The following is a 72089-nucleotide window of genomic DNA, read 5'->3' on the forward strand; positions in this document are numbered from 1 at the left end:
GACTCGCTATAAAAATGTTAACATTTTTGTTCGATTGTTCTAGTCATACACTAAATACTTGATCATCAAATTTGAATGAGAATAGTTAAAGATACAATTTCCCAACTGCTATGAATGTCACTTATTTTAAGTTTGCACCTTTTGTAAGTCTGACTATAGATTCTAAAAAGTGTCCACGGACTTTAAAGTTGTACAATGTTTGTCATTCCACTATTTATCCTACTCGGCATCCTATACATGCATATGCACCAAACTACAGTAGCCAATCTGTAAAAATTATGAATTCATATCATAGAAACATCATGTCGAAAAGGAATTAGTGTTATAGTAAGTGGAAACAAGGTCAATAACATGCTTTTAAAATTGTGTTTCAAACATCTTGGACAAAGATCTGAGAACAATGATTGTTATTTGTTTTTATTAAGCACTCAAGATAACGCTAGAAAAACAAATCCAGTACATGTTAATATAAATCATGTGCGGCACTAAAACAAAAGTTAAATATATCAAATACAAATTTGTTGGACAGATTTGTCACATTTACAGATACAAGTTCAGCATAAAAGTACGAACATTTAAATCAGTATATTTCTAAAGCCACAACCTATGTATAGCTCGATGGATGAAGAAAGAACACAGCTAGACATGGAAAATAAAAGGGGACAGAAGGAAAGGAAATTCCTATCACATCTACATAAACAAGTATTACACCATAAATGTCATGCTTTCTTTCGACTAGAAATAACCTGTGACTAGCCTTAATTAGTGGATAAAATTTCAAATTCAGTTTCCAAATATGTTTCCTTTCAAGTCAAGATAAGTCCCAACCAAGTATTTGGCAGAATACTTGCTGTGAACAGATCAGGCGAGCTATTGAGAACTACATGTAAGCGGAGATAAATTCTTCAAATGCATCAGAGAAAATGCAAGATAATAACATCAATTACATATGCATGAACTTTATAGTCAATCTTGAAACAAGGCACAAATGCTACCAATAAGCAAAGTAGCTGTACAAATGTTTCTTCAAGAATTTGGAGGGCTATCTAAGATGCCTACTGCCCCCAGCCATTCCAGTACTTCCTTAGCTGAATACAAGACGATGCATTAACTTATATGCATCCTCATGTTTTCCATGCAACAAAAAAAATCTGATCCAAATAATCAATATATTTAACATGCAAATTACAGCCCTTTTACCTCTTTGCAGGCTTGAAATTCAAATCCAAATTCCCTGGTAGCCTTCATTGCAAAAGATCTGTTTTAGCCCTATGCCAGAGCAACAACCAAAAGACAGTTCTCCACGAGATCTTTATGCAGGCTCTAGCTCACCCTAAAAGGGTGGTCATTACCTGTATCCATTGCATAGTTGAATATTCCTGGATTACATCATTTCAATAATTCAAACAGTTGATTACTCTGAAATAAAGGACTTGACATTGAAGCAAAAAAATTATTTGAATATTTGTCTTTCGGCAATGCCCAACAAGTGTCTGAATATATGAATGTGGTAAATCAGGCTACCTTGACTTGTAATAGCACTACTCTATGTTTCCCAGGAAGGACCAATGACTGTTAACACTCTTGCACAATACAACTCAAGAACTCCACACAGAACGGAAAAAAATGTTAAGTTGTGATGGTATGTATCCCCTTTATAAAAATTGAACTGTTAAGTATAGGAAACAAATATATCATACACTCTGAACAAACATATATAAAACCATCTTTGAGATTGCCATGAAGAAAAACTGAGTGCAAAACCTCAAACGGCTCCACATTATGTTTCTAAAATTCAAAAAATTTACTGCATCACCATGAGATGGTAAAAGAACACGTGCTCTCCTCAAGACAAAACAGGAGGTACTTCAAAAATTGTCTCAAATGTTGAATGGCATCCACCCAATTATCGATACAGCCTTCAAGGACAATCTCGACTAGCTTAATGATCCCACCTTTTGCATCTACACCTGAGAAGAAAATAAAAACCTATGCTATGTGTACGCATTCAATGAAGATTAAATGTCCCTCATAATATCTGTCACGTCCCAAGACCCCAGTAAACATGAATTCACGGTAAAAGTTATCGTGGGAGCGTGAATTGCAACACATAACAGCATCCACACCCTCCATATTCATTGATATGGTCATGCTGTTGGACATTTGATCAGCAGGCATTCATTATATAGATACTATACAACTCAACCCAAAGAGCAGCAGCAAATTGGCTGCACAAATTACATGGCAATTTACCTCAGCCTCAAACGGGAAAAAATAATAATAATCTCTCAAACGGGAAAAAATAAATTATCTTCTGAATGATACTAAAGTGCAACAATGAACAGGCATGCCATGCAAAAACTATAGATTATCTCAGTCAGGGCTCGCCATTAAAAAAAGAACGAAGCCGTTCTAAAAGTCCTTGCTTCACTGAATCTGGAAGTTGTCGAATAAGTGCATCTTTGATATTGTGTATCAGCACCTTCCTGCATAAGAAAAGAAAGTACGTGTCAAGTTAATAGATAAACTTTCTGAATCACAAATTATGTTGCATTAAAAGAATGATGATGGTAAACCAGAAAATAGCCACAACATCAACCAAAATGTTGAATAAAATTGGTGTACAGCTGATGAAACAATTCTACATGCCCACATAAGAACAAATTCTAAACATTTCATAAAAAGATGAGGATAAAATTTCTTAAAAATCCAAAAACATCTCTTTATAAATTGAAATGCTAGAATGATTTCCTATGATCCCTCTCAGTTCCTACATGGTCAATCACTACCCGCATCTCCTATTTTGTGTGACCCTTGGAAGTACTATTCTAATCCACAATCTCAACAAAAAGTTTCAAGAAAAATAGCATGCAGCTGATGAACTAATTATACATTCCCAAATAAGAACAAATTCCATGTGTTTCAGAAAAATATATTAACAAAAAATTGAAAGCAATCAAAACCATCTCTATAAATGAAATGTAGAATTCCTGTGTTCCCTCGCTCAGTTCCTACATTGTCAATCTCACCTACATCTGCTTTGTGTGACTTGGAATTACTGTTCTAAGTCTTGCATTTACATAGTTGCAGCAAAGCAGAGGCATGCACTAAGAGCAACTAAGGAATTATGATCTTCAAAGATGAAAAACAATGCAAGGAGGCTCAGAAGGAAAAAACTTGCCATCATTGTGGAAAATAAGAACATATGAAGAAACACTTCACAAGGTTAAAAGATGAGAACAAGCATTGCAGGTGGCTTATGTCCTGTATGGGAAAATGTCAATGTGGCACTTAATCATCAATTGACAGATATTAACAGGTACACAATGCCACAGCTTAGCATGCATGGAACAAATACCAAGCTCAATTATCTGAGAATTGACTTCCACTCTCTATGATGACTATGGTCATTTAAGGCTTGTCACATCACATATTGGGAACACAATCATAGGGTATTGTCTTGATGAATCAAGGATCATATGGCCCAGACCACGAGTCCCATGGTAGATTTTGATCAAACTTATTTATTTTAGAGTTAAAAGGCTCAGAACTGTTGTTCCATGGAAAATGTTGTTGATGGCACTTTGGTGTTTTACCAGACTGAATTGCTTTTAGAGCATGTGCACATTGCTTAGAGCTTGGCGTTATTAACTTCTTGCTCAGTTTCACAAGTTGCTTCAGCATTAGGTCATCATTAACAGTTACTAGATTCCCTATGACACCCTTGTCTTGGGCGTGCGTATGACAACCTCATGTTTCCTATGTATTATGAGTACCTCATGGTTCCTCTGTCTCTGTATTATTAGGAGTCTTGAATAAGAAAGACAAATTTTGTAAGATAGCAATTACTCTTCCGTTTGGTGCTGCACTAAGAATGTCTTCACTTGGCCATATCCTTGACATAAAAGAAGGATCATTCCACATGATTGTTTTGTGATAGTCTTTGTCTTGGTTGAACTTAATTCATATAGTTTAATCTTGAAAGAGATTTAAAGGCCTCAAACATTCCATAGACACTTTTCATGAGGTTTTGGAGATTAGCCATATTCTTGGATAAAACGTATAGTTCTGGAGGAGAAAGTTTATGTCATATAAAAAGAGAATATAGTCTTGGATAGAATGTAGGTCTTATTGAATCAGAAGATTGAAGATTGATATACATGGCTAGCTGAGGAAAAAATTCATCAGAAAATCTAGATTTTGCTAGTATGAGTTTTACTTAATACTATTGATGACTCAAGCATTAGATAGCTCAGAAACAAGCAGTTGACCGGATGAAGCAGGAGAATTCTCTGATGGGCGCATTTTAGAGTAAACATCAGAATATGAATGGCGAAGGTGACAGTATAGATGGCAGTGCTTGCACTTGAAGCGTATACTTTCCATAACTAGAGTGCTGTTTCCAAACATTGCCCACAAGCAAGAGATCCAATTTATCAAGCAGAGAGTTTTCAAATCAATACTAACACAAAGAAGCAAAAAAAATTATCAGTATTAACACACACGAGCATCATTTAATGACATTTTCTGCAAGATTCCAAATGCTGCAGTTCAAATAACAATGGGACTGCCAATTTTCCAAAGAGAAGCCTCATCCCAAAATACAAAAAGAGATACAAAAGGCTAATATGAATGCAGACAACTGCTAAAAGATCCTCACTATGACTAGAAGAAGGCTTCCAATACTTTATGACTAGGAGAAAGCCATGTCATCCACTTGGGATATAATAAAAATCTGAAGAATGCAGCAAGAAAACTACCTAAAGGCTTAAGGAAAAAAACAAAGAACTATTGTGGAGAATGAAAATAAGAACAGACTACAGAGTGAGCATCAAAAAGTCACACACAAATCTCATTGCTTAGTCACTAAATCACTAAGTAAACAGATTCAATTATTTGCTCCTTTTCATTTTATGTTCCAAATGTCTAATACATTGACCTTTTTCAAAAACATTTACCTCGAGTACTAAGAGTGTGGTGCTTCTCCATGTTCTTCATAAATTTAATGACTCTTCCATCCATACTAATATATTGTATTCTTAAGTGATCAGCTGCATTCATTTTCTAATCAAGTCCTCCAAGCAAAACACCAGAGGCTGCTCCTGAGTTCAACCTTGAATTGTAATATATTCTACAAACTTGACCCACACCAAAAGAATTTAGGCTATCAAACTTTCCTACCAATTTCACCCTTGTGTGGTTAGTCATTCTCAACTTGAATGCAAACCTTTAACTAGAGAGGCACTCTTGCAAAATCCATAATGCGTGGAACTTTAAAGATCAAAGTTGCTACTCCTAAAATTTTGCCCTTGCAATCCTTTGATGGCTTTGATCTTGCTTGCGATGAATCTCCATAGAATGCAATTGGTAACTTCGAAATAATGTCCCCAAATAATATATATTGTAATTGTGCACCTGCACTTGTGTCTACTTGTAGCTGCCTATAAATTAATTAGACAACTACAATACACATTTCTGTCGCAGAACCAAGAATGACTTTCAAAACAGACTTTTAGTAAAAATATCAAACCAAAATTTTCCATCGGACATCTCCTAGAAACACTCATATTGTCAAACATGCAAATTAACAAAGCCCCAATTTCATTTTCAAATACACCTCCACAAACAATTTAACAATAACATAGAATACCAAGGTGAAATACTGTTCATTCTGCATATCAACCATGCTCTCAAGGCCTTTTTAGCTTTTTGGAGCAAAACATGTAATGGGGCAGCCTGGGGATAAACTATAAATACACTTCTCCAAGCCTACTTTCTCCACTAAAAACTTTAACTTGGTAGATGAGAGGAGATACGGTATATCCCACTTTCTTATTCACAGGAATCTATATGTCTGAAGGGATACAAAGAAAAGACCACTTTATTAGATATCTAATTCCAGCCACAAGTGTCAATGCAGGTAATGTACACTTCCATGGAACTGAAAGAGGATTATGGTATGGAACTGAAAGAGGATTATGGTAATGAACGATAAATTGAAATGTACATGCCTTGCCATTCAGTGCACAATCATTGCAGATGATTAAAATAGTTAATCATATTGCAGGTAACAGTAGATGAAACATGTGGATTTTCTTACAACTTACTGATAATTCAATAGACTTTTTTAGGGATCACATTGGCCAGACTGAACACGATTATATTAATTTTTCTTGAAGATACTAAAATTTCACATTTTTGAGACATAATTTTACTCAAGTATAACATTTAGCCCTTCTAATGCTGAGCTCATTCCCATTTATGTGTTCCTGTCACGTGCATGTAACACAACAAAACTTTCAAATGATAGATTTATGTGTCAAGCCACAGTACTATTCAACTTGGTAGATAAACATCTCAATTGCTGTCATTCTCTCCTGGTTAAACTAAGAATTATAGTTTTAGACTTTTAGTATTTTACATCTCTAGATTTTAGTTTGTATTTTTTATTTGACTCGGGAAAGAAATCCATCATGAAGATTCTCATTTTATATCTATCAACTTGATTCTCATAAGTAGCAAAAATGATGAATATTTCAAAACTGCTTCAAATGATAAAATAACAAGCATTCCATTGTAATGCTTCCCCCAATACAGTACTACTAAAGATTTAAGAGAGAGAAGTAGAGTCTTGTTAAACAGTAACCAAAACAGTTATAAGTTCTATCAAATAGATAAATTGCAAAAAAAAAAGAGATTCAAAAAATGTTCATCGCAGTGTAAGAAAAGTACAAAACCACTCCAACAAAAGATGCAGACAGAAAGGCAAACTGACAGCCAAGCCAGTCTTAATCAGAACAGAATTAACCAGTTCAATACATTATACATAATTATAAGCTAGTATTTCTGAACTCTTTGAAAATGAAAAATAACATTTGCTACCTTGAGAGACTTCTAAAGAATAATAATCCAGGGTTGAAAGGCTAGCACAAAACCATATTAATACTGCATAATTCAACTCTTTCGTAGTCCACCAGAACTCAGATAAAGAATAAATACTAGCAAATAAAGTGATCGAGTACAGCGAAATAACAGTCATTTGTGACTAAGACCAGGCAGCAATAACTTATCTCAGAGAAGAGAAAAACAACATAATTACTTTGATGTAATCTGGAAGTTGTTTTCTAATAAAATTCTTAAAGCTCAGATGATCGCACAGAGAACAGGTGACTAGTACTTGCAGCAAGAACTTATCTCAGAGACGAGGGAAAATCTTAATTACTTTGATGTAACCTGGTTGTTGTTTTCTAACGAAATTCTTAAAGCTCAGAATATCACAAGAGAACAGGTGATTAGTACCAGGCAGCAAGAACTTATCTCAGAGCTGAGAAATGATCATAATTCCTTTGATGTAACCTGGTACATGTTTTCTAATGAAAATCTCAAAGCTCAGATGACTTCACAGAGTACAGATAAATTAAGAATCTTGTCTCGTGATATTAAACATATAAGCGGCAGAACTTGCTTAATGTAAAACATCCAACATATACTTGTGAAATCGCATCTAAAATGTAAACAAAAGCAATATTTTCAAAACATGTCATGAAGAAAATTATTCGCATATTGTCAATGGACACATTAGAAATGCTCACATCTTCCTTATGGTTTTGGTGAGGCTCTATATTAGATCCCATATGATCACTTATTCCCACTACTTCAATCAGATTAGCTTTCTTCACCAAAAAAATGCTTGGATCTACCACAGCTTATTCTTAAAGTTCCCATTCTATTGACCTGTAATGTCCCCACTTTGGAATAGAATTTAACAATAAATAATAATAATTTGGAAATAGGAAAAGTTGCGACTCCCTCAACAATTTGGAAATCAGAAGTGCACATCTGATTTAAATAAGTGCAGATCTGATTATGAAAGGTTATGTCCCTTTCAAAGGGCAGAAATAATGAAGAGTTGCACTCTTTCAAAAGGTGCAAATGTTGAAAGGGTGTGTCTCTTGCCAAAGGGCATGCATGATGAAGAGGTGTGACCTCTCCCTCACATTGAGAGATATAAAGGAAAGGAATCAAAGTATCCAGCAACATCACCATGGATTGGATCGGATCGCAACTGTTATTAAGTTACAGGCAGTAGCATCTTTGTTCTTGGTGGTATGCATGGGGATGTGCTGAATATGCATGCTTAATATATGAAGCCTGATAATGTTGTTATGCAGAATTTAGTAGTAATATTAATATAGACTGCAATATGTATGAGAGACGTACTTAATTTCATATATATTCATAATGCATGAGAAGATAGTATACTTATTGTCTTAATCATGTTATTACTGTCAGTATTTAAGAAGATGGGATTGAGTTGTTTCCAAGAGGGGCAGTCTAAATCCAGCCAATGGGATGATTCCCAAGATAGGGTAGGGATCAGCATCCTGTAAACCTTGAGGGCATAGTCCCAAGATACGGTAAGGGCTTGGATCTGTAAACTTTGAGGGAGCCTATTGAGTTTGGTATCTAAGCACTTGGCAACATAGTCATCTCCTCCTTCCTTAAAACTGGAGTAGTAACAAGGATTAAACTTTGCATTAAGAATTATGGATGATACAAATAATTATCTAATAATAGAATTAATTGCCTAGTAAGGTGGATTGACAATTTATTCATGAATAATTGATAAATTATTTAAAACTATGGAATATCACAGATCTGAATTTTGTTAAGGAAAGAGCTAAAAATAGAGTTGTCTCCTAATCAATTTAGTTTAAGTCATAAGCATATTGGAATAAATTAATTACTGTTATAACAGGCCTCAACTTAGTAGGGGACAATACATGACCACTTTGGTTTTTTGTGCACAATTATTGAATGAACTTCCAACAACTTTTTGGCAAACACAGAAGTAGAAGAAATGGTATGCAAGATATTTCTAAAGATACAAGTACACAATCACAGTCAGCCACCTCTTCCAGCAACTATTGAATGAACTATTCTTACACTTTTTTGGCAACCACAGGAGAAGAAATTGGCATGAAGAGGAAACTCCTCCATACAATTTTTTGGCAACCACGGAAGAAGAAATGGGTTTGGAAGATATTTCTAAAGATAAAGAGTATCCAGTCCAAATCAGTCGATTTAGATGATTAAAAATTGTTAACAGCCACCAAGAAAAACTAGATTTATGAACAAAGTAGATCACAAATAATCCAATTCAGCACATACCTGATATCAATATCAGTGCTCGATAAAGGCATCTGATCAATGCGTGCTCTCTTGCTCACGCGCATGGCATCTCGTACATTATCGCACCAGCCACATGATTCTAAATGTTCTCTTGCTTCTTGGCAAATACTGAACAAGGAACATATGTATATTGTAATTAACATTATAGTATATATTTAATGATATAGAAAATCTATATGTATCAGAATTACGAACATTGTAAATTGCTCAATGGTAGACTAAATATTTAAAAACATTGCCAAAAAAAAAAAAAACACCTGGTCAATAACCTAACTAAATCACCTTCTCTAATTACAAAGCTTTCAACCAAAATTAAATGCCTAATGGAAATAATAAGAAAATAATAGATCACTCTAGACATAGTCCCAGACCATCCCATTATTTCCCGTATTCCTTTCCATCATAAGATGCCCACAGAAGGTCTTGCAAATTATGTTTACATATTCTACAAAATAATTCAAGCTCTTTTATAGATCCAGGAGTAGAAGCTGCATCTCAACAGAATCTATTACTGTTAATCCCTTGCTTTATGCCCCTTCTGGAATTGAGGAACAGCACCCTTTGCAGTTCCCCTGCACTACCATACTATTACCATCATAGACTCATCATATTTGTTGCAAGGCACTCATTAAATGGCTCTTCATATTCTCGAGATAAGATTATTCTTTTTCTATCATGAGAAACTCATTATTCTTTTTCTATCATGTGACACTCTCACTTGACACACCTATAAGCTGTACATACATCCCCAACTAGATCTGAATACAAAACACAGAGCAGAGCAGAGGTGATAGACTTCATATTCTGAATACAATTGGTTAATTTAAGAGCTCTTATACTGTCAAAATTCCATTAAGAGAAGCATTGATGAAAAATTCATAATTCCATAATGTTCTTATGCCACCAAGCACATCACAAAGGCCAAAAGGACTTCTGGTACTGGTTGTGTGGCATTTACAAGATATTTAGTTAACACGGCCTTGCATTGGGTATCATCTTTAACACCTCAAATCTATTACGCAGATTGATCCATTCTGTTAAGCATAAAAGGCTGGCAGCCAATAAAACAGACAATCTATACATCCATTCCAATATTTACCTCTTGTCACACTCCTTTGTAGACTGCAACAAGGGACCTAGTAAGCTTTGGAATGTGCAGAGTGAGATGAGTGACATTAATGCATCCATTAATGCACAGATACATTTAGGCATTCGCCACTGCATCATCATCAGACTCTAAGACTTTAGTTAGCCGGTGTACCCAGTCCAATTATCATGATTCTCAAAGGGGCCTTGATAATATTGAATTCTGATTTCAGGAGAATAATGATGATGTTGTTGATAGCATGTAATGCTATGGATGCAATTATTTTGATGATGAAATTATATCGATGAACATTTTGAGATATTGCAGCAATACCAATGTATTGCTTCTATAGTAATGAAAACTTCCTCTTTGAAATTATTTTGGAGATGCAAATATTAATAAAGACATTTTTGGATTTATATGTAGCCAAATATATGTCTGTACTTTTTTAATCTTGTATCCAAATTACTGGGTCCTGAAAATTAGCCACACTCTTCTCAGAGTTTTAAAAAATTAGGTGCAACTACATCAGATACCATATCAATATCTGTGTCCGTGCAACATTTGGTATTGTACTGGATCAAGGGAGATGGACATTTACTTTGAGTCTCTTTGCAAGCTCTATGTGATGAACTCATGTAAAGTTAGGGACCGAGGTGCGTGATGGGGTGAAGTTCAACAATGTAGGTTAGCAGCCATAATATTGAATGAACATTTCCAGACTTAGAAAATGCAAGGGTCTATTGAGAGGAAGAAAGTCACAATCCACATTGGATCTAGCAATACTCATAAGTCATAACCGTATGGAGTCTATAGACAAGTTAACAACCAAAACGCCAATTTATTTATTTATACTGGAAAATGTTGATGCATGGTATCTGAGGTGCAATCACTGCTTGTCATGCAAAATACCACAAAGATAAACAATGCAGGATAGCCTATCAGCAAACTTCATAAAACCGTGCATACCTTTCTGCTAGGTCAAGTTGATAAAATTTTAGATGTAAATTGTTGCAAGGCATTTCCTTAATTTTAAGATTTTTATTGGGAAGGTCAACACTACATGCTTGAGGGTTTCAAATCCCTGCGAAGTTGGTATCATCTCACAGAATGGATAAGAGATTTTTCTCAGAAAGCTCCAGCATTTCTTAATAATGTTACCAGCTTGGTGCAGTTGCTGGGACAGAACATGAGAATAAATGAGCAAGAGATGAAAATATATGTAAAGTTCAAATTGTCAAGAAAAAAATCAATAGGGGTTCACTATTAAAAGGGATACCTGACATGTTATTGAAATAAAGTATTGGCTTTGTAGAATCAAACAAGATAACAATTTTATTAGGAAAAAAATTATAAGAACTGATAAAATATATTGACTAGAGGTTGAACCTGCAATTCAAATACCATCTGATTTGTATTTGCCCAAAAGACATTCCAAAAGTGGCATCTAATACTCATGACAGCCTCCATGAATTCAAGGTCTTACCCTTTTGGACTTACAAACGCATCTAAGATCTTTCAATCTAGTATGAAAAGTATTTTTAAACACAAATGTCAAGAAATATGTGCTTATACATTTCAACAATATCCTATGTTTTCTATATTGGAAGAAAACAAATACTATGCAACAAATTCTAAATGTAGTTTACAGTGGAAATTCTAATGAAAAAGATATATTGATCTTGTTCTCTCTAATCAATCTTCTGAATGTTGAACATGAAAGTTAATAAAGATATGTTTGCATACAATTTATTGATGAAATATTTGATAAATTGCACAGCAGAAATTATTCAGCCAAGTTGGACTTTCATTCTGAGTACTGTATCACTCGAATCTGACCACAGATGTTCCAAAAACAGCATTCCAAATATATGGTCACTACACCTTTAATGATATGGCCTTAGGATTTAGTGATGCATCTTTGACATTTCAATCTGCCATAACATTATTTTGCATACATCTTAAAATATTTTGATCATAGTTCTAAGCTTTTGACATATCTTAAAATATAATAACGCCTGAAAAGACAATCGTCATTCTGCCAACAACTTGTCAGTATTAAAAGAAAACAGGAATCATGGAAAATAAGTCTAAGAGTAATTTCATTTTCATCAAAAAGTTCAATATTTGGAATATATCATTTCAGTGAAAGGTGTTAAATCCAGCCCTACCAAGAAAAAACAAAAAAATAACAAAAGGACAAATTGAGAACCTGAGAACAATTCAAAATTGAGGATTCCTTGTCTTAGCTAGTTATTATCAATGCCTGGCAATAAATCTTGCTAGGCAGTAGCACCCATAGGAGAATCAATGAAGAAATACTCATTCATGTAGACAATGGAGGACAAATAAACATTTCAAAAATCATAGGCCTTAGGAAACAACTCCACCACTAGGCACACCAAATTTCTTAGTCACCTATCATCAAAAATGATACTTCAAGCTTCCAGTAGAAACAATAATAATGCAGGGTTGTCACCAAAAGCTTTTAGTATCAAGAAGCTAAGTCAAAGGAGAAATCATCATCCATTGAAATTGCTTGATATTTGTGACACAGTATGTCACTATTTTTGGTAAAGTTATTATGATTTACGTACTTCAATTTTTCTGCCTTCATTAAAATATTTTTCTCAAGTCCATACAATTTATTTATTTCATTCGGTTCTCTTTTTTTGCGATGTCTACATTAATTCTTTTAGTGATGATATTCAGTGATCATAAGATTTGTTGTCCAAGCAATGCTGAGGTTCCTTCAATTTTCCACCAACAGTACTGCTGCATGAATAAGTGCAACAACAATTGCACCATTTGTCACATGGGTACAGTTTTGATAAGCTTCTTCTAAACTATTCCTCCATAATCTCCCACTAGCCCACATTTTGGAAATTCTCTTTCAATTGGTATTGAAGTTAGATTCTTTTCAATCAGCATTGGCTCATATTGAATGTAGTGCGATGTTTGTTCCTCTTGACCATTGGTCAACAAAAAAGGTTGTTCACCATTGATTAGACATAAATTTGTGGTCTTACAAATTAGAATGGTTTTTCCCTATGCTCGTCAGAAAATTGGTCATACTACCATTAGTCAATGCTGTGAGACTTCATCAAATAACAATCATTTCAACAATTATGATAGTCCATTTTAACACATTGATTAGGTTTTGTGAAGTATAAAATCCACATTTTTAAGTTCAATAGATTGATTTTCAAAATATTCTGACTTGGCATTGAGTCATGGACAACTAGATTGCATTTACAATTGAGGGCATTCATGCACATTTTATATGTACACTGCAACGAAGTATACTATGTTTTAATATTACTCTCTTTGCATCCTCATCATGCTAAAAAATTCATCAATTTTCATTCAACTCCAATGGTCAATTGTGTTACAATTCATTTTCCATCAACAACATTAGAATTCATCAATCTATGATGCAAGGTCTTGTAATTCCCGGATTTATTTTCTTCTACTGCTCCTAAGATAGAAACAAGGAACTCCATTGGCACCAAGATTTTTTTTCCCATATATTAAAATACAATCAGCAGGATTCATTCGTTATTTCTAAGGTTGTATGATACACCCAAATTTCTTTGCCCAGCTCTGCAACTACAGTATAATGATATTCTTGTTTGATGCTCTATGTGTTCATTGGCTATAGGGTGGTAAGTTCTGGACTTGTTACATTTAATCCTCAATATTTCAAGCATCTATGTAATTACTTCATGAAGTTCATTAAGAACTATGAACCTCTATTGATAATTAAATTCATCGACCAGCCAACCTCTCTTATTATGCATAAATGGCATTTGTAGTTCCTTTGGTCGTATTACCACATAAATATTTAGCTTCCACCTACTTCATAAGGTTCTGTGTTGCCACCAATAAATACCGCACATGAACCTTGCCTTGCAAAATGCTTAAAAGTGACCACAAAATATAATATTTGTCTCAACTGATTAGTCAAGTACCATTGGTTACAAGCGATGGAAATCTACTTGTACATTCATTGCAGGATTTTAAACATTTGAAGCGCTCGCAATGTATTGCAGGTCACAACAATACAATCTAATATTTCTAGTTGTGGCTATATAATCATCATGGCAACTTGCTTCTCCGTCATACTCTTTACAACGATATCCTCAACTTCCTCATTAACAAAACATGCTTGCAATATATGATCTTCTACCAGATAATATAACACATAAATCTACTAAAAGGATCTAAGTTTTGGAACGGTCCTTCACCTTTCTGCCAGTGAAATTTCTAGAGTGATTTGGTAAGCGTCTAGAATCTAGATACTCCCCAATGCCATTATATAATTTTGATTTGGCAAATCTGCAATATGAAACCATGAATTTGAATAGTCATTACTATAGTTCAAAAAATCAATAATATCTCACAGGGCTCACAAGTCCTCATGGGTCAGAAGTAACTCATAGAATAACTCACAAATTGGACAGAAAATATAAGCCGATGTTGAAATAAGGCAATCTTTCCGCTACAAATATCCTTTGAATTCTTAAGCATAAGCATTGGCCAATCAAATATAGCCTTAGTATTTTTAATGGATATGTATGAACACTGTTTGTACAAATAATGTACCCAGCATATTCAATGATGACCAGTCAAATTTGCATTTGGATTTCTTGGGATACAACCCTTTCGTTGGAAAGAGTTGCAAGAAGAATGTCCAGATGCTCTAAATGTTGTGCTGGTGTTTTATCCAAACGCAGGACATCAGAAAAAAAATAAAAAATTGTTAAGAAACTTACTGAATACTCTATTCATCAATGCTTGCAAAGTTGGAGGAGCATAGAAGAGGAAGACATCACTCAGAAATAATAGTGTTCCTGATAAATCTGTAAAGTTGTTTTCTTTAGGTCCTGGAGTTGAAATGGAATCCAATAATAACCTCATATAGAGTTAAAACTTACAAAATACTTGGACCCAATGTAATTCATCCACTAAAGCATCAATCTTGGGTATTGGAAACTTGTTTCTTATTGAATTTGATTCATGTTGTGGAATAATACAAAGATGATACGACCCATCCTTTTCTTTGGTCAAGGCTTATCAATGTGGCATTGGTGTTCTTACCAAGAACGACAATATGCATTAGTTGGTGTGAGTTTTCCACACTCCATTGATTACATGCACAAAATTCTGGTTTAAACTGTGTATGCTATTTTGCTCGACGTTCCGGATCACACTCAGTGGTCCAACATCATTTTCCTCTTCCTGATGATAGACCACCGAGTGTGATCCAAAACATGGAGCCAAAAAGTATACACAGTTTAAGCCAGAAACTTGCGCATCTCAAATAAAACTCCAACACGAGTCACACTATCTATTCACTAGAAATACCCATCATATCTATAGAAAAGAAACATTGTAAAACTCTTTGTAGGTGCAAATTCAATTACACACTCCACTACACTACAAGGGGAAGCCTATTCCATGATTATGTATAATTTATTAGAACTTGTGGGTTTTAGATTGTAAATCAGAGGGTCTACATCTAATGAACCATAAAAAAGAGCCCATTCTTCAAGATTTTATACATATAGGTATTAATCTATAGTCTAGATCTCCTTTGGAATTTGGATTTCACTGTATACTCGTGGAGTCATGAGCCCCTTGCTTTAAGAGAAAAGATTTCTCCAAGTGGTTGGTGGATTAAGCCCCTGGTGCGTACAATTATTAGACATAGACAATAACATCCACTACTCAAAAAGCTATAATATTAAAAATGTCCATGAGGGTATGACCAGACATTCTAAACTCTACATATGTACAACTCTAGTGCATCATATCTTTCTGTGGCATAGGACTTGTACGGGAAATATTTCAGGCCAAGCTTACAAACCGACTTCTTTAGCCATTCAAAGCATTTTACACTTACTTGGATTTTCTGACAGATAACGTTTTGTAAACTTGATAACTCATACTTTCTCTCTTTGTTTGGCCTGTCAAATTTGCACCCCCTTTCCAAAAGTACAACCTTTTTACTAACAGCTTCTAGATGGATCAGTCCTTTTGCAGACAGAAACATAACTTTTCTTCAATCTGCAATTCAAACATCTTTATCTCAGCTTGAAGTTTTGCACACACATCGTAGATATGGATTTCCAAAGAATGTCTTTTGCGAATTTGGCCTTTGACTTTAAAAAAATTGAATTCTTCTATAGCCTTCCATTGTCATATCTTTCTAAAAAGATGAACACGATAGAACCTGTCTCAATTTTGATCTACTCTTTGGTTTAGTGCATCGAAAACTAACTAATATTCCCTCTAAGATTTAGAGAAACCTACCTATGTCCATGTATGAATTGTCCCATCCAAGTGGTACAAGGCACCATTTAACTTCTCATCTAGATCATAAATATAACGTACCTTGAAGCTAGCCTCATCTAAAGGTTAAATGAACTTTGCTGCGGGTTGGCAATCATGGAGAAGTAGATACCTTATTCCCCATGATTTATCTCCTTTTCCCCCTAAGAGATCTGAGGGCAATGCACCTAAGGGTTCAGCTCTACATACATGTACCTTCACCTTCAAACTCCTCTCACAAAAAATTTTAGGTGACTCTTTGATCATGCACTCATACTTATTCCTTCACACCCCCAACATTTTGAAGCATACTTGAGAACCAATGGAAAAAGAACAAATTTCAATAATAACAACATTGAATGTGTGATCTGTGAAGCTTTTTCAGTAATGAAATTGTTAGTAAAATATCTTACTGGGACAGAAATTGGAGATGATGAACATGATAAAGATGCTAGTTGATGTTTACCCAATTCGTGTGAAGATTGTGTGCAGCTACAACTTACACTAAATGTGAAGCCAATAGTAAATCAAATATACTTTTCTTTGCAGTAAATTTGGAGACTGAAATTTTTAACTAAGCTGTTTTTCCATTTTGCCCCTGATTCCTGAAGAATTTTTTAGATAAGAATTTTTTAGATTTTCTAACTTTATTCTACAGTTATTTTCACCATAGAATAAGAATTTTATTTAATTGTGTATATCGGTAGGAAACTTCTAAAAAACCATTTATGTATATCTGCAAAAGAAGTATTGCATTTGAGGGCAATTTTCTCAAATAAATATATACATAGATATGACCCATTAAAGAGAAATAATTTCAAGTTTATTGTTGTAGATAAGTGATTTGTCATCATACTGTGAAAAGAATGGTGAATTGTTCTAGGCGATCTAGCAATGCACTCAAACCTTAAATGCTTCGATGGAGCTTTGTATTGATTGGAAGCAACATAATATTATTTATATTTATAGTATATTTTTAATTTTTTATAAGTTGATTTCAAATATTTATTTGTAGTAGCTGTCTACCCAGCATACCTAAAATCCAGTAATTTTTTGCCATCCCCAGGCAAACGTACAGGTAGAGAAAACCTTAGGAAAACAACTTTATCTCCTAAAATATAATTTAGTTTGACTGAATAAAATAAAACCTGTAGCTAAAAGTGTGTGATGGATTTGTCTAAAACAACACCAAAGCTATTCTATTTCAATCATATTTCTTGAAAATGTCTATCTTAATCATGATCAAGAAAACGAATCTGTTCCCAGCATATTATATAATGTGTTGCTTGAAATGCAAGTAATTTTGGAACCATTAAAACTAAACACCTAATCAATATTAGAAAAATTATAGATTCTGGAAAACTGAAAAACTAAAATGGTTTGATCCAAACTCAAAAGCATTTGATTCAAGATAAAGAAGGAAATATGAAAAGATAAAATAGCAGAAAATAGTTTATAAACTCAAACAAGAATCAGGAAAAAATCAGCAAGAAATTATTAAATTAATCCAGATTATCGCTAAAAACAATTTATTACAGCTTCTAACTACCTTGCAGGAAAGCCACAGGATACAAGAATTGAGTCAACATATAAAATACTACAAATGAAAACACTGTTTTCCATTAAACAGGGCAGCCTAGATGTATTCCCAAAAGCAGAAATCCAGAGAGGAAAAAAAAACATACTGAGAAGAAAATATTGAAAGCAAGGCAAATATTTCTTACATTTCTTTGAACTTATCAAGCTTGGATTGATTTTCTGCCCCATTGGGTTCACTTTCTGTTTTAGACACAGCATTTTGTTTTAACACACAGTTGTCCTGCTGAGTATGGCCATTCGATGTATTCATGTTCTCAGGTTCTCCTCTTTGTCTCTTTGAAACTCGTTCTTCCATAGCATTCTCCCTTCCAGCGGGCAAAGAATTTTGAATATCTTTCCCCACATGACTTGTAGAACCATTCCCACCCAGCTGATTTTTACCATTGGAAACTGTATGATTTCTAGTCTTTTGCAATGTGTCTAAAGGCGAGTAACTATTCCTTTTCCGAATAATCTCACCAGAAGGAAAAGCACTTAATGTGTTTCCATTTGTACTACCATTCCTGCAACTTTCCTCACTTGTTTCAAAACAGGACTCTGAAACCCTGTTGACTGAAGACGACGAAGACAGCAATTGCTTTCCATTAGTAGACCAACCATTGGATTCAGGATTTTGTCTATACATCAATCGTTCCTCTTTCTCACTAGAAAAGGAAACATCTGGGTAACTCCTCTCAGATGGTTTTCTTACAGATGTTTCACTTTCACTTTCTTCGCCCATTCCAGTAACATCAATCTTAGATGTGCCATTGCCGTTTTCAACAGCACCATTACTCCCAAGCTGAGAACCAGCAAACTCCAAATTTACAAACTTCATTTGTGATTTTCGATGCACTTTTGAGAAACCACCAGCTGGAATGTCTCTTGAAGAATGTCTTCCAACAGATGAATTTGATATTGAAGATGACTTTTGTTTAAAAGAAACATCTTCAACATTTCCATCTGAATTCGAAGCATGTGTTGCATTACAAGATATTGTTTCCTTGGCTCGTTTTGGTCTTAGATTGCTCCGAAGAAAGAACAAAATATATACTTTTTCTGATAACACAGCCTGTATAGTGGCTGCAGAAACATGAGCATCGTTACAGCAATACCAGCGGGCATTTGCATCCTGCATATAACATAAGAATCAGGATGCACTATTTCAGACATACAGAAATCAGTTGACAAAGAATCAGCAAAATGCAATATACCAAGGTTTTGTCTTATTTGAACACTAGTCATCAACAATTATGCATGATCACACGGTAACATACCTTGACATATGCATAATAATGCCCAGAGTCCTGCAAACAGCCTGAATGTACAATGGTACCAAATAGACTATACTCTGGCCGTGAGTCCTGTTTGTTTAACATCCAGTATTTTAATTCCTCTGTATAATTCACAATAACTAGGATAAATTTCATAAAATGTAGGATAAAACAAAGTATTCGTGGTCAATGACATTTTTCAATAAAATGTAGGAGAGAAGGCAATCAATTCACTGAATAAGAAAGAAAAATATAAAACACTGCTGATAGGATAAGCATTAAACAGTTCTAATGTAGAGTTCACAACCAACAAATGCAATAAACAGCTTAGAACAGAAGTTTGTCCCCAGCTGATAACTCCCTGCCTGTGCAACCTACTAGAAAATATTTATAACAAAACGATAGAAAACCAAACCATGACTTAAAAAATAATGATTAGTATATTTTTAGAATGAGACGAGGCTGCTTGGTATTTCTTTATTTTTCTTGAACACATGTTAAGAACTAAAGATACCCATAAACAATCAAGCTTAGTGTAAAACTTCAGACTAAACTACCTATATGGTAAGCACCATCAAAAAATTGCAAGGTCATCCTAAGATTAAGGAACTATGCTACTGGCCTTTAAAAATTTAAGAATCATAACAGCAAACCAAGGGTTCTGATTCTCAATATCATATCCAGTAAGCTTTAAAAAGAAACAAATAATTGCATAACCAAATTTTATAATAAAATACTCAGTTTGCTTCCTAGCTCTTCATCTTCAGAGCACTTTCAGGTTTATTTGCCATCTCCATGGACTTAAGTCCATGACAGATTAGCACTTTGTTTTTCAGGTGGGTTGCTTCTTGACTCTCCTTCGACAACAACAGTATTCATTATCAGAAACTAAAAAGCTTCTCTTTATATAAATTTCCTAACCCTTAATACGGACTCTACAAAGCTTAGTTTAGGTTTAGCATAACTAATCCTTAGACTTCTCAACATTTTCATGATATACTAATGGCTAATCCTGCTTTCCCAAGACCAAACGAATCAATTTTGAAAGTTCAAAACTTGTAAAGAACTGCTTAAAAAACCAATGCTCTAATTCTGCCACTATTGAACAAATAGAGTGGCAACTGACATAATGTCTAAAGTATCAACCCCAGATACATCCAATCTCCATAAATCAATCTGATTTACATGGCAGCAATCACAGGTCAATGAATGTACTACATCCAATTTTTTAAAAAAACTAAGTTAATGGTTAAGGTTTGAGTTCAGGTATGACAATTAGGGTAATGCCGGTATGGCAGAAAAAAATTGGCAGTGTATGGTTTGGGTGTAACCATACAAAAAAATATAAAATATCATTAAATACAAATTTTAGCCTAAAAAACAGGAATTAAAATCAGGTAACCACATTTATACATGTTTTACATTGTTTTGATGTCCAATTTAGGGTTTAGGGTTAGGTTTTCAGGTTGACTGCTAAACCTACAAAGAACCAAAAAGATTAAAAGAATTGTAGAGGTGAAAAAAAATTAAAACAAGCTTTGCCTATATCCAGACTAAACTGGACCCAAACCCAAACTCAGAGCAAACCAAACCCTGATACAGGAGTTTCATAGCGAACCAATAACAGAGTAAATTAGCATTGGCAGATAATATTTTTCCTCCTTCAATGCCCTTATTGTGTAAAGGGTGACTTCCGCAGCCATGATAGGTTTCACAGGAATGAAATTTATCTTGAAGTCAAATTTAAGCTTCAACTCCCTGCTATATGAAAGCTACAAATTTTGAAAGTATTTCACTTTTATACAAGCTGCTGCAACATACAATTTTACTCTACATTGGTATGAAATCGTCCTCTCAAAATTTTAACAAAGAAGCATAAATAAAACGTTTGCTAGATTATGCAAATGGTACACTACATGACATAGGAGAAAATAAAAATCAGTCCACATCTAGCAGGTAAGTCATTACCACAGTAGGCATAGCTGATCCAAATAATTATGTATTTGAAACATTGATTGAAATGATCAGACTTGATAGTCTGTATGACTACTTCAGTATTCTGAACATTTTGGAACCTATAATAGTTGTATGACTACTTCAGTATTCAGTATTGATAGTCTGTATGACTACTTCAGTATAAAAACGGGTGCAGAAAAGCCCAAGGATGACCGGAGCATTTTGATACCTATAATAGTTGTTGTCACAATCTACATGACTTACTCAACAGGTGCCAAATGAGCAGGCATGTTCCATATATGCTGAATTTGTTAAGCAAAGCAAGAATTATACAGGCTGAATCAAAACATTCCAATCCACCCAACATAAAACAAAACTGCAAACTTGAGCATCAAAGGTTTCCCCTTTAATCTATAAGTAAGAATTGGCATTTGAAGTCTCCAACTGATTCAGTTGCTCAACTATCCATATCAATATACCCATTGGGCTTGTGTACTCTTCAATTGTAATCATAGGACACATGCAGAGCCATTGTTATCTAGAGACTTGCACCCAACCCTAGTACTCAATGCATCTCCCAAATCCAAAACACAACCCCATCTCAAGATACATAGATGCTCAATGAAGTTTATGTGAATCTCCGTAAATCTCTAATAAGCATACCTTGGAAAATGGAAAACTTACTATAGAGGTTTCTTACATATTTCATACAAATTACACTGCAATTTCCTAAAGTGCTGATATGTGGTTGATAAAAGCTAAAAGAACTAATGAAATACAGTTCTAGAGTTGTAGTTTCTATTTTTTCCATACAGGAATGCAAGTTTTCTTGTATCAAAAAAAATTCTTATCAAATATAAGAGGTAATAGCATCATAAAGAGAAACAATACGAAGACTGAAGATGTGTACATGTGCTAAAGTTCTATTAACAAGTTTGAAAATGGCATACTAGGACCCATCCTCATCTCCCATACTAGTTCTAGCCCTAATCATCTAGTAAGGTGTGATGTTTGAGCAAGTATTCTTAACAAGGCAAGCTTGTTAACCCTTGTACAAGTGTTGCAAACGTCCCACAATGCTATTGAACACTCCACTAAAATAAATGGCCTATAAATATGTTGGAGTAAAGAAAACATTCGTAGAAGCAGAAATATAACCAACTTGGTCTGTACATAGTATGCTCTCTTCCCTCCCAGTTTTCAATGTGTTTGAAGATTTCCCTGTACTACCTGCCAAATGGGATTCACTTTAATCCTTGTTGGTTTGGTCTGGGAGTGATTCACAATGTTAGGCTTTTTCTAGCTCTCAATATCTTTGGCTGCCTGCCTTTTCTTCTGTGTGGATGTTAGGATTTTGTCTTATGTGTGTTGAGAAAAAAATGGTTGGAGTGGGATATTAAATAAAAAGAGAAATAGCAATCCTATTGGGTTGGGGATGAAAGTGATCTTGTTTTTTACCCAAATCTAGCCAGAGGGTAATGGGGATTGCTCTGGGTGGTATGTGATTATAAACTATATTCATAATGTTGGTTCTTCCAAGGCATCCTTTGCCTGGCTATCCTTAGGTAGTAGGTTCTATGTGATGCTAATCTTATTCTTGAAAGCATCTTGATCTACAAATGATAAATTACAGCAGACTATCAAAAGTGAGTTGATTGAAGAATGTGCAAATAAAAGTCTTGCGCAAGTTTTATCCTACTTCAAATCTAGAGAATAGCTTACAACACATCAACTGTTTAATTTTCTGTAATCTCAACTTGGTAAAACAAATATAAAAGGCTTGAGAAAAGAATCCTGTTAAGAAAGTTTGTCTGTAGCCCCATTATGCTTATGCTTCCACCCAATGTCCATATGGCTACGAATTGGAAGGAAGTGTCATATTCTTAACCCACAGAGTTTTCCTTTCTTTATCAGTTCTGCCTGCTTCTCATTAGCTTCTCCAATGGAATGTCAAGGAAAAAGATCAGCCAATGTGGGTGAAGGCTCAAAGTACCATACACATATCTAAACTGTCAAAAAGAAGAAGAATTCTGAAAATATCATAAGAGAGAGCAAATCAAGAAAATGAAAACCTACTAATTTCAGGATTACACCCATTCTTGAATCATTGGGTGTTGTGGATGATTTGAAGCTCAAATAGCTATTTGATGGAGGAGTCCTTTTGAATGAAAAACATCAGAATGAAAGCTGACCGAGCCTTCGAACTTTGAAGAAGAGCTCAAATTGGTGGCATCGAGGATGAAAAATTACTTCCATGAACTTCCATCAATTTATTCACAACACATCGCTTTACAATATTGGTGAGAAGCATGGTCAGTTGACTGTGTCCTGTGTGCCAGGAATGACCCTTGCCAATTGATCTTCAGAACAGGATAAAGGTTGCTCATATGATTAGTGTGCCAGCAGTTCTCTTTAGTACAAGCTATAAAATGGTTATCTAGGAAAACATGAACCAGCTCAAATTAGTGCCACTATTAACCTTGCATTAAATGTGGAAGCTTTAGAAGACAAAAGCAAGAGAGAAAATTATATATGAAAGGAACTTGATGCCAACTCTGATAGATTGAAGGTTGATTACAAAAAACATGAGAAGTATGATGATGAACGTTGTTTAACAGAAGTGCTAGTTGAGTTGAACTTTGAAGAAGACCCAGTTCAAGGCCCAATTAATGAACTATCCTAAAAACTGACCCCACTAAGGAGGTGAGTGGTGTGTCATCCTAAGAGGTTTTTGTGCACGGAATTGCCATACTGGTGGTCTAGATTCCTTAGCATGAATCAAGTCTGAGGAGTTAAAGTAGGAAGGTTAACAGTCACACTTTGGCTTTTGTCACCCCTTCAACGTGTCCTAGGTGGGCAGATGAGTTACATTGTGATGATGTTGTCCAAATTTTAGCGAAACTACAATATGCAGGGGTGACCATATGAGCTTCATCCTGCAGGCATATTCAGTTTACTTTGTATCATTGGCATGTTTTTTCCCTGCAGAAGTAGGTGAGATGTTAAGGACCTGTATGATTGTACTCTTCAGTCTAAATAGTATAGTTTTTATAAGTCCCTCTCCTGAATCGAATGCATAGTGAAAGATGTAATTCTGCGGAGGTATAATTTATGTATACCAGTTCAAAACATTGAATATGTAGTATGGTGTAGAGGGCAATTTGTAGACAGAAGTGAAGGCTAAATGAAAAAGACACTGTTACTTCAATCTTCTCCTATAGATTTCTTGCTGTTATGTAAATTTTCTTGAAGATGAAATCTCTCAGATCAAGCTTGATCCTACAGATTCAGGTACTTTTGTGCTGTATAAACAAAGCGGTAGATCTGTTTTGATGGTTCATTCTATTTAAAAAAAAAAAAGGACTATTAGTATACCTGGATGGTTCTAGCCATATAGTTAGCAAGTTCCAAGTGTTCCTCAAAGATAATATTGCGATCTATCTTGCCACCAAATACATCTTCAAATCTCTGTCCAAAATAAATTTGGCAAGACAATTAGATTTACTAGTGAGCCAAGCACACAGCTAATATTTTCTTCAAAAAAAATTGTAAAGAAAGATACACACATTAAAAAATAAATCAGTTTTTATACCTTCAGCTGAATTACAAGTACATTTGGAGCTTGAATAATGGACAACTGCTTGCGAGCTGCTGACAACTTTTTGCATCTGTATTGTAAAATCCAATTAGCAAGATCTTAACATAATGCAGAAGTTGCAGCTGGCCTTTCTATCATCAATCGCATTAAAAGACTTCAACGATTTTACAAACTGAATTAGAAAGGACTAAATCCAATTTTATTATCACTTTCTAAAGTCGAAATAAAATTGGCACCATAAATCATCAATTTAAAATTGAATGCCTATCTTGTGCACTCGAGTGTAAAATTCTTAATGGTTTCAGTTTTAAGATTGAACTGCTTGCAGTGTATCAATTTGGGAGGCTTCTGGATCTTAAATTTCTCACAGTTGGAACAAGAAAGCATGCAAAAATTCTCAAAAAAGTTGCAGTATATTAATGTGGGAGGTCTCTAGATTTTGAATTTCTCACACAGACTGATCCAGAAAGCTCACCCAAATTCTCAAAGATTATCAGCTCAGTAGCTTCAATTGAAGGATTATAATCCACTTTGGGAAATAATATGTTTTGAATTTTTTTTATCTCTGCCAAGTTTAAGCTTAATTGACAATAGACATAGCAAATAGCCAATACTCTTTAACAAGCTGTTTGGAAAGGTGTCTCAACCTTGCTCCTAATGTTGTGTATATGAAAAATGTGGTTCTCAGACTATAAAATACAAAAACTCAATGTTGGGCCATCTGCATTTGAAATGTAAAATCACATCAGACATAGAAAAGGCTTGTAAGAGGGAGTTCCACTTGTTCACCAACTTATGATGTAAGTTATGGCAGAGAAAATAAGACATCTTTGAATGTAGATAATGAAGCCAGAATATAACACCTGATTTGGTGAGTGGTTTATGACACACTTATGACAAGTGGAAGGAATATGCTTGTTTTGGCTTGTGAACTCATCATGGCATTCTAAAGTGCCACTTTTTTAGGTAACTGTAGGTCATGGTAAGTTAGGGGAGTCAATGGGCAGAGTTTTGTAATCTTTCTCTGCTATTTTAGGAGTTGGGTTGTTTGTGGGCAGAGTTTTGCAATCTTTTTCTGTCAATTTTGATGGCAAACGATGGCTGCCAGGTTGATGTAACAAGCAATGTAATTACACTTTTTTGATTAATAGAAACTTTTCCACTTCAGTGATTTACCGAGCAAAAAAAAATAATAAGCTGGGATACTTTGGAGTGTGGGGTTTTTATCCCAAAAGAGTTCTCCCCGCATACACCTATGTTGTGGTAAGATTTTTCTTATGTTTTATAAGTGCTTCTCCTTTTGTAATAGTAAAGACCTTAAATTTGCACAATACTCTCCTCTATAATTAGTTTAGTGAACATTCTGCATACCCTCCTTTCATTTGATATCAAACCCTAATCAGCTCTCATTTTAGCTGCTAGATAGAGGGTATTTTGAACTAATCTTTCTTTGTGTTGAAGCTTGCACAAAAAGATTTGATCTTATTGTAGGAAGAAAAGGCAAGCACATCCAAAATAGAAATGGAAAAGTTATCAGGTGCAAACTTTGAGCTTTGGAAGCTCAAAATGTAGGATATGCTCATGGATATAGATATGTGGGCTATAATATCCAAATCCAAACCCACCACCATATCACAAGAAGACTATGACAAAATGGATAGAGAAACTAAGTGTCTCTTTAGACTTTGTTTGGCTAATTCAGCATTGTTGAACGCATATGAAAGAGAAGACTGCAACACTTATTTTCAAGAAATGTCGTAAATCCTCAAGATGGAAGATGGTGGCTCTGTGCCTGAAGACCTAAATGATTTTAACATGGTTGTTACCCGATTACACTCCATTGAAGTAAAAATGGAGGATGGTTGCTTGACTTTGTTGTGTTCTTTGTCAAATTCATAGGACTACCTTCTTATGGCTATTGAGAGCATTAACAGCAAGCGAAAAATAAATGAGGTGGTGGCATCATTGCTTTTTGAAAAGATGTGAACAAAAACTTTTGAATCTACTACGGAGGCTCTACTTGCTTGTGGTAGACAGAAAGAAAAAGGCAAGAACGAAGACATGGAACAAGAAAAGTCTAGATCTAAATCCTCTGGTAAGTCCCAGCAAAATGTTGGAACTGCAGCAAGACTCGCCATTACAGAAGAGACTTTGAGAAGAATAAAAACAAAAAAGTGATTTGGATAATGAGTCTAAAAAGTCCTCCACGATGATGGTGATGCCTATGTTGCAGCTTTGGCTACACGTGCATCAGAAGTTGTGTGGCTGATTGACTTTATCATACCTTTTCACATGACCTCACATCAAGGTTGGTAAACAAAATATGAAGAATAAGATGGTGGGAAGGAGTACCTTGGAGACGATTCTCATCTAAAGATTGTTAATCGTGGAAGAGTCTTAATTTTATTCTCAAATGGAAGAGCAAAAAGGATCAATGGTGTATTGCATATTATTGGTTTGGCATAAAAGCTACCTTTTTAAGTGAATTGAATGATTTGTGTGTGCAAATTATTTTCTCATGAGAAGGGTGCAAGCTGCTGATTGAAGAAATTGTGCATACTAAGGGTGTTCAAATAGGCACTTGGTTTTAGCTGGATGCATGTACAATTCAATGCAATAGTTTTTTTACTCCTACAAAGAAAAGATCTAACTAATCTTCACCTCCACCATTGAAACCAACAATGAAAATAGGTGTTGTATCCGCTTCTGACGGTCATGCTTTCAGGGTACTAGGGGTGCTCATGCTTTGAAGATTAATCTTCCTACAAATAAAACTATACAAGGGTGTTCATGCTTTGTTGATTAAGCTTCCTACAAATAAAACTATGTTATGGCACTAGAGGATTGGTTATGCAGGTAAGAAGGGTCTAAGGGCCTTAAAAAACAAAATTCTTGTTCAGGGGGCTAACTAATTTCAACCTTGCATTTGATTTTTGCAAACATTGTGCTTCTAGAAAACAAAGTGTTCATTTTTATTCTAGTTCTCGTTTATCTTTTATGGTATTAGACTTAAATTACATTGTGATTTTTTGCCCTATTAATGTTCTTTTGATTTCAAAATCTATTTATTATGTTTCATTCATTTGACTAGTGACTACAAAGAAGAACATAGCTATATTTCCTCAAAAGCAAGTCTAAAGTCTTTAATCCTTATAAAGCTGTTGTAAAGAATTAAACTGGTAAAAAGATTAAAATTTTGAAGACTAATAATGGCAATGAGTTTTTATTCAGAAAATTTTGACAAGTTATAAAAGGATCATGGAATAGAAAGACATACAACAACTCAAACCATCTCTCACTAGAATGGATTCTTAGAAACAAGAGACAAAATGTTTATGGAGAGAGTTGGGAATATACTTAGCGGGGCTAACTTGGAACAGAAGTTTTGGGCAGAAGCAGTTACTATAGGTTGTTAACCTAGTAAAAAGGTCTTTTACATCAGCTCTTGTTGATAAGACACTTGTGGAGGTGTATCTAGGAAAAAATTTAATTGCGGCATCTTAATAATTTTTTATTGTGAAGCATTGGACCTAAGCAAGAGAAATAAAAGTTCAAGAACATGAATGTACAATGTATCTTCATCAATTATGGTATCGCTTTGAAAGGGTACAAGCTTTAGAATCATGTGGTCAATAGAGTTTTGTATAATAAAAGTGTAATTTTTCAAAAAGTTAATCCTTCTATTATATTGCAACTAAAAAAGAATGAAGATAAAGATGTGTTTTGATTACCCCCAAAGACCAAGAAAGTTGAACGAGCAGCCCACAAAGGATCTAAAGAGTTGAAGACCTTAAATCAAAAAAAATTGAAGACGAAGAACCTTAACCTCAACTCTTAAGGAGCTCCACTCAGCACATACTATCAAACAATTATAATTCTCTCAATTGCAGATGTTTGTTTTTATTAATGACACTAATGAACCTAGGACAATAAAAAAAAGGTTATGATTGATGCAAGTCATGAAAAGTAGCCATGAATGAGAAAATTGTTGTGTTAAAGAAAATGACGCATGGGACCTAATATCTTTACTTAATGGACATAAACATGTTGGATGTAAATGGTGTTCAAAAAAAAATGGTTCAAATGGTAGTGTTGAGAAGTAAAGGTCAGATTGATTGTAAAGGGATATTCTCAAGCTAGGGGAATTGATTATGATGACATTTTCTCCACAATTCCCAAGCTGACATCCATTATGTTTGTAGTATCTATTGCAGCAATATTTGATCTTCAGGGTGAATAGATGGATGTCAAAAGGTTTTCCTTCATGGTGTTTTGGAGGAAGAGATTTATATGTATAGTCAAAGTACTACATTGAAAAAGGTAAATAAAATTTGTAAGTTAGAAAAACAATCTCCTAAGATGTGGTACAAAAAGTTTAATATATTTATGTTGTGATTGGGATTTTTGAGGTTCAAATCAAATCATTGCATCGTAATTGCTTCTTTATTATTGCATTATATGTTGATGATATGTTGCTGTTTTTTTTGGTGATGGAAATAATATAGTTTGTAAATTGAAGTTTCAACTTTAAACACGGTTTGAGATAGACTTAGGGCAGTCAGTTTCATCTTGGAGATGAAGACTATAAGAGATGGAGCTAACAAAAAGCTTTGGTTGGACCAAAGTATGTGAACTCAATGTTAGAAAGATTTAGCATGTCAACTTCCAAACCTTTCTATGTTCTTATTTCGATGGAGACTAAGTTATCGATTGAGCAGTGTCTGACTTCTCGTAGTGAGATGGAGGATATAGTCAAAGTACCTTATTCTAGTGTTGTTGGGAGCTTAATGTGTACTCTGGTCTTTACAAGACCAGACCAGACACTACCCAAGCTATGGGAGTTCTCTGTTAAAGTTTGGATCAGATTAGATATGTGAGTAGTTTTTTTTTTTAATACTTGGTTCTCACCAAACTATATGACAATGAACTCTTGAGTGCAGGTTGCTGTACATGTGAAGGGAACACAACTTAATGCATAACGTATTTGAGAGTCTTCTGAATGAAGAAGATAGATACCTAAAGGCTTGCACTTTCGATTACTGTACTTGCCTATTAAAATCAAACTGCACCATGATATATACCTTACGGTATAGGCATGTCAATGGACAGACATGCCTCTACGTATGTAGAGGCATGTCAACGAATAGACATGCCTCCACGTACGTGGAGACATGTCGCTTCATTGAGATGTCTCTATACCGAAAGTCATGCAAGACAACAATTCTCCTAATCGTTAGTTATTACTGTTATCTGCAAGTAATGATTCTCATAATCGTCTTTGAAGGGAGATCGACTAAAGTTGATATACACAGCGATAAATATATATCGAACTATTTAATGTGGAGAATAGATTTATATTGATCACTTCATTTGATCAATATAATCGATACTTATATAGATATGGTGCTCATATTCGAAGTTGTATAAACAATGATAAATATAAATTATGTATATATAAATATTCATATATATAATAATAATAGGAACACTTATTATTATTACATATATTAATATGTATATATTCATATCAACAATAATTAGCATTACTTATACATATGAGACTACTCCGACCGAAGCTATAAAACATCAACATTCTGATCCGTTTCATAGCTAATCCCGAATTAGTACAATGGGATGCAATTAGGGGGGTCTTTAGTAATTTGCATTGTACCTTCAAGTACTCCATTTGTTTTCATTCTACGAGAGACTAACACTCAATGAATATTTGTGGATTTGTCAATTTACATTGAACTAGAGATGTTGACAATAGTAGATCCACCTATGAATATGTTTTCACTATGTTGATGGTGCTATCAATTGGATAAGTGGCAGGTTGTTGTAGTTTTCTCAACTATAGAAGCAAGTACATGGAAGCTACTCATGTTTGTAAGGATGGCTTAAGCGATTGTGTTTGGATGTGGGGCCAAGTCCAAGAACTACTATAGTTCTATGCGACAATCAAATCGTACTAAGTCAAGCAAAGAACACAACCTTTCATGTGAGGACAAAGCATATCGCTGTCAACTACCATTTTGTTCATGACATAGTTGAGAATGGTAGGGTGATGTTGAAGAGATTTGACATTTTGTAGAAATATCATAGACATGTTGATGAAGCCAATGAGCACAGAAAAGTTTAGGTGGTACTATGAGTCTATGAACCTCTCAACCCATGGAAATTAACTCAAGTATTGGAACTCCCTTTACTCTTACAAGGTGTTCAACAAAGTGGAGATTGTTAGGAAAAGTGTCTCAACCTTGCTCCTAATATTAAGTATATGAATAATGCAACTTTCAAACTAGAAAACACAAAAAACTCAATTTTTAAGCTACAACCTTTGTTTATGGGCAAAAATAGAATTCTGCATTGTTGGCCTTGCTTCTAGGGATGTTTCTTGCATAGATCTTTTTCTGAGATCTGCAAATTGAATGAGGTACCCTAACTGGATCTCAGCTATTCAAAGATGGGGGAAACTTGTCTCCCTGTTAACAAAACTATTTAATATGGTTGGAAAGGAGGCCTTACATAGGAAAAGATTGGAATTTTTTTTGCAAAACAAGTTGCTAGACTTTGAGAAGGCTTATGACAGGATTGAATGGACCTTTATTTTAAACATGTTAAAAACCTTTGCCCCCCAAATTTTTTAAGTGGTTAATGTCTTATTCAAAGATTCTTCTACTTAGGTTGACATAAATGGATCAACTCTCATACCATCCTCTTGCAGAGATCTATTAGACAAGGATGTCCTCTAACTCTAGCCTTCTTTGTTTTGGTTGTTCATGCCTTGTATGATGTTTTGAGGACCAATCTCAGCTCTCCTCCTGTCCATGATATCACTTTGCCTACTGAGGAGGTTTAGATTAATGCCGAGTTTGCGGATGACACTGCACTTATAGATACATGAATACAATTTCTCCAATGTGATGAACAGATTGAACATCTTTTATTTGGCCTTTGGGTCTAAAATTTATTCCAGTAAGTTGTCTTTCCTCAACTGGGACCCTACCCCTCCTGACTAGATAAAAAATAAAGACAGGCAGTGGTTTCGGCCTGATAAAGTTGTGAAGTATCTTGGGATTCCATTTGCTATCTCCCCTTCTCTGAAGCATATGTGTGATTGTTTATATCAAAAGATTGAAGAAAAGCACCATAGATGGCAAACCCATCTCCTGTCTGTTGTTGCCAAGATACAAATAGTGCAAAAAGTGATATCTTCTCACTTTGTATGTTTTCCTTCAGTTTGGTTATTTGCCAACTATCATTTTCAAAAATTACAAAAAATTCTAAGGGATTTTCTCTAGTCTATGAGAAAGGAAATAAAAAATTGCATGCAATTAAATAAAAAATTGTATGCAGTTAATTGTGTTAAAATAATATTAATATCTTCTAAAATGGTCATCTTCTATTTTTAGCAATCATCTTAGTTGTCGACTTATTTAGCTATTTAGCTTATTAGTCGACTTATTTAGCTTGTTAAGTTAGCTTTTTATTATTTAGCCTTTTAAGCTTTTTAGCTTATTTGATTTCACTTTAACGACTAGTTCTATTTATAGAACATCATCTTGTAACCTCTATATATATGTGTGTATATCGTTTAATGTAATTATCCAATTATTGAATCATTCATTCAATTTATTTTTCATGGTATCAGAGCATGGAAATTAAAAAATTTGAAAGTTTTTGTTATTAAAATTTTTTGAAGTTTTTATTGAAGAGATTTTTTTAAACTATTTTTTTTTAAAAAAGAGCAGGTTCTTTTTCTCTTCCTGGGCGGAAATTATTTTTTTTGCAGGTTGAAAATTTTCCTAGGGTTTCTGCAATTTTCAACTAGGGTTTTGACCCTTCAATTCAAGTCGAAATTTTGTTCTGGTTGCAAATTCTTGGTGGGTTTTTCGAGACCTCAACTGGGTCATTGTCAAATTTTTTTGAGTGCATCATTTTCCATACCTCAATTTTTGAGCCGTCGGATCTGTATTCTGATTTTAGATTCTTGGTGGGTTTTTCAAGAGCTTTTCTGGGTTGGTCTCAGATTTTTTTGGGTGCCTCGTTTTTCATGCCTCCAATTTTGTGCCAACAAATTTGCCTTGGAATTTAAAAACAGTCCGCGATTTTGACTAATTCTATGGACGTCAAGAATTTTGGTGTCTTCTGGGCGTTGTTTATGCTGTACATCTGACCTAGGTTTTCTACCCCTATTTTTTTTTCTTTTTTTCGGAAAAAAAATCATCTAAATATTTCTGCTTTTTTTACAAAAAAAATCAGAGATACTTTTTTAATTTTTGCAAAAAAAAAAAAAATCATTATTTTCAAGAAAAATTTCAGGTTTTAAGTTTGCAGAAAATTTTAATTTCTAGGTTTCTTCCAAACCTCATAATTCACGCCTTGGAATTCGTGCCGAAATTCTCCTCCAGGTTTCAGTTTTTTCAACAGTTGCTTCTATTCTGATTTTTTTTAAATCAAATTCTTTTGTCTCTTGCTTTCACTTAGTTGACCTCAATCAACCTCGATTTCCATGATGGCATCTTTGACCAACATCATGTTGGAACACAGCCAGAAGTTCAGTGGCCTCAACTACAACACCTGGAAACAGCACATGTTATCGATATTTGAATATCATTGCCTTAATCAGATTGTTCTTGGCAAGATTCCTCGTCCTACAACAGTAGGTGAAGATTAAGACAAACATGATACGAAGAATCAAGAGGTTGTCATGCTCATCAAACTCTCAATCACAGATGATCAACTCCCTCAGGTGCCTTCAGGTAAAACGGCTAAAGAGATCTGGGATCTTTTGAAGGATCTTCATGAAACGTCCGACAAGTGCCGAGCTTTCTTTCTGAAGAATATGTTGTTTTCTATCATGATGGATGAGAAATCTTCTATCCAAGCACATCTCACGAAGATCAAAGAGATCCGTGACCAATTGGAAGCTACAGGCCGAACCATGGTGGAAGAGGATATGGTAGTGATCACACTAAAAAGCCTTCCTAGATCGTACGAGCATTTCATTGATACTCTCAATATCTCATCTACTAGTGTTGATCTAAAGTTTCCTGATCTCTGCAACAGTTTGGAAGCAACGCTAGTTCGTCCACTGAACAGGCCTTCACAGTTATAGTTTTGGATAAGAACAAGGGTAAAGGTTAGTCCTTCCAGCAGAAGGGGCAAGGTCAATATTCGCAATCTTCAAAGAAGAAAAGTGTACAATGTAACTATTGTCACCAGTTTGGCCATATGAAGAAATATAGCAGGAAATTGTTGGCATCTGTGCAATCTAAGCTGGGAGGGTCTCAAGAACAGGAGCAGGCTCAAGTTGCAGAGCATTCTGGAGAGGAGTCAACCTTCTATGCTTTGTGATAGGCAAATTTCGTGTTTGGTTGGTTTTCACCATTTTTTCCTCAAAAATTGTTCGCATGGTTTAGAATTTTTTCCTTAAAAATTATTATCTGTCATCCCCAAAGCTTGCGTGGGATTTCTAGGTTTTCACGATTTTTTCTTCAAAAATTGTTTGTTAGTTTTTATGATTTTTTCCTCAAAAATCATCTGTAATACGCGAAGTTCGCGTGGGATTTGTGATTCGCAAAGTTCTCTAGTTTTGATCAATTTTTCTCCTCAAAAATTGTGCTTTGTTGCAATCAGTTTTGGGTCGCACTGTCAAGGCGAACATCTGCAACCATGGTATCGTGCAATTTGTTTGGGAGTTGCTGGAGCAAATAGTGCTCAGTACTCTTCTACAAAAGGGTTTGCTGATTTTTTCCTCAAAATCATGGTTTAAGGTTTCAATAATTCGCGTGTGAAGGCTACATTAGATTGGATGGCTTTTGGTACTCTTGGTCATTTACATTCTGCAGATCCTAGGAGGGCCTCTGTAGCAGCAGAGTGTTCTTTGCATTTGTGATCAAACACCTACAGTGTCTTTTGTAGGGTATTGAAGGGAGGCTGTTAAAATAATATTAATATCTTCTATAATGGTCATCTTCTATTTTTAGCATTCATCTTAGTTGTCAACTTAGTTAGCTATTTAGCTTTTTAGTCGACTTATTTAGCTATTTAGCTTTTTAGTCGACTTATTTAGCTTGTTAAGTTAGCTTTTTATTATTTAGCCTTTTAAGCTATATTTAGCTTTTTAAGCTTTTTAGTTTCTTATTTGATTTCACTTTAATGACTAGTTCTATTTATAGAACATCGTCTTGTAACCTCTATATATACGTATATCGTTCAATGTAATTATCTGATTATTGAATCATTCATTCAATTTATTTTTCAAATTGGTCATGATGTTGTTTGCCTAAGGATTTGGATGGATAGGAATTAAAGGATCTTAGGATACAAGGCATAGCTTCAGCTGCTTAATATATTATTAATTCTGGATTATTAAGGCTTGTAAAGGGTTAAACAATGGAAGGTGTTGATTAGAAACAATCTTGCTTTGTCTAAGCTTAAGGCAGGCAAATCCTAGAGACCCATGCACTTTTATTATTACCTTTTCGGTGATTTTGAGAATAATATTTTTGGATCAATTGTCTTTAACAGTATCTGGAAGGCTTGGAGGGAGGTTAAACACTTATTGGGCAATCAGATTGATTTAAAATCTTGCTATGATCGCAGTTCATTAGCTGCTCTGCTAAAATCTGGACAAAAAATGGTATTTCTGATTTTACGAATATCATTGCCTCTGGTTTTCTTAAATCTTGGGAGACTCTTAAACAAGAATTTGATAACTCTGAGTCTCAGGAAAGAAAACATTCTATGTTGTCTATTGCTTTAAATAAATTTGGCTTCCCATTGAAGATAAAAGGGATGTCAGTCCTGCTATCTAGGGTCAATTGAAAAGATGGATCTAAATTTGATCAAGTTATAGTGAAGAAATTGTGCCTGATGTTGTCTGACACGAGGGCAACTTTTGCTTGGCTTAACAGGTCTTGCAATGTTGATTGGACTGTGTCAAAATGGTCTAAATGTTTAAACTTGTTTGGGCTGAGTCTATTGAACCAAAAAAGCATGGTTTAGATGGTTGTTTATATTGAAAAAATTTGTTGTTAACTCTGAGCTTTAGTCTTGGGAATTTCTACTGATTCTTGTTGGTTGTGTGATCAAGTTGAGAACTTTGAACGCCTTTTCTTTGAATGCGGATTTGCCTTCTCTTTATGATCTTTATTTCTTGGCACTTGCTTAGGTTGGGATAAAAAAGATGGATTTTCTTGGTTTCAAATTTTAGTTGGATGGTGCTTACTAACTAAATTTTGTGATTCATATAAAAAAGAGAAACGAAGAGATTTTCCAAGGCAAGAGAAGGAGTCTTACTGAGTTTCATTGTGAACTCACCTACCTATATGTTGTTTCTCAGGTCTCTGCTATCTTGGAGATTCCTAGGGATCATTTTCCAAGGCAAAAGAAGGAGCTTTACTTAATTTCATTGTGAGCTCCCCTACCTGTATGTTGTTTCTCGGGTCTCTTCTACCATGGAGATTCCTAGAGACCGTTTTATGATCTTGCTTGAAGAGGGATTAACAATGGTCTATAGAACTAAGATCAACAATGCACATTTCTTTCCCCAGAGGAAAAACAACCTTAAAAAAGAAGAGTTGTAGATTCTTAAACAATAAAAGCAGAAACATAACATCCCAAAGCCAATGCAATCAGAAGTAGCAAAACCAGTTGCTGATAGACCCAAGTATGAAGCCATTGTCAAAGATGTTGATTCGGAAGATGAGATAGTTCCACCAACTAGAACTTATGATAATGACTATTGTGAGGCGAACAGCAATGTAAAAGGTTGTTGGGAATAGTTCACTTTGGATATGTTAGTTTTTATATATAGCGATATGTTTTGAACAATGATATGTGTTAAATCTACTATATAGTTGATGATGGCTCTTTCATACTCTTGGAGCTCAACGTCGTTATATTGTAAATCCTTTTTGAAAACAACATCTAACATAAAAAAATCAAGAAGAAACCCATTTTAAGCTTCATTAAGCATTGTAGTAATCTATAGGACGCTTTACACAATCCACTCTAAGATCACAAGACAAAGGGCATCATAAATTAATAATAAATAGGAAAACAAGTTTAGCATTCGTCCTTAGGATTAGTATTTTGAGTTAAACATTTGGATTTGAATTTTAAATAATAAAAAGTTAAAAGTAAAAGAAAAACATTAGGATATATAATTTAGGGTTAAAAATCCTAACAATTAGACTTTTAAGTGTAAAGTCAAAAATCCCAAAGGTTTGGGATTTAACATTAAAAAACCCAATGGTTAGGTATTAAAGTTTAAAAACCCTCCCCATTAGAGTTTAAGATTAATTAAATAAAATAGCCCTTAGGGCCTTACTTGGATGGCAATAATAGAGAAGTTAAAGAATAAGTGAGCTAATTGATTAGATTTGATCCAATGCAACTCAATTCCGATCTCAAGTAATGTTGCTTTGTCAAACTATTAAATTTCTCTTTCAAAATCAGAACCTAGATGATAAACCACAAAATGAAAAAATGCAAATTTTAGAAGGCAAACAAAAAATCAAAATCTAGATGTTAAAATGAGCCACAAAACAAAAGAATGCAAATTTTAAACGGTAAATAAAAAGACAAAACCTAGATGATAAAAATAAGCAATAAAATGAATGAATACAAATTTTATAAGGCAAATGGGTGCCCAATTCTTTTGGTGGTTACTAACCACCTCAAAAGCATGTCCAATTTTTAAAAAACTTCAAATCCAATAGAAGTCAAATTGCCAAACCTCACGAGTCCTAATTACTTATGATAAGTCCCTTTTTTTGCAATTATTGTCACCATAGATTGTAGACTAGTTAAGTACTCACTAACTCAAGAAAGAAGTTACAACGTGGCCTAGACAAGTTTCAATGAGCCTAGGATGCAAACTCACTACAAGTACTTAGCACATCTATCACACAATGACAAACAAATGTACAAAAAACTATGGAAAAGGTGAATTTTTTGTTTTTAAATGCATAGACATCCACACCAGTTCCTCACATAGAATTTTCATGTTTACTCAAGTGAACATGAATCAGTTTGGAGGAAAACCTAAGAAAAAAATTTGTGAAATTCTAAGATTCTAGCTCATAATTTTTTTTCCTACAAGCATCGCACAAAGGTAATTTATTTCAATATGTGAAAAACAATTTAAGCATGTTTTGAAAGCATTGAATTCAATTTGCATAACTTTTAATACTAATTAAGTTACTTTTATGAACAAAATTGCTGATTTCTTCTATGTAGAGTTTAAGTTTTAGGGTATACAAATTGTTTTTTTCCTTAAATCATTTTTTTATACCTATTTAATTACATTCAAAATGAATTTTATGTTAATTTAATTTTATGCCATGGGTTCAATACCAACATCTGTCTTCTTCCAAACTTGTCGAGCTCAACAAACATCTTAGGACCTTCTTTTGGCAAGGTACTAATGACAACCGGAAAATATCTCTCATATCCTGGGATAAGATATGCAAACCCAAGGAAGAAGGAGGAGTTGGCATTAAAAACCTCCGAGATCAGGGTAGAGCCTTGGGTGCCAAGTTGATCTGGAGATTGTTCAGAACCCCCCACCTCAAATGGGCTCGTCTGCTGCACCACAAATACCTTAATGGTAGGGATCCTATCCAAATCTTCAGAGAAAGCAAGCCTCCTAGAGGGTCCTGCCTATGGAATTTCATGCTAGACTCTAGGAGGATTATCTCTGACAGAGTTACCTGGAACTTGGGATCCGGGGATAAAGCCCTTTTCTGGTCTGATTCATGGGGTGGGTATAAGGCTACTGATAAAATCCATGACTTCGGCGCTACTCGTATCCTTCTTGAATCTCATAGAGGCCCCCTGTTAAACAACTATATCTACCTTTCAGAGGAAGGGTTTGGATGGCAGTGGATCAAGAAGGTAGATGAGGATATCCCGGAAAGAGATAAACATATTCTTATGACCATTCTCAAATCAAGGAACATAGGACAAGCTCATATGGGTGGTTCCCTAAAGGGGGAATGCAACTCCAAGAATGGGTACTCTCACATCTCCAAAGCATTTTTAAGACCTATGACTGAGCTTCCCTTGAAACTGTGCTAGGATAAATATTGTCTGCCTAAGGCAAGCATCTTCTCTTGGCTTGCGATTCAAAATAAGCTCCTAACTGCGGACAAATTCAAGAGGATGGGGTATGAGGGCCCTAGTAGATGTCCTCTTTGCGAGGCAGATGAGGAAGACACCAATCATATCCTCCTTAACCGCCCCTTTGCTCACCAATGTTGGATTTGGTTCACCAACAAACTTGAATGGTCGGCAGCCTTCCCCCATACCATCTTAGGAATGCTCAAGGCGTGGCCTCTCCTCAAGCGTGGCTATCTCTTTGAAGGTTTATGGACAGCTCTCCCTTCCTCCATAATGTGGGAACTATGGAAGGAGAGATATAGACATCTCTTTAAGAATGAAAAACTAAATGTTCTCAGAGTCATTAATAGGATAGAGTCAGCTATCAATGAGCTCATGAACAATCGCCTTTCTTCAGGCTCATTGAAGAATGCCTCTATATCGTATTGGGATGAAGAAATTAAAAAACGCTGGGAGGGCTTATTCTTCCCTCCCTTTGTAGGAGAAGGCCCTAATGCAAGTCTTAGATCAAGGGCTGCATGCAGATGGCAGCCCCCAGGCGAAGGATGGGCAAAGCTAAACTTTGATGGGGCTTCCCGTGGCAATCCAGGGCAGGCAAGGTTGGGTTGCGTTGTCCATAACTAGGAAGGCAAAGAGGTGGCATCCTTTGCTTCTCCGACTGGAATTAACACCAACAATTGGGCGGAATTGATGGCCCTGGTGGAAGGTCTGCACTTGTGTAAGAAACTAGGAGTTAAAAACCTGGATATTGAAGGAGACTCGGCTATAATTGTCAATGCTCTAAGGAAAGGCAGCATGCCTAATTGGAGACTTAACACTCTACTGTCAAGAGCTATTGACCTAAGCAAAGGTTTTGATAGGTTTACAGTCAATCATATTTATAGGGAAGGCAATAAAAGAGCAGATGAGCTGGCCAACTTGGGAGCCGATGGCATCAATCTCCTCTTGGTGCCACCCTAAGGCCATTCCCTCCTTTGTATCCTTATCCTAGTGTTCGTCAGCATATCTTTCCCTCCATTCCCTTATGGTTCCCCTACTCAGACTATGGTTGTCTCGTATTAATCCCCCGCCTGTAGACCTCCCCTTGGTCCCTTGCATATATGTATAAACTTTCAGACATATACTCTTTTAAAACATGCCCATATATCTGCTCTCCCAGAGTTTTACTCAAATAGTCATCCTTACTCCCTTGATCTGTAAAATCATTATTACAAAAAACTCAATCTTATATATATCTCTTCTTCATACCCATTTAGTCCTTCCTTCCTCAGGCTCTTTGAGAGGCTCCTCTTTTAATATTTGTGTATATACTTATCTGGGATTTTCAGATTCAGACATCCATCTGCATATTCAGACATCCATATGCATATTCAGCCTCACATCGGTACTCACATACATATATATATATATATATACTTAGAAATAATCTCACATTCTTGCAATCTAGGGCCCCTTTAGGTATTAACTGGGAGAGACAAACTCTCTCACCCACGTCGTCTGTTCAAATTCTCTCTTGTCAATTATTTATTCATTTACATATATATACATAGATACATTTATATATCCATATATTAATCTTTAAGAATACATTTTCTCTTGATACTCTTATATAATCATCTATACTAAGCAAGGATTTCCTCTTCTCATATATATGTGTATATTTATATATATAGTTTTATATATACATATTTATATATATACTTTTATATATATAGTCTTATATATGCTTTTATTAAAAGATTAATATTATTTTATTTATATTAACATTTAATATATTTAAATTTAATATTATTTTACTTATTGTTTTGATATTAACATCTAATAATTAAACATTTTTAAATATTTAAATTTATCAACTTAATATAATATTATTTTAAACTTTAGTATTTATAAATTATAATTTTGTAAATATATACTTTTATTTAAATAATTAAATTACATAAGACATATTTAATGTCGATTTTTTTTTCCGAATTTTTACCCTTGTCGAACTTCATTCGAATTTTATGGTTGCCGAATTCGAATTCAAATTCGAACCTGGTGACTTAGCTCTAGGGTCAGCGAACTCACCTTGAAGAATAGCGAATTCATTCTAGCTGTGTGAATCCAGTCAAGGGTGGCAATTATCATCAGACTGAAGGACAAGTCAAATTCGGATGAGAATTCAAGATTCAGATAAGTCAGTTTGTTCATGCCCTAAGTGGGCGAATTTGTACTTGGCTATCCCTTGACATTAATATAATCTAATCTGAATTTGTTGCTGGGCTTTTCCTCCAAGAGGGAGGTTTTCCCAAGGTACTGCTGTGTTGTTCTTGTGTTGTTTTGCTAAGTTGCCGGTACGGGTACGGACACTGGTACCGGTACATGGGTACGATGCGCTGGTACTATTAGAATATTTCATTATATTTTAGTCACCTATATTTAGTTCCTTGTTTAATGGTCATTTAGCTTTTTAGTTAATTAGCTTTTAAGCTTTATTTAGCATTTAGCTTTTTCTTTTTAATTAATTAGCTTTTAAGCTTTATTTAGCATTTAGCTTTTTCTTTTTAGTTAATTAGCTTTTAAGCTTAATTTAGCTATTAGCTCTTTAATCTTTTACTTTAACGTTATGTACTAATTATAGAACATCGTCTTGTAACCTCTATATATACGTATGTATATCGTTCAGTGTAATCATCTGATTATTGAATCATTCATTCGATTTATTTTTCACAGTATCAAAGCATGGAAATTAAAAATTTCAAAAAAAATTGTTATTAAAATTTTTCAAAGTTTTTATTGAAGAGATTTTTTTTAAAACTGTTTTTTTTTTTTAAAAACAGATTTTTTTTCTCTTCCTGGGCAGTTTTTTTTGCAGGTTGAAAATTTTCCTAGGGTTTCTGCAATTTTCAACAAGGGTTTTGACCCTTCTGTTCAAGTCGAAATTTTATTTTGGTTACAAAATCTTGGTGGGTTTTTCGAGAGCTCAACTGGGTCATCATCAAATTTTTATGGGTGCATCGTTTTCCGTGCCTCAATTTTTGAGCTGTCGAATTTACATTTTGTTTTCAGATTCTTGGTGGGTTTTTCAAGAGCTTTTCTGGGTTGGTCTCAGATTTTTCTGGGTGCCTCGTTTTCCATGCCTCAATTTTTGTGCCAACAAATTTGCCTTGGAATTTAAAAACAATTCAAAATTTCTGCTATTTTTGTGGATGTTGATTTTCGCTGTTTTTTTGGCACCATTTATGCTGTTTTAACTGTGCAGAAAATTTTAATTTTTGGGTTTCTTCCAAACCTCGAAATTCGTGCCAGAATTCTCCTATAGGGTTTCAATTTTTTCAACAGCTGTTTCTATTCTGATTTTTTTTTAAATCAGATTTTTTGTCTCTTGCTTTCACTTAGTTGACCTCAATCAACCTTGATTTCCGTGATGGCATCATTAACCAACATCATGTTGGAACACAATCAGAAGTTCAACGGCCGCAACTATAACACCTAGAAACAGCATATGCTTACCATCTTTGAGTATCGTTGCCTTGATCAGCTTGTTTTGGGCAAGGAATCTCGTCCTACAACAGCAGGTGATGATCAAGACAAACATGATGTGAAGAATCAAGAGGCTGTTATGCTTATCAAACTCTCTATCACAGATGATCAACTCCCACAAGTGCCTTCAGGTAAAACAGCAAAAGAAATCTGGGATCTTTTTAAGGATCTTCATGAAACGTCCAACAAGAGCCGAGCTTTCTTTCTGAAGAATATGTTATTTTCTATCATGATGGATGAGAAGTCATCTATCCAGACACATCTTACGAAGATCAAGGACATTCGTGATCAAGTAGAAGCTATAGGCCTAACCATGGTGGAAGAGAATATGGAAGTGATCACGCTGAGAAGCCTTCCCAGATCCTACGAGCATTTCATTGATACGCTCAATATCTCCTCTACTAGTGTTGATTTGAAGTTTCCTAATCTTTGCAACAAGCTGCTACAATAGGATCGATGGAAGCAGCAATTTGGAAGCAACACTAGTTCATCCACCGAACAGGCTTTCACAGCCTCAGCTTCGCATAAGTACAAGGGTAAAGCTCCGTCCTTCCAGCAGAAAGGACAAGGTCAAGGTCAACCTCAGCAGTCTTCCAAAAAGAAGAGCTTACAGTGTTCCTACTGTCATATATATGGCCATTTGGTGAAAGATTGCCGGAAATTGATAGCATCCCAGCAATCCAAACAAGCAGGGTCCAAGCAGAAAGCCAATTCTGCCACGCATCCTGATCATAAGGAATCTGCCTTCTATGCGTTCATGGCCCAAACCTCCTCTGATGATGTTCAATCATCAACCTGGTACATTGACTCTGGAGCCTCTCGACATTTCACACATCGTCGGGATTGGTTTACAGAGTACATGCCTTTCACTGATTCAATGATCTTTGGTGGAGGTGAAGAGTATACTGTTGTCAACAAGGGCAACGTTCAGATTTCATCTGGTGGGAGGGATTTAATATTCCTCAATGTATACTTTGTACCTGGTATGAAGCTCAATCTACTATCAGTCAGTCAGATTATGCAGCATTCACCACAACTGGACGTTGTCTTCAAGTTGCACAAGTGCAGCATTGTTGACAGGGAGACTCACACTACAGTTGCAGTTGGTATTGAGGATCACGGTCTTTATAGACTTGTTGATTCTACTAGTTCTCAGGAGCTCGCCATGGCAGCTAGGAGTACTTCCATCAGCACTCTTTAGCATCAGCAATATGGGCATCTCAATGTCCACTATCTCTCTCAGTTGGTTCGAGAGGATCTAGTCGTAGGATTACCTGAGATTCAAACTCAAAATCATGGAGTTTGCGGAGCGTGTCAAGCTGGAAAGCAACATAGGACTCCATTTTCAAATGGAGACGCTCGGAGAGCATCCAAGGTCTTGCAACTCGTTCATGCAGACATCTGTGGTCCCATGAACACTCCATCAGTCACTGGATGCAGGTATTTTCTATTATTTGTTGATGATTTCAGCAGACGCATGTGGGTTTATTTTCTTAAGCAGAAATCAGAGGTGTTCACCATGTTTCAAACGTTTAAGGCCTTAGTGGAAAAAGAGTCTAGCTGTCAGATAGTCACTCTTCGGTCCGACAATGGAGGGGAATTTTGTTCTACAGAGTTCACCAACTTTTGTGCATCACATGGCATTAAGCATCAGCTTACCACACCTTACACCCCATAGCAGAACGGTGTTGTTGAGATGGCTCGGTCTATGTTGGAGCATAGAAATGTTCCAAAACACTTTTGAGCGGAAGCGGTCTTCACTGCAGTCTACCTTCTAAACCAATCTCCCACAAAGGCCGTTAAGAAGATGACTCCAAAGGAAACTTGGTCTGGCAGTGTTGTGACGTTTTCACACATCGCCCCATTGCAAATGGGGACCCTTGCTTTTTTGCTTTTTAGGGTTTGTTTTCTAGGTCTTTTAGGGTTTTGTTAGTTAGCCTTTGCATTTTGAGTGCTGTCGAGGAGATCAATAGGATAGCAAGTCCTACTGGAGTGAAGTCCTGATCCTGAAATTTGGCTAAGTCTGGAATGTCCTGATCCTGAATTTGACTAAGTCTGGAAACTGAAAAACCTCCAAAAACTAGATTTTGCAATATAACTCCTGGAGGCCTGAAACCACTCTCAAACATCCTGAAAGTATATATGGAATATAACTTAAAGTATAAGAAACATTTCCTTCTATGTTTCTTCTTTCTTATACTTAAATGTTATATTCCATTAAAATTGTCCTGATTGAGAGTTGGAAAAGTCAAATTTCGCTCTTGTCCTTCACTGAGGGTCCAGAGCGAAAAGCGCTCCTGTCCCTCTCCAAGGGTCCAAGGCGAATTGCTCATGTCCCTCACCAAGGGTCCAAAGCGAAAATACTTATTTGAGCCATTCCTGGCCTTGTTTGGTTAAATTGAGACATCAAAAGCATGATGGAGGACAAAATGAACGTCATAGAGCATCCAGACTTGATCAAAAACAATGAAATGATGAAGTTTTTGCCTAGAAGGTCAAATTCGCTCCTGTCCCTCACTGAAGGACCAGAGCAATTTTATTCATATACACATTTTTAGACCTTGTTTGGGCTCGAACTTTTATTCATAGCATGAAGTAAGATGATATCTTCCTTAGCCAAGACATTTTTTGATGAAAATTGTAACGATTTGGCCTAGGGAGCAAAATTCGCTCCTGTCCCTCACTGAAGGACCGGAGCTTGAATCCCAAATTTGCATTATCCTCACAAGACTTAAATAATTTTGCGATTGGAAGAGGCCAAGGGGAGTGTGCTCTGTCCGTTGAATATAATTTAAGTGGGCCACAAAGGAGAAAACCAACCTAAATGACAAGTTCGCTCCTGTCCCTCACCCAGGGACTAGGGCTATTTTCAAAGGGCGCTCCTGTCCCTCACCAAGGGACCAGAGCGATTTTCCCTCAAGACAAGTTTTGGGCGAAGATCAAGTAAGTTTTAAGTTTGGGGCAAGCAAAAGAGGCATAACGAATCCATTGAAGATAATTTGAAGATTGCAAGACGCCAAGTGAAGGCCATATTGTCCTAGGCGCTCCTGTCCCTCTCCAAGGGACCAGAGCGATTTCTTCCTTAGACAAATTTCTCGCCAAGTCGAAACGAATTTCATGTCAAAGATAAGTGAAAGGGAGCATGACAAGTCCGTTGAAGACAAGTTTGAAGATTGGCAAAGCACGAATGGGCTTATAAATGGAAGTTCGCTCCTGTCCTCCAGTCGAGGACCAGAGCAAAATGTCTAAATGTGCTTAAATGTTGAATGTCACTCCCATTTCATACGTTCAAGAAGGAACAAAGGACATCATTTTACGCCTTGAAGACAATTTGATATCAATATGATGGAAGATTTGCACCATAAACCAAAGTTCGCTCCTGTCCTTCAGTCAAGGACCAGGGCGATATTCATTAGACTGGTCATTTCTTTCAAAAACTACGTCAAGGCGAGGTCGCACAAGGTCGAAAATGCCTTTGAGAAGATGATAAGCAAGGAACCAAACGTCAAAAGGTGACCAACTTGAGCAAAGAGGAAAGTTCGCTCCTGTCCTTCAGTCAAGGACCAGGGCGATATTCATAAAATCAATCATTCTTTCTAAAGGATCACATCAAATCAAAGTTACACAAGATTGAAAACGTCATTAGAAAGGTGATGAACAAGGAGTTGAGGTTAAAAAATGACAAATTTGAGCTAGGATTCAAAGTTCGCTCCTGTCCCTCACCAAGGGACCAGGGCGATGAACATTCAAATATCAAATTTGCCTTGTAAAAGACAAGTAAGTATGCGTGGAATGAAAGAACAAAGTCATTACTTGCCTTGTGATATAAATTGGTGATTAAAGAGGCGAAAGACCAAGGAAGAAAAAGCAAGTTCGCTCCTGTCCCTCACCAAGGGACCAGGGCGATAATGGTCTTAAGAGGCATCCATCTACAACATTGAATCGATCAAGCTCGAGATTCCCAATGAAGATGCCAGTTTCAACATAGAGGAAGTGATTTTGAACGTAAAAGGCGAGAAAATCAAGAGCAAAATGCAAAATCGCTCCTGTCCCTCTCCCAGGGACCAGAGCGATGTGGTTTGTACCCCTTACATCTTCCATGTTTGGCGCCAACATCATTTTCAAATTACATTAAATGCTAAAAATCGATAAAGTTTGAAATATTCAATTAAAATTAGCATTTAAAAATAGCGCATGAAACATTTATTAATTAATTTTGCCTTTTTCAAAAAAAATTAATCACGAAGGCATTTTAATTAATTATTAATTTTAATAAAATTGGTGCGCTTGGATTATATTTTATAAAAGTCGGCCTTGATTTTTATTTGAAATTTGTTTTAATTGCCTTATTTTTGCAAAGTCGGCCTAAGGTAATACATAAGGTAAGCGCCTATAAAGGGAAGGTGATAATTTCATTTTCAAATCATCATTTCACCTTCATTCATATGCGATTTGGAGAAGACAAAGAGGTGTGCGATTTGTATTTACAAGGAGCGAATTTCATAAAGGAGAAGTGCGAATTTCATTAAAGGAAGGTGCGAACATCATCTTCAAAGGGGAGTGCGAGCTTAGTTTCAAGTGAGGCGAACTTGCCAAAGACTACGTCAAAGGCATCCCAAAGGTGGCGAAGTTGCTAGCTTGAGGGAGGATCACATTGAAAGCTTCAAATTTCGATTTTGCCTAGGCGAATTTCCTTATTTTGCATCTTTTTAGAGTTAGTTCTCAAGTGAGGTATGGCGAAAACTTCTTTTGTCTAAATTTTGAGTATTGGTCGTCCTAACCTCAATCTTGAAATTTTGAATTTTGAAATTTTGAATTTCCAGTAGCTCAATTATATTTAGGAAATGATAACTCAAAGACTTATCATGAAGTTTCCTAAAATTAATCTTTAATCTAATCTATGTTTATACATTGCAGAATCTATTACTAATTTTGAAATGTTGTGTAGGTACCAAGATGGCGACTCTCAAGGAAAATCAAGCCAGATCAAGGACGGTCTCCTCAAGGACGATCAGGCAAGGACAAGGGCGGCCTCCTCCAATCCAGTGTTTCAAGGTGAGGTACATCAATCATCCTACACATCAAGGACACAAGAAGTCAGAACAAGGGTTCGTTGAAGAAGCAAATAGTTCCAGATGAATTAATTAAAGCTAGCTTCTCAACAACACCAAGTTGAATATTTACCAAGTTACAAATGTCAGATGAGGTGGCATCCTAGTCATCACTTCTCCAGTCAGTGTGGTCCACCTCAGCATGTCCAGATTCAATGTACCTAACTCATGGAAGGTGGCACAAACTCCGATGTACCTACCCCGGCTATCCATTGGTCGATTTTTCCAGAGAGGACATGTGTCCAAGCAATACAATTATTTCATTGGTCGAGCATTAAATGTTATGTAATGGTTGTAACAAACCCTAATTAGGGTTTTCATTGTAAAATCTTGGCCATTGATCTCGAATTGATCTAAGCCATCGAATTGTATTGAGGGCACTATATAAGCCCTGGCATTTCATTTGTAAAGGCAATTAGCAATAGTTAGATAATAGTTAGAGAGTTGAAAATAGTTAGAAGATAGAAATAGAATAGTAACTAGAGTAGAGTAGAGAGAGAAGGCAAAGATTGTTGCCAAGATGTTGTTGTAAAAGACTTGTAACTTCATTGAAGAAATGGTGAAATTTATGGGTCAATTCGACAATTTGCATGGTCTTTATACTTCTCATATTTGATTTCATGTTATTAGATGAGTGGAAGAAATATGCTTGATTGATGGTGAAATTCGCATATCCATACTACTAGCAGTTTGTTGATTGCAGACTTGCCTTGCGTAGTCAACTGGAATCATTCAGCTTAAGCCTAACTTCAATTGTCGCTTCTTCATTGATATGCATCAACCTGATGGTGTCTATGCCTGCAGTGATGATTTGAACATCATAAAGCTTCCCTTCGAAGATCGCACTAGCCTTGTGGAGATGGTCCTGCGATGTCAAAACAAGACCTAGTTAGAGTTTCATCAAAGATCAATCATTGCTCCTACATTCTTAGTATTAGGATTAGATCCTCTCTTCGCCCTCATTTTTTTTTCTTTTTTTTCAAGTCAAAGCCAGTAAGAGCCTATGTTCCAGCAATATTCAAAGCAAATCAGAAGTTCAATCATCAAATGTAAGTCCCCTTGTGATTCCAGCAAATCACATCATACCACAGAGAGCTTATCCACACGTAGAGACCCTACTTAAAAGAACATTGAAGTCACCCTAACTGATCCTTCTTGTGATATCTTCAGCAGTTAGAGATTTTATTCAAGAGAGGATAAGGTACCCTTGGGTATTTTATTCTGTGTATGATTGTGTACAAAATACACGTCAACAGGCAGGAAGCCCAAAATCAGTCATTTGAAAGTTTTTGGCTCTACGGCTTATGTTTGGATTCCAGATGCCACGCGCACCAAACTGGATCCAAAGAGTCAGAAATTGATGTTCATCGGCTACAGTGACAACCACAAGGCATATTGGTTGGTTGATATAGACACTAATCACCTCATATTCAGTCGAGATGTAGTATTTGATGAAGAAAGAGGGCCTTTTCAGCCTTCCTCTCCTAATTTGAGCACTGAGGATCACCCTCCAAAGGCTGTAAGTATGGGTGTTCGTCTTCCCTTAGCTCCACTTGATGGGAGGGATTTAGTTGACTCTGAAGTTGTGGGGTCTCCCAGGCATGGCATTGCACCCCCTAACTTTCCTCAAGAACTTCTTGATCCACATCCAGAGGAGCTTGCTCCAAATATTCCAAGCACTCTTCATCCTGCACCAGATGTTGGTACTTCTACTCTTCGGCCTAAGTGGTGGGCCAAGACCATTGGTGATCTTCATGATGATGAGCTCATTGAGGGTAGATCCATTAGAGGCAAGAGCCAACAACACACAGTTAATTTTGCTCTTATGGCCAACATTCACAGTATTTATGAGCCTCAAACTTATACAGAGGCTAAAGGTGTACCTGAATGGGAAAAGGCTATGGCAGCAGAGCAACATAGTCTTCTGAAAAACAACACTTGGGTATTATCTGATCTTCCTCCAGGAAAGAAGCCCATTGGCTGCAAATGGGTGTTTAAAGTCAAGTATAAAGCTGATGGAAGTCTTGATAAGTACAAGGCTTGGTTGGTGGCAAAAGGGTTTTCACAAAAGGAGGGCATCGACTATGAAGAGACATTTGCTCCCACAGCCAAGATGAGTACCATTAGGCTTGTCCTCGCTCTCTCAGCTCAATTTGGATGGAAAGTCCATCAAATGGATGTCAAGAGTGTCTTTCTCAATGGTGATTTGCAGGAAGAAGTCTACATGACGCAGCCTCCAGGTTTCAAGGTTGTCAGTAAGGAACGCCAGGTATGTAGACTAGTCAAAGCACTCTATGGCCTCAAACAGGCTCCTCGTGCATGGTACATCAAAATTGATAAGTACTTGATTGATCAAGGCTTTCAGAGGATTCCTTCAGATCCCAATTTGTATGTCAAACATACTAGTGATGATATTCTATTTCTAGTAGTCTATGTTGATGATCTCATCATTACTGGCAATGTAGCACATCTGATCATGCAGGTCAAACAGAATTTGTGTCAGCATTTTGATGACAGATTTGGGACTTCTCCATTATTGTCTTGGTGTAGAGGTTTGGCAGACTGATAGCCACATATTCATTTCTCAGTCAAAGTATGCCAAGAGCCTACTAGATAAGTTTTGAATGCAAGATTGTAAACTTGCATCTACACCTATGGAGATAGTGCTCAAATTATCAGCCAAATCAAATTCACCTGTAGTGGATGAGTCTTCAATCAGGCAACTAGTGGGCAGCCTCATCTATCTCACCACCATTAGACCTAGCATCAGTTATGCTGTGAGCTATATTTCTCGCTTCATGTCAGCCCCAAAAGTTGAACATTGGGTTGCAGCAAAGCGTGTGCTTATATATGTGAAGGGCACTCCTGATTTTAGCATTTTGTACAGCAAAAGCAAAGATCCTAGGCTGGTTGGTTTTAAAGACTCAGATTGGGCAGGTTGTGTTGATGACAGAAAGTCAACTTCTGGGTATGTTTTCAGCTTGGGTACAAGTGCAGTCACATGGACCAGCAAGAAGCAACAGGCAATAGCTCTTTCCTCGACCGAAGCAGTGTATCAAGGAACTGTTAAGGCAGCATGTGAGGCAATTTGGCTACGTAGGATGCTTGCAGACATGCAAATGTCTCAACCAGGACCTACTCCCTTGTTTTGTGATAATCAAAGGATTCTAAAATTAGCCAAAAATCCAGTCTTCCATGAGCGGACAAAGCATGTGGAGCTTCATTGTCATTTCATCCGCCAGCATGTTGAAAATGGATTAGTGATACTGCAGTACATTCCTGCAGAAGATTAGACTACAGATATCCTTACCAAGTCCTTGAGCCCGGCAAAGTTTCTCAAATTTAGAGGGCAGCTTGGTGTGATAGATAGCATGACCATTAAGGGAGGGTATTAGAATATTTAATTATATTTTAGTCTCCTATATTTAGTTCCTTGTTTGATGGTCATTTAGCTTTTTAGTTAATTAGCTTTTAAGCTTTATTTAGCATTTAGCTTTTCTTTTTAATTAATTAGCTTTTAAGCTTTATTTAGCATTTAGCTTTTTCTTTTTAGTTAATTAGCTTTTAAGCTTAATTTAGCTTTTAGCTCTTTAATCTTTTACTTTAACGTTATGTTCTAATTATAGAACATCGTCTTGTAACCTCTATATATACGTGTGTATATCATTCAATGTAATCATCTGATTATTGAATCATTCATTCAATTTATTTTTCAATTGCCACGTCTACACCGGATACGTCGAGATTCGTGATTCAAAAAGCGGATACGTTTCAGGTGGAAAAAATCAGTTCCCTGTCCGAATCCACAAGGATTCCAGGTCGAATCCGAATCCGATACGTATCGTATCCGGATTTGGGGGAAAAATGTGAAGTACCGGTAACTTAGTTGTTTTGTACTGTTATGTGTTGCATTTTCAGTTTCAGTTATTTACATTCAGTCTGATCACTAAAAACTAACACTATCTACATGAAATTACATCCATCATTTGCAAATTGAATATGCTATCTTCATAAATTTTATATAATTGTAACATCACCAAAAAAACTCTTCTATCTGAAACAGAAAACACAAGCTTGGTTCTAATTGATAATATAGTTCACAATGAAAACCTACATGAAGAATTCAACACATTGATTTCCAACTGTACGATTGCTATACTTATCCCTTCCTATGAACTAGATCTTACACAATCAAACATTATCAGAAAAGCTTATAAGGAGGAACCTTTTGGCAAGTACATTTCAATAACCTTGCTTCACAATTAAGAACTAATTTAGAACTAGGTGTTGCATCCTTGACCTTAATTATTAACAATTACTAACAATATGCACTGTTGCTAAAATTTCATCCAAATTTAACTAATGTTTCTTGGATAACATCTCCCATACTTTACATTAAATAAACATTCAGAATTAATAATTCTGGCTGCACTAAAAAGATGCATTGGTGCTGGACTTTCATCCTTCTCGGTATGACTTTTGGATATAATGCCTACTCATATTTTGAATTAGTTAACATTTTTAAATATAACACCTACTCATATTTTGAATTAGTTAACATTCCCTTTCAGGCCACACAAATTCAAGAGTTTTCTATTTTGAGATGAATTCGATGGTATTAGTCTTCATAATTGTTCCAGTTTATGTGTGATGAGAGAATGAAACTTTTTGAAAGTAATGCGTTCTCACACATCACAATTACTTTTTTTAATTAAGATTGCTCTTTCATTGTTATATAGAGGGGGAATATTATATTTCCTTCAATTTTCTTACACCATACTAGTAACATGTATTACTGCTAGACTTCATCCACCTCTTAATTACAATTTTTTTTATTGATGCCTACTCATATTTTGAAGTTAGCAAACATCTCTTAACCAGCAATATTTACCATTACAAGATATGACTTATGTCTTCTTTATGATTACTTTAAATCGTGTAGGCTGAAAATTTGGCACCATTTGAAGATTTATCCTCTAAAAATTGTCCCCTTGCATTCCAATTACTTTTTTTATAGCTCATATCTATTTTTATATATAAAGATATACTGCAATCCCCCCATTCTATTTCCCAAATTTCATGCATGGTATTATGCAGATTCAGATGCATCCAACAGTATGTAAATGACTACCATGTTTTCTTGAATACTTTCACTTCAGTGTAAATAAAATCTATCCTGTTTTGGAAAATAAAACAAAGCACAAAATTTCAGAAACATTGTATTGTTAATTTAAGGGTCATGGTTGTTTACACCCAAGCCATCTGCCTATACTATATGGTGCATCAGAGCCCTCTCCCATTTCAGAAGTCCAGGGGAATTTCCATTGATTTACCTTGCATATTGTTCATAAATTGTTGACCTATGTTTCAACCTTGCCCTCTCATTTACTAATATCTATTTCAAGCAATTATTTATTGTGAATCGCATTGTTTCAGAATTGATATTGCATTGATTCAAATACCAACACAGATAATATTTTTTTTAAAGTGTTCACCAACTCTTGACCACATGTACATAGAGAACAAACAGTATGACTGAATGTTGCCTATTTAGTTTCTTTATAGCCTGATCTCTTCTGCGACTCAAAATAGAATTCAACATGAAAGTAAAGTATAGAATTCCAAAATATCATTATACAAACAAAAGAACATATGAGATACTTACTTTTCACAACTGTACTTATTATTCCCATCCAGCGATTCGACCTGAAAAAATCGACCAAGAGCTTCCTTCAAGGAGCTGGCATGTAAAATCTCAAGGCTGATATCCATTATATCATCCATCTTGTTGGACTCTGCCCCACAAGAAAGGCACCTAACTTGGCTCTGCAATACACCGCCAAAAATTTCCTTGACAATGGTATTGGGTTCCTGCTTTAACTGCTTTGCGCCTAAATTATTACGGGCCTTGTACATCTTGACACAAACATCATTACAGGCTTCTATCACAAAGCGGAGAAATTCGTGAGCATCTTCCTGTCTTCCAGGGCGAAAATGTTTTGCAAAAAGGTGTAATGAGTTCACTATCCTCAATGGTGGTTCTGAGAGACTATCAACACTCAAAGATCTTATGATCCTTTTTTCCACCAAGCAAAATGGACAGGTGGTGGTATTCCGGTTAGCATTCCCTGATGGACCTGCTAAAATTTTGCCCAAAATTAGCCAGAATTCAAAAAGGTGAACCCAAGGGTTTTACTCTTCCAAGGTTCAATTCAAATTTAGCTTAAGGCACAATATCCCTTTTCAATTAAATTTCACTTTGCAATACCAATTCACTGCCCCCTTCACAGTAAAGGGAAGAAAAATTACAAATTACAAACAAGACAGAGAACTGTTAGTCAACAAAGATGAGCGTATCAAACAAATCATTTTTCTCGATAGAGAACTGTGCAAACCCACTCCAAATACTTGTGAATGCATCTGCATGATTACATGCATACAAATAACTTGCTAAATAGACATTTCAATAAACAATGGTACAAACCAACCACTATCATACAATTTGGTGCACAAATTTTGCAGAAATGGAATTCATAATGAAGGGAAAAAACAACGAACAGCACAGGGTACCCCTTGTCAGCGATAGTACACACGTGATCAAAATTTTGAGTTCAATGCATTAATTTCACAAAAGCAAACACTCCCGCCCACAGAGCGAAAAAGTATAGCACCAATTACGAACCTGACAAATACTTAGTTAAAACTAATGATTGATGAAAGAGGATGGTTCAAGTGGTACAAATATGACTTACTATATGAAAACAGAAGGTCCAAATCTCTTCAGGAAAAGATAGATAGTTGAAATTGGTTGAAATTCCACATTTGTCTGGACAGATATCCCCAATTGTGACAATTAAGTTTAAGGTTACCCCATAATTGGAAACTACCAAATTAAAGTTATTTTTCGATAATGATAGTAATGCAGAGAACTTAATTTTGAGGTTTAATGCATTAATCTGGAGGAATCAAAAGTTTAATACTTACCAAACTACAAATAAAACCTAATTTCAAGGCTTTATGAAATTTTGGCCCGAATCAGCAAACCGGGGGTTAAACTTCAAATGGTCAGATTAAAGTTTTAAACCCCAATATTTTTTTAATCTAAAATATATATTCACTTCAAGCTATAAAAATTAAAAATTACAATCAGTACAGACAACCTTAAATCAAGAACGGTTTTAAAAATGCCCTAGGTTGAGGGTTTCATTCAAAAAATGAAGTCGTTACTTACATGATGAAGAATGCTTATTAGCGAGACAAAAATTGGCGAACGGAGGCGTGAATGTGAGGCACTGAAGGACGCTATTGAGATAGCATGAGTTGCCCGCATTTTTCAATCCCATAGGCATACTGCTTTTCCGACGGTATGTCTGCCATGTCATTTGCAAGGCCATCTGTGTAAATATCAAACCCTAAACCTCGGAGAAAATGCATACGCATACATGTTGGTATACGCTCCTCACTTTCCATACGCTCTTCAGCATTAGATCCGCTCGCATGGAAGAAGAAGAAGAAGAAGAAATAGCATTGCAGCAGAAGCTGCTTCTGCTTCTGCTTCTGCTTATGCTTATTATCTCATTTTGACCGCTTTCATATTTCCACCTCTTCTTCCAATCTACCTACACCATTACAAACCAAACTAAAACGTAATTGTTTGCCATATCTTCGTTATCATTAACTCTACCAGAACGAATAAATCTGGGAGACGAAATTTTCTCTCTCAATTTCTGAATGATTTATAATTTCGAGACTTGGGTAAAAGCAAACAAATAATGATTCAATCAAAGGATTTGGTTAGCAAGTTGTGCCTTTTGTGGAATAATTTCCCATGACACTCGGTACTAACCGTATTGTAATTTAAAAACTTGTCGTCAGGGAACAGGAAAAACACCACTTAAATAAATATATAGCTTAATTAAGTAAAATAAAAAAATAATTAAGAAGCACACCATTCATGTGCTTATAATAAAGTAAATTAATTAAATGAATTGAGATTAATATTAATAATCTGAAATTAATTATACTAGCATTTGTATTTATAGAAGGTTCATTGGTTTATATGTGATGAATTTAATATTTTACATTTGAGAATATAGAATTTATTGTTATTTTTGTGGTGACTTCTTGGTGTTCTTTTAGTTGTCAACTTGTGGCATCACTGAGATTAACACCTTGAGCATGATTTTAATAACCAACCAAGGATTTACCCTTTGAGGCAAATACTTATATTGGAACATAACTCTTCAATATGGTCATCGTCTTGGAATGTATGGTCAATATTACATGATGTTGGCAATCGATGTGCAACCAATAGGAAAAGATAGTTCTATTATTTATCAAGGTATAGGTAATCATTCTAATAGCAACTTAGATCCTCTTGAGCAGTCTTGTTGACATGTTAAATAAAAATCTATGCAATTTGTGATGGTATTGACCCCAACTTGGGCATTGTGAATGTAGTTGTTAATGATTTTCTTAAAGCTCCTACTAATTTTGCACTTCCTAATTAGCTTAATCAAGTTGGCTAATCAAAAACCTATTCATTGTTCTTATGTATAACTATTTACCATCTTCTAGAACATTGGTTTATATGTGTGTATGTGATGAACTTAATGTTTTAGGTTTGATATCAATTAGGAGAATTCATTGTTTGGCATGTTGATCTTGACTGAGTGTCCCTTTAGTTGTTCATTTGTGGCATCACTGGGGTAAACACTAAATCGGTTAGTATTAAAACTTCTAATTTACCTTGGGTGAGATGTTAATAACTGACCAAGGATTTGGTCTTCAACACCACTATACATATGGCAACTTCACTCCTCACTTTGATCATCACCTATGATGTTGGTATTGTGAATCTAAAACCTTAGGAAATGGTGGTTTTGTACCTTCTTTGGGTATACATAATCATTATGATAGTATATAAATCCTATCATGCAATCTTCTAGACATTTTGTAATAAATCATAAAAGCTATGTGAGGAATGAATTTATTGATCCAAACTTGAAGGTTGTAATTGCAATAGTTAATATTGTTCTCGGTGCTCCTACTAATTTAGCACCTCTTGATAGACTTTATCAACAACACAAAATTGATAACCATGACAACCTACCTTGTGGTATATAGTAAAGCCTTCAAAGAATGGTGCACATCTAGAAACACGAAGTTTGCATTAGTCTTGGGAAAGGAACAATCCTAGCATAGACTTTTTAGGTAACTCTTCCCCACGAAATCGTTGGTAGTAATGGATTCAGAAAAGAAATTTACTATGCAGTCTTGCTTAAGTTGTAACAAAATTCTACCAACTATAGTTGTGGGGTATCAAATAATCTAATAATTAACAAAGCTTGATTTAAGGAAGAAGGTGGTCATTCAGAGCATAATTGATGGTAGTCCTCCTAGAATAAATGTAACAATTTAAATAACATTTGCTCCAAATCCTCGTGGTGCTCGTGGTACTTCGTCCATGAGTTGTTATAATATGCAAGTTTGACAAGTTGCTAACAACTTTGTGAAACATCGACATCTATGACATGCTATATATTTTTGGACCTTACAACTACTTGTTAATGGAAAAGTTTGTACTTTTGCCAACGCAGAATTAAAAAAACCAAGTATACCTTATCCTCTCTTAAATAAAGAAGGCTCGTATACTATTCGGACTGATCAAATGAGATAACCTCGAGGTTTCAGATGTCAAGTCTTGATTGTACTTAAGATAACTTAGTGATTGATGTGATTTGTTGGTAAACACAAAGGGACTTACGCATCTAACAAGCTAGTTAACATCTGATATGAAAATCTAAGTGATGCTTTCTTCTTAGATTGATTAAAATAAAGTAGAAAGAGAGGGTTCAAATAATCTAAACTAACACCTAGGGACAATGACAACTCACAATGCTACAAAAATAGTGCAATCATCAAAGGAAATTAAAGATTCTCATATTGTAAACATGCATTCAATTACCCAATACTGGTGCAACTCAAATAAATATTCATAATTGAACCAATATCATAATTAGGTTTAGACTAACCATACATAAAAATTTACAATCAGCAAATTCCCAAAGTTAGGAACCATAAATCTATTAGATATCATCATACTTCACCATTAAAATCTAGAAGAAAGGAAATGAAAACAATAGAATACAACTGATAAAACACCAAACTTTAATGCTTTATTCATTGCTTCAAATGCCAGTACAACAATTATTGTTCAACAACAACTACCCACTTTGATTCTACTAACCACTTCACTTTGCAATGAGAGAGGCCCTCACCTTTTATAGATATTACTTTTAAAATCAATGGCCAGGATTAAATCCCTTCAATAGCCCAGATCTACCTTCTAAAAACTCTAACAACTTTGATTAAATGATTTCAACCAATGAGAGGGCTCTACAACTGAAAATTGGAGATGCCCTCATGATTGAGGACACTATTGAACCTGCACTAAGACTGAGATGGGGAGGGGGGTGAATCAATCCGAATCTTCTAAAATACTAATCTATCAAAGTTTAAACAACATTTAACTATTCTACAATAATAGTGAAAACATCAACCATCAACACATGAACACCAAATATATGTGAAAACTCCAACAAGGAGAAACCATAGTGAGAATCACACTCACAATATAAGTAAAATTGATTACAATGTTTTAGGCTCACTGCCAAGGAGCAACATGTACCTAATGGACTTGCAAGGCTAAGGCGCACAACCTTAGGGCAAGATACAATGACTTGCACAACTGAAACTCACTACTTCAGAGCAAGATACAAAGAGTTGTCTAGAGACTCATTGTCTTCCAGCAATAGAAAGAATAGGAGAATTGGAATGAAAAGAATCTCTTGGTCATGAAATTTCCCTTGAACCGCCATGTCAAGTGACCAATATCATGGCAAACACATATGACATCAACCACTATCTTAAAATAATATTGCACTGAATATATCATCGTCAAAGCTCTTTACAAACTGACTTTTACACATCTACAGTGACAAATCTACTTACACATCATTCACATTTACTTCACATCAATTCACACACCATCCATACTCAACTCATACATCTGTACTCCTTAAATATACGTTAGATCATCAAAAACCTAGTTGAGGGTCAGCCACAGAGTATACGATATTACATAAAAGAGGCCACCCAAACCAAAAAAAACCCAATTTGGTCCAATCCAGGATATATAAGGGACCCAAATCTATTACAACACATCCTTCTAAGTCGAATCCAATGAACCACACATGCTAACACATCCTTTTAAAGTCAACATCAAATGTAACATGTAGATAAACAATGAAACTCATGAATCAGTCGGCCCAAAATCATCTTCCAATGTAAATCACTTAATGCGGATCTCCACACACCAAGGTGAGACCCATAACAACATTCTAACTCAACCTCCAATGCATATCCGGACCAAAAAGTATGATCCAAACAATAACACAACTGAACATGCCAAGCATAGACCAACATAACTCAGTTGCAAAATAGAAACACCACCAGAGAATTGGACTGGAATACTGCACGAACCAAATAAACATATCCTCAAAACCATAACACTTGAATTCATATACCCAAAAACTTCCAAGCATATTCTGGACCATTATGACAGACACTCTTACTATCAGAGAACAACAAAAACTAATCTCATCATATATGCAATCAGAGGACCTATAAACCTGACCGTACAACACTCATAGAACATTAACATTATATCCAAATCTGCACACCATACTATTCACAATCCATAAGATTATAAACATTCTTCCATTGGGACATTAAATATTGTTTCTTGCATATTGAGACTTTTGCCACACCAACCTTCCAGAAACACCATATGAATGCACAATATTTGACTACATAATAATACACAATATATCTAATCCATATGACTGATCAATAGTCTCTTCACTCCACTATCACTTTTGCACATCACTGGACAACAACAACTACTACCACCACTTCTTTACCTCAACATTTCAACATTACTTCTAACTGAGATACCAATAAGAAAACATTAGATGAGATACCAACATCTGATCACATAATTTCAAACAATATACTTCACGTGATCATTTGCAGCAATCTTCTACAACTTCTGCACTACTACATACCACTAACAATATAAATACAATGTTGATATAAGCTCATCAACAATATACATCAGGTTGACATCAATGACAACATATATTGCCAACAACTCCAAGATTCCAACACTGTGTATACTACTGAACATATGCAACAACTTCTTTGTTTCCACATACAACTAACTGTGACAAACAACCATACAAGATTGACATCAATAAAAAAAAACATATCACTAACAACATTCTCCAAGTTTTCAAAAGATACATCTCCCTCATAAGACATTCCTTCATTTCCTTGATCATTGTGCTCATTTCATTCTTCCTATTATTTTTTTGTTGGTTTGTAGTTCCTTTTGTCATTTGATTAAGTCACTTATAGAGATATTGAGTGTATGGTGTAAATTTCTTTGTCTTGTGTGGTTGTTTCCCCACCCAAATGTCTCGTAGTTCTATATGCTCGTATGGATAACATAGCCTTGGCGGTTGGAAAGGGGAAGGAAACCCTATAAATGAAATAGAGGATAGAAACAATGAAGAAAACCAAGTCATCAAGTCATTCAAGGAAGCCCTACAGTCAGAAGAACTAGAAGCAACACCGGAAGAAGCAATTTTGAATGTGGTAGTCAAAGGAGATGATGGAAGGGTCCTCGAAGGTCAAGGAGGATACCTCGACATCCAAATAGAAGGAGGCAAGGGCCCTCTTTTACCTAGAACTCTGAGAGTAAGTCCTAACAAAGAAATGTTTATGGCTTTGAATAAATAAGAATCTAGACTTAAAAATGTCGCTATGTTCTTCACACAGTAGACAACAACACCCTCCTAGCAAGTAATTTTTTTGATAACTGGCTTAGTACATATCGTTTTGCAAAATAATACAAAGAGGATTGTTTGTTATTTTTCTAAAATATCACAACATGTCAGAAAGGGTTTGGGATAAGAAATACTAGAATGTAGGAAATTTTTTGTTCAAGGCCAAAGCTTGGGCCCCTAATGTTTCCCATAATGAAATTCTCTTTTGTTCTACACCCAAATGGATTAATATGAAGAATTCCTCAGAAAACACCTGGAGATTTATTCCTTAATTATTAAAACCAATTGGGAAAACTCTAAAGGTTGAAGAAACCTGATCTACTTGACCTCATCTAAATGCAAGAATCCTGATCTTATTCAATGAGTTTATCCAAATCCCTAAGTCCAAAAAATTCTAGATGACGATCAAATCCATAAGTGTGAAACAGAGGCTCTTAGAGGCCTAAACTCTTGTTTTCTTTGTATATTTTATGGGCATCATAAAAGAGACTATCCTAAAATTCCCCATATCAAGACTAAAAGCAATATTTTCCACCCAAATGGTGCCTTCAATGGAATGACTCCCCATTTTCCTCCCGAAGTTGGCTCTCATGAGCAACCACGAGTAGAAACTCATGCTAGAAACAAAAAAATGATGAAGGGAAAGAAATCGCCCCTTCTAATTTGGAGAGTAAGGAGGAAATGGTTCCCATGAGATCAAACTCAAAAGACAAAAGGGAAAATGATGCTCCCAAGGAAGATGAGATGGAAAATGGTGTTAACAATGTCAACGATACAAAAAATGATGATAATTCAAAAAATCACGACAAGACTAATGTTCCTCAAGGGAAGAATGCGCAAGAGTTGGTCCTTGATAAATTGAAAGCATTAAATAAAGACAAAATATTGAAAACTCTTTCTTAGGCCCTTCAGATGTTGCAAAATCAGTAGGTGTTAATTCATTAGCACTTAAAAGAGACTATAAGAAATTAGAACATAACAAAGAAAAAATAGATTTCAAGGAGGAAGGAAAAATAACTGACTGTTGTACTAATTGTTACCAAAATGATGAGAACAAACCCTCCCTAACAATCATTAGTAATGATGCCAATAAAGAATAGATGAGTTTTGATAGGGATGATACACTGACTGAAACCAACATGGAGAAATCAATTCAAAAGGAGGGAGACCATACATCCTCAGTGATTATCAGCAACATGGATAATAATAAAGATTCTAGCCCCCCCCCCCCCCCAAATAATAATAATAATAATAATAATAAATCACTAATTTTGCCTATCCAATGGAATCTGAAGGGGGCCTGACAAATAGTGATGATAATGAGATGTTGGTAGATTTAGACTGACTTAACACCCTAGCTCTAACCCTTGGGAAAGAGGAGGATAGAGTAGGGGAAAAAAAATTTTAGGCAAAGGGAGGAGAGAGAGGAAAGCCATGAGCAGAATCAATAGTGCATTAAAAGAAGGAAAAAAAATGAAAAGGGATAGAGCTCTCTAAATGTTGCAATAATTTGTAAAAAATGGGAAAGTGGGTCCACCTTCTCAAAGTTGAACATGATTAACTATGTAAGTTGGAACATTAGGCATCTAGAATCCCTAGATAGAAAGTATGTAGTTAGGAACTTTGCAATCAGAACAAAAGTATAAACATTTTGTTACTTAAAGAGGTTAAGGCAATAGGTTTTCAATAAATTGATAACTTGAAATTCATTTGGAAAGAAGCTAGGTTTTATCCCACAAATCATGAGAAAGGAAGAGGAGGAATAGCAGTCATAGTAAACAATAATTAGAGAAAGTACATCACTAACTTAGGTTGCTCCCCATTTAATAGGTGCTTATGGTTAGAGATCACTAAGAGTACTAATAAATTTGGTATCTGTGTTGTATATGCCTCGAATGATCACAAGGATAGGGTTGAATATGGGAATGGATGGCAAACAACCTCCCAAAAATTACATGGGTGATGGGGGGAGACTTCAACATGGTAGAGAACAAAGAAGATAAGCAAGGTGGAAATTCTTGGGAATGGAAAATCAATGAGAAATTCTTTTGGTAGAGAATGAAAAATATGTTGAAACTCTTTGATCCATTAGGAGGTAAGAAAAGGGAGAGAAGAGGATTTTGGTACACTTGGTGCAATAACCAAGGTGTCAAAAGGAGGGTGTACTATAGATTAGACTGATTCTATGCCCAAGGAGACTACTTCTGCTTTGACACCAACATAAACAATAACAAGGTTCTAGTAGATCCTAGAGCTCTCTTAGATCACCACCTCATAAGAGACATTCTTGCTATCAAGGATGTTGATCAAATCAAAGTTAAAAATAAGGGAGGACTCTTTAAATTGAACAACGAGCTACTAAAAAACCCAGACTACAATGATGGAATCACTACCCTTAGAAGCATATTGAAGGAAATTAACAATAGAAAAGACAATAAAACATGCTGGAATTCTTTCATAGATTACCTATAGAGACTCATCAGAACTGTTGGGAAAAGAGAGGCTATGGAAAAAAGAAGGAAAGAATGTAAACTCCTAGAAGAATTCGTAAAAATAGAAAGAAGAGTTCAATACAAACCTTGGGATAGTGGTCTTAATGAACAACTCAAACTAATATAGCATAATCTTAGGAGATTCCAAAGTATGAAAGTACCAGGGGCAAGGGTTAGAGAAAGGATTAACTAGATGAAAGGAGACAATTTAGTACTGCAGGGGAGGATATTTGTCCCCTCCAAGATGATGAATCTTAGAGGACAAATAAGTCCAACGCTACCTCTTCAAATTGGCGCTAAGATGAGCTAGGGAATAACAAACAACTAAACTAACTATATGAAAGTAAATAACATATTTATAATGCATAAATAGTAACGCACATGAAACTAGTTCCACATAATAGAACAAAATCAAAAGAGGCATATACTTTTGGATCAGGGAGCTCTCAGGTTTTGGACTTCAGCGCAGGGCGCAGATGCCAGTGCGGTGCGTGTGTCGTCCGTACAACCTATGAATAAAAAGTTTCACAAATGCTTCTATGTGCACTTTCCGACATGCAGAACTTGTTCACCACTTGTGCACACTGAGACAGGAAAAATGTTGGGGGCTATATAGGGGCCTACCTCAATCCGACCTCCATTGAGGTGTTTCCACCACCACGAATAACCAGATATATAGATTGGAAAAATAAACTGGAAACTTGGTAAATTGGAAAATTTGAAAGATGCAAATAGAAACTATACTTTTCTTAGTGGAAGCAAACCCCTATTGCATGTAATGTAAATACTGGTAATTTGGAAATATGAATGCACCCCTCTTGTTCGAGATACCAGCATGATGAATCCCTTGGTACGTGCTTGTTGGTAAGACTTTGCTACAAGATTATTGCAGCTTAATGTTGGTAGAAGTATGTCTAAGAGAACAGTGAGAGCAATACGAGAGCAAGAGTGCAATGTGAGAGCCAAAAGCCAAGAACCCAAGTTGGGAACCCCTCCAAATGAGATAGGAAGGGTTTTTTAACTCGAAGGAGGCGCGAAGAGCCATTACAACAAAACATGAGCCAAAGGACACACGTCGACTAGTGTCCAAGTCTTTGCCAAATTTGAGATTCTGCAGGTTTATGATGACATTAGTGCAATGCGAGGACGTCCACACATCACACTTGTGTCCAACCAAAGACAAGCCCAAAGGGGTTTTTGAGGCGTACAAAGGAACTTTGTCTCTTGAGCCCATGATGCCAAAATAATAGAATTTTGATCATGAGTTTGTCATTAATGCACCAGGCACCATGCGTAAGTGTCATAAATGCACTAGATGCAATTTAGGACACTACATTTTGCCCCCAATTTAGTGGACTGGTCGACTCAAGGGATCAGTCGCACTAAAGTAGTTCAGAAGGATTCATTCATTAAACTCATTCAGTGTAATAAATGCAGTAAGTGCAATAAATACTTAGCCCAAAAAGGATACTATAGGGGTCGCAAAGGTCGAGTCGACGATCATGGACGATGCCTCCAAATCTCCATGAGGAACCATAGTATTTCACACGACGAATTCCATACTGTAAAACTTGAAAATTTGTCAGCACAAAAAACAGAGGAAGCTACTTCGATGAGAAGAATGCTTAAGGAGCGTTAGTACAGATAGAAAGGAAAAATCTGATAAAGGCGAGTATATGCCCCCTCGTGGTTTTGCCCCAACGAGGTGGGGAAAACATGAAGGAAAATGAGCTAAAATTATCCCAATAGGAGCAAGGAAAATTTTGCGTAAAAATTAGGCTATATACTTGAAAGTTGGCCCGGGGAAGGGTCATTTTCACTATTCACTACAGGCATTGTAGCTAGGGTTTGAATAAAAGCCGAGCAAAAATGCCATGCAAATGATAGCACAGAGCCAACGGGATTGAGGAGTTGCAAACCGCAATAGAGAAGGACGATGAGCCTGACCAGGTATGGTTTCAAACACACCTTAATTTGTCATTTTATGCATTTTTGAGCTTCTTAGTTTGGATGACTACGCAAGCATCTAGAGGACACGTTGTCGTTCGGGCAATGCACTATCATCTCTCACAGACGCATTCATCCAGATGATGCACTGGTGTTTGACTGGGGCATTATCATCATGCGGTCGTCGATTGAGTAATAAAGATGGAGATTGATATAATTTCTTTGCTATGTGCGAACATTGCTCGAGATGTGGGAGCATACTTTGGGGCATCTGTTGCAGACTTTACGTGGTCAAGCAGAGGAGCTATCGACGAGCAATAGATAAATTCTTCTGAGAGTAGGTCTATGGTGGACGTTCGCTCTACCTGAGTTTTAGTTCCACACCCTGATGCTATGGGCGTTGATGAAGAGATGGGATGCAAACATCATGTCATTCCAATTGTCGACAGGGGAGATGACACTGACTTTAATCAACGTGTATCGCATCCTCCAACTTCCTATCTGAGGGGAGCGGGTGTCACCGACCATACTATCTGACTTGGAGCTGGGTAAACAGCAGGAGTGGACCCTAGGGTGGAGGATTGACACCATTGGGAAAGTGTATCTGCGAGTGTTGGGCCAGGGGCGAATGCCAGTTCCCTTGGTACAGTGCATTATGATAGCGACCATTGCACGACAAGTGCTAACAGATGGTTGAGGCTCGAATCTAACTGTGGGGTTTGTGCCTCTGATACGAGAGATGGAGGAGAGGCAGACAATGTATGCGTGGGGTCGTAGCATGCTGGCCCATCTCTACTATGAGCTCTCTCGGTACGTGCACCATGAGTACTAGATTCTCACAACGTGCACCCTCTTATAGGTCTAGGCCTTTGAGCATATCACTTGTACACGACCAGTTGGATTTCCAGTGCCCATGCCATTAGGCATGCCACAGGCACATGCATACCCATTACAACGTGACAGATGGCGGACATGAGACCTGACATACTAGAGGGTCACTCTAGATCAACTTGGGATTAGAGACGTCATCTAACATCCATTTTGATTCATGGGGGTCTAGGTCATAGACCCCACATAGCTCCCTCAGATGCAACGAAACCACTTCTTACTCAGCCGCTAAGATCATGTCGTGATGCCTTACTACTGACGGTGATTCATGCAGCAGTTTGGATAGGTGCAGACTATCCCACCAGTCGCACCCAAATACGCACGATCGACCAAGAGCGCACTATGAACACAAGAGTGTACAGGACAATCTTGAGGTTAGCAAAGATGATGACATCACTCCACAACTGGACATAGACGATGTTAGAGTCACACTAGGTTTTGGAGGCTAGTGGGGCAAAGTAGGTCTGACATCGATATTCTTGTTGGGTACAACAGAAGGAGATGTTGGAGCCCTGGGAGGTGATAATGACGATCAGGCCTCCTTGATAAATGAGGGCGAGAGGTCAAGGTGGAGACAATGGGTGGGGAGCCTGAGTCAAGATAGACCCATTCTTGTCACTAGGAGGCTCCCACCATCACCACTTGCACCACCTTCTGTGCCACCAACACGACCAACAATAACAGTAGCAGCTGCAAAGGGATCCACCAGCAGGGTGCCTCCGCAAGATCCAAACTGGCAGAGGGGCGATCTTGGTATGTGCTTTTATTTTAGTTGATGTACTTTAGTTTTGCTTTGCACATACATTTACACACTTGTATAGATATAGAGGTTTTTGATACAATGGATAGTAATGTAGAAATGCTTTGTTTTTGAAGAGGGCATCACTGCTCATAGAGATTGTTCCTGATGTACAGACTCGACGTCCCGTGTTGGACAGCTATCGGCCCCTCTAGACTGTAGGGAGACATGCTCAATTGTTTGATCCTGTAGCACGACTACATACAACATGCAAGGAGGGTCAGGTGGAGCTGGTGCAAGGAGTAGCGTAGATGACCATCGTGACAAGGCAGCGGGACCAGGCTTTGCTAGAGGTTCATGTTGTCCTTGGAGAGAGAGACTGGGTGATGATGTGAGCCGAGAGTGCCAAGAGAGCACATGATGCTCAACAAATCCAGGTTGATTGTTAGCATTGCATGAAGATTGCATTAATAAAGTATACGTATTGTCATTGATGTCAATAGCAACTGGTAATGGAGTTGTTATGCAACCGGTATTGGTAAAGTAGTGAAGGCAATCGATATTACTATTGAAGTAGAGTGATCAACTGGTAACCCTAACCTGTTGATATGTCGAACCCTAACCGATAGAGATTGGTGAATTGGTTAATGTTGATCTATGATCAAATGGTGATCGAAGATGATTATGCCACGTATGCATGATGCACGTGATGAGTTTCAAAGTGGTTTTGGCGCATAATGAGCAAGTGCATTGCATGAAGTGGAAACCATGTGATGAGTTACAGGATTCGATGAGAGGTGATCCGGGAGCGGTCGAAGTTGTCTTGAACTATGTGCAGCTGATCACTATGTAATCCAACGGTCATGTTTGAACTGATATTTTTGTAATCTCTATGAGATCTTAGGTTTTGTGATGTGTTACCGACCAATTGTTTTTCTTATAAGGTCGATGAGTTGTTTTGTAATGTTGTTGATAGTTTTGGTTAAGTGTGTTAGTGTGATTGATTGCCGAACTGGAAGGAGTATCTGCAAAATGTTTTGAAGGCAGATAGGAGCTTAAAAGGATCTGATCAAGCAGAGTACTGCTATTACCAGATCAACAAGACCTTGTTGTTATCTAACAATTACAACAGTTAAATCCCTTAACCGGGTAAGTTGTAACAGGCTTGGTGCTATCTAAATCCTCTAACCAGGTGATCCATTAGCTTGGATTTGAAATCCTCTATCGAGGTTACTCCTAACAAGGTATTGCCTTTAACAGGGTATTGTAGTCAATCCCTTAATTGGGGGGTCCTTAACTGGATATGTTCCTAACAGGACATTTTTGTAAAGCTTCTAACAAGGCTTGGCTCCTAACAGGGGAAACTTTAGAAGTGTTCAGAATACTTGTGGGTATTTATCCCCACCGTGGTTTTTCCCATTTGGGTTTCCACATCAAAAATCATTATGTCATGTGGTGAATGATTTTTTGGTTATATTTTGATATGATTGATATGCTAACTGGTAAATCCACTTAGATATATTTAGATGACCAGAAGTGATCTAAAACGTGTTATTACTAATGTTAGTAAAGTGGTTTGATGTTTTGGTTAAATGGTATGTGATTTTCATATCTGTTACACTGTTATATTGGTATTCTAGTCAACCGGTAATCTTGACAGTGTAGTTGCAATTTATGGTACAGTGTTTAAATCGGTTAGTTCAGTGATTGATTTATGAGTTGGGTTTGAGTTTGGTGAAAGTTTAGTTTATTTTCTATCTATTGATTCACCCCCCCTCTCAGTAGTTGACCGGATCCTTATTGATTCATCATATCATCAACCTCTGTCGATAGGTAGATGTCGCCCAACATGGTGCTGCGGGTCACTTGGACCACCCCGAGTGCATTAGTTGATGGTCGATCTGGAGGCGTTGCATCAGCTAGAGATGGTTGTACAAGAGGAGTTGATGATGCAATGAGATACCATAGAAGATCTATGAGGGGAGTTGAGGGACATGCGATCACGGAGCACCATTATTGCAGGGTCGCAGTCCACCTTAGTGAGACAACCCCCTCGCCGAGGTCAGGATCCTCTATCACCAATGACCTCAGGGACCCACCCACTAGAGGGGTTCATGAGACATTTTTGATCTACTTTGTGTACAACATTATTTTGATGTATATATACATGGATGTATTTATGTAGTTCAGAGGCACATATGACAACATCGCATGTTTTTGTAGTGATGTGACACATGTACATTGATATTGACATTATACATTACAAACACACACACATGAGATTCACCATTTTTTTTATCTTGCCTCATGTTATCATGTTTGGATGTTTTTGCCATTTTACATGTTCTTTGTGTATTCTCATGTGATAGATGATGTAGATTAGATGTACATCATGATTTAAGTTACACATTATTATATACACATGCATGATTAAACCTTTTTATGATCTTTGTATGGATAGAACACATGCTCTCTCTCTCTCTCTCTCTCTCTCTCTCTCTCTCTCTCTCTCTCTCTCTCTCTCTCTCTCTCTCTCTCACACACACACACACACACACACACAGGTGGATGTAAAAATGCATAGTCACTCCATAACACAAAAATGAATGTCATGTTAATGAAGACGTGACTACCATAGAGATCTAGGCATCATGTGTACGACACATACTGTGCATTTTCTATGCATAGTACCTATGTAGATGCACCACATTGATATGTTCTCTGAGAGGAGTACCATCCACGAAACATAAACCATAGGCATCTGAACCATAAATAGAGGTGATGATGTATGGACCTAACTGGTCCGGGCTAAACTTCCCACTTTGATCTGGCGTGTTGATGTTTCTTTGATTCTCATAAAGAACCAGGTCACCTATTTTAAAGGTTTGGGGTAACACACTTTGGTTATATTGTATAGAGAGAGAGTTCTGGTAAGCTTGGAGGTGTTGAAGGGCATTTAGATGGCGCTTATCTAACAACTCAAGTTGATTTAGATGAAGAGTGCGATAAGAGTCGTCATCGATAACCCCTTTTGAGGAGACGCGTAAGGATGAAATCTCCAATTTGAGGGGCATGATAACGTCAACAACATACACGAGGTTGTAGGTTATTGTTCTAGCGGTTGTATGAACACTCGTGCGATAAGCCCATAACACATACACTATTTGCACATGCCAGTCCTTACCATTTTTAGTAACGGTCTTACGTAAGATTTTCTCAATGGTATTGTTAGATGCTTTCGCTTGACCATTGGACTGAGGATAATAAGGTGTAGAGAAACGATGCTAGATATGGAATTTATCAAGAAACTACTTAAATTCTTTTTTCTTAAATGGTGTACCATTATCAGAGACAAGAGTAGCAAGTAAACCAAAGCGAGAAATAATATTGTCCATAATAAAGCCACAAATCATATTGGCAGTAGTTGATCTTAGTGGTACAACTTGGACCCACTTCATGAAATAATCTGTAGCAGCAATGTTGACAAATCAAAAGGTCCCCCAGGGGACTATGAAAATGATTTTATAGTGATCTTCTTGGTTAATGTGAATTTGATTATAACCCGAGAAGCCTTCCATGAAAGAAAGTAGAGCATAAACTGCAGTTGAATCCACAATCATATCAATGTTCGGTAGTGGAAAGTCATCCTTGAGGGAAGCTTCATTCACATCCTGAAAGTCAATGTAGATGCGAATTCGACCATCAGACTTACTTACTGGGACAATGTTCGAGATCCAAGGTGAATAGTCAATGGGATGGATGAAGCCATCTTTTAAGAGCTTCTCTATCTCAGTCTTGACTAATAAGACCACCTTGGGATTAATCTTTTGAATCGTTTGCTTCATCGAATTAGCATCAGGACTAAGAACAATGTTGTGTACAACAATTGAGTCATCAATGTTGGGAATATATTCATAAGACCAAGAAAATATGTCAGGAAATTGATGTAAAAGATCAAAATATTTTCTGAATTCCTCAGGAGATAAGCACTTCCCAACTTTGATAGCTTTGTCGAGAGTATTATCACTCATGATGATGTGAGTAGTTTCCCCACTAAGGAATGCGCTACAGTCTTCTAGATGAGATGTGGATATTTGTTCTTCATTGTAGGACAAAGGTGCCCCCTGCGCAATAGATTCCTCGAAATACGCCTGGGTATTCAAACAGTAAGGGAATCGTCATTTATGATGATAAGAGGGCAATTCATCATATGCTCCTAGAAATTCATCATATGCTCCTAGAAATTCCTCAAGGATTCTTTCAAAGGGAACATGTCCAAGGGAATTTAATTAGGTGACACATTACTATCAATGAGTTCTGGATGAACAAGCTTGAGAGGAAGAGGATCGGTCGAAATCATGTTAACAGTTAACTGTGGTTTCGCCTTTCGACCAATATGGTGGTATTCCAGTCCAGTATTGTGGTGATGAGGTTCGACTTCTAAAGGAATTCAAATACCTTTTCCATTAGGTCCACAACCTTTTCCATCATACCCAAGCTGAGATACAAGCTTATATCCAGGACCATAAATGTTTTGAAATTCTTTAAATGATGGTGGTTTTGTATAGAAGAGGTGATCAACATGATAAGCATCACCTAAATCTATGGATGCATAATCATCTTTTGTAGTCGAGGTGAATGAGATCTTGGGAAAACTCAGATGGACAAGATTTACTTTATACTCACCAACATGAGAGTTGGTGAAATCCAAAGAACCTCAATCATCACCTAAGCACACATTCATTTTCGATGGAGAAGGTGATTTAACTGGAGGAGGCTTATTAGAAGTAGACTGCAATGTTTGTACTTTAGGAGGATCTATCTTCGGGGATTCTCCTTTAGAAGAATCATGCTCCTTAGATGATCTCTCTTTCACAACATATTGCATTTTAGTGACTTCTTCCTTATTCTAATCTTCCTTTTTAGGGGATGGAATAGAGGCAAAAGTTGCCACCAAAGAAGACAAAGTGGGTAAACAGTTTTGAAATGAAGGTGCAACAAAGGCTTGACCAATTGTCGCTATTTGACATAATTACATAGCCTCAGGATCAGCCTTAACTGTGACAACTTGATTATTGGCTACAAACTTCACAGACCAATGAAGTGTAGATTAAATAGCTCCCAAATTATGAAGCCATGGTCTACCTAAAAGGAGGTTATGTGACAAAGGGCCTGGCATCACTTGCACAAGGGGTCAGGATAGTGACATGTTCGACCTTCAAGGACACTATGACAGTCCCTACAATGGTTTTACCATTATTGTCAAATCCTCGAATGAACAAAGAGGAGGCTACCAAAGAATTTAGGCCCACCTTGATTTTTGGCAAC

General features: G+C 36.2%; 1 protein-coding gene across 3 annotated transcripts; it reads right to left on the reverse strand.

The window, feature by feature from the left end:
• Positions 1–1629: 1629 nt before the first annotated feature.
• Positions 1630–55601, reverse strand: LOC131069723 (ubiquitin carboxyl-terminal hydrolase 25). Of its 3 annotated transcripts, none has more exons than XM_058005256.2 (8): positions 55016–55596; positions 53450–53924; positions 25013–25088; positions 24796–24888; positions 19468–19554; positions 18337–19322; positions 9172–9300; positions 1630–2486 (listed from the first exon to the last, which is right to left on the reverse strand). In XM_058005256.2, exons 1-8 carry the CDS (start codon positions 55176–55178, stop codon positions 2378–2380), a joined length of 2118 nt encoding a protein of 705 aa, XP_057861239.2. In that variant the 5' UTR covers positions 55179–55596; the 3' UTR covers positions 1630–2377. The 3 variants fall into 3 exon arrangements, with proteins under 3 accessions (XP_057861239.2, XP_057861240.2, XP_057861241.2); XM_058005257.2 differs by having other exon boundaries at positions 53450–53921; positions 55016–55594; XM_058005258.2 differs by lacking the exon at positions 9172–9300 and having other exon boundaries at positions 55016–55601.
• Between the last annotated feature and the right edge of the window lie 16488 nt (positions 55602–72089).

This window comes from Cryptomeria japonica, chromosome 11 (assembly GCF_030272615.1).
Source record: "Cryptomeria japonica chromosome 11, Sugi_1.0, whole genome shotgun sequence".
In the NCBI taxonomy this organism is placed as follows: Eukaryota; Viridiplantae; Streptophyta; class Pinopsida; order Cupressales; family Cupressaceae; genus Cryptomeria; species Cryptomeria japonica.

Excerpts from the sequence above, each read along its gene's own strand:
- LOC131069723 (XM_058005256.2), bottom strand. The coding sequence starts at position 55,178 with ATGGCCTTGCAAATGACATGGCAGACATACCGTCGGAAAAGCAGTATG. Across the intron at positions 24,889-25,012 it reads TACTTGTAATTCAGCTGAAG|AGATTTGAAGATGTATTTGG; the intron begins GTATAAAAACTG and ends TATTTTGGACAG. Across the intron at positions 19,323-19,467 it reads ATTATTATGCATATGTCAAG|GATGCAAATGCCCGCTGGTA; the intron begins GTATGTTACCGT and ends TGTTATATGCAG.